Source organism: Phyllostomus discolor, chromosome 3, assembly GCF_004126475.2.
Source record: "Phyllostomus discolor isolate MPI-MPIP mPhyDis1 chromosome 3, mPhyDis1.pri.v3, whole genome shotgun sequence".
Classification (NCBI taxonomy): domain Eukaryota; kingdom Metazoa; phylum Chordata; class Mammalia; order Chiroptera; family Phyllostomidae; genus Phyllostomus; species Phyllostomus discolor.
This window is the reverse complement of record NC_040905.2, coordinates 132033680-132105768: the sequence shown is the minus strand read 5'-3', so window position 1 is coordinate 132105768 and position 72089 is coordinate 132033680. Positions and strand designations below refer to the sequence as shown.

Genomic DNA, 72089 nt, shown 5'->3' with positions numbered 1-72089 from the left:
GTTTTTTAAATGTTGTTCAAGTAGACTTGTCTTCATTTTCACCCCATCACTCTCCCCTGCCACACCCATCCCTACCCTCTATACTACTTCTCTTTGGCTTTGTCCATGTGTCCTTTATACATGTTCTTTGATGGACCCTCCCCTATTTTCCCCTATTAACCCTCTCTCCCCACCCCCATGACTACTGTCAGTTTGTTCTTTATTTCAATGTCTCCAGTTATATTTTTCTTGCGTGTTTGTTTTGTCGATCAGGGGACAATTAATACTGGTCTCTTCATGCAACAGATTTATCTCTCTATCTGAATGACTATCTTGAAAATGATCTGTGAACTTTTGATTTTTTCTAGCAATTATTACAATCAGTTTAACAATCAAGCAACAGAACTAATAGTGTGGTCTGGGAAAGAGCATTAAAAGCAAGATATTTGGAATCAACCAAAAGATCATCTATTACTACACTTGTGTGATAAAATTCAATATATTTACTGAATGCCTACTGTAGAAGATTGAAAATAACCATTCAAAGACATCAAGTACTAATTTCTGAGACCCGTACAAGTGCCTTTATTTGGAAAAGGGGTCTCTTCAGATGTAATTAAGGAACTTCACATGAGCAGATAACTCTGGCTTATCTTGGTGAATAATCAAGAGAGAGAGAAAGGGAGATAACACAGACTCCAAGGGAAGGAGCAGTGTGATCATGGGGACAGAAATTGGAGTGCTGGCACTGGAAATCAAGAAATACCAACAGCCAACAAAAGCAGAAGAGGCAAAGAACAAATTATCCCCAAGAGCCAGATAGAGTATAGCCCTGCTGATATATTGATTTTGAACTTCTTGCCTACAGAACTGCAAAAGAATAAGTTGTTTTAAGTAACTCAGTTGTGATCATTTGTTACAGCAGCTACAGGGACCAATGTACCTACTATCCATCAATCACTGTGCAGAATGTGAAAAGGATTTAGGGTGAATAAGCATGACCTTCACAGCATTATTTTTCCACCAACATGGACACTCAGACAAAAGACTGGGGAAAGTGTTATAATTTATTTATTCAGAACTATCTGATAAGAACTTCCCATGTACCAGCCACTAGGCTTCAAGGAAGGAGTCATAAACAAAATACACAAAATTTCCTTTCTTCCATGGGTCTTACTTTTTAATAAATACAAAATAAAGCTTAATGTTATGAAAGCAAAGGGGGATGATAGTGACACTGATTTCAATCAGGAGATTCAGGGAAGATTTTAGCATGTTGTGGTTGAAATGAGGGTAGTGTATAAGAGGGACCAGGCATTCCAAATAAAGAAAATGATGTTAATAATGCTGGTAAAAGTGTGATACTTCAGAAAGCTATAGCAAGATGAACATGGTGGAGAGTAGACATCCAAAATCTTTAACATATCTTTCCACATTAACATCTAAAATTGAATTGTGATGTTTCTTCATTTGGAAAACTAGCTCTCATCATTTTGATGAGTTTATGACATCCAATTTCATGGATTCCAAATTGCATGTCTATTGAAAGAAGAACCATGTATGAATGTATGTACCCACATTATTTTGTCACAGAGTAGAATCTTAAGGAATTGTAAATAATTTTGGTATTAAAAAAGCTTCTCTCATTTATCCTTAGTTCACCATCACAGCTTACTGTGTAGGCTGATTTACTACATTAAGTATAGCCTAGAAGCTGAATCTAAAATACTTTTTGCGCAATTCTGTGATTTTCTTTAGAAAAAATGTATTGCTTGACTGCTGTGTACTTCTTGGATGTGGCTAGCATGAAAATTTGTAAAAGTCTGGTTGTTCAGAAAGTAATTCATTTATGAGTTTATGACACTAGGCTATGTGGTTTCTCACACATAAACACAGAGTATTTTGAGCACCAGAATCTGTTGTATTGACAATCATCTCTAATAATCACTTGAGTTCTTTGTTCTCACTTCCTGCTCACCCACAGGCCACAGTTCTGCCATGTGGCAGGGCACCTTGCACCTTGCTTATGGTACTGACATGGCAAGACATAACACATTTATGAGCTTTTATTTTCAACAAGTCGTTCCTCACTCAGCTCAAAATTTCATCTAACAGACGTTCTTATAACAAGGTAAGGGTTAACTTATTTCAATGATGTATGAAGATACAGCTATGTTGTATTCAACATAAGAAGAGAAGTAAATGGTAAAACTGACCTATGGTGAAGTCTCAGCACCAGAACCTGGATGGTATGGAATGGATTTGGGTTTCTATAAATTTAGACAATCAACAGCATGTTTGAAAACTAGATGAGACAGACCCAAGAACTGCTGCTTTGTTCCTTGTATTATAAGGGCCGTTAATTTTTTTCTATAAAATCTCTTAATCTAACCAGTAGCTGAATTGGGTTCAAGCCACCTCTGGCTGTCTGAATTGAAAGTCCCCCTTTTTGTTGCTGTATCCTCTTTTCTTTATCCATACCTGTCTAATAATATATCAATGTTGGCTCATTAATAGTTACAAATGTGCATGCTGATGTAAGATGTTAATTATAGGGGAAAAGAGGTGCAGGGTAGATGGGAATCACTGCACTCTCTTTCTAATTTTTCTGTAAATCTAAAATTTTCCCAAAAGTTTATTTAACAAAGTCTATTCAGCACATAGCTTATGCTCATTCTGTACTGCTTCTCTCATTCTATGGACATAGGAACTTAGTGTCTCCAGAATAGGTCAGCTGTATCCATCCATGTCAGTCAGGAAACAAAAGCACTCCTAAAAGGTAAGGGCACAGAGCATGAATGGGGAGGAAGGACAATTGTAAACAGCATATAGGCAGAATGTGGCCAAGGTTATAACAAAGCACAAAATCCCGTGGGGATATTGTTGATATAAATCAGGCTTTTTCACAGGATCACAAGGAAAGCATTCTAAGGCCCCATGTGTGGGAGACTGTGATGTGGCAAGGTTTATTCAAGTAGAAATAGAAGCTGCCCCCTGGGTCTCATGTTCCTCTGTCCCACCATGGAAAAAGTCTAACTGTAGACTTTGGGTGTTCAAAATTTGGTGCCTCTGGGCCACACTGGAAGAAGAGTTGTCTTGGATGACACATTAAATACACAAATACTAATGAAAACAAAAAAAAATTCATAGTGTTTTAAGTAAATTTACAATTTTGTGTTGAGACACATTCATATCCATCTTGGGCCGCATATGGCCTGCAGGCTGTAAGTTGGATACCCCTGGTAGAGCATCGAATCTGCATCAAATTTTTCATTAAACTTGAAGATTCTTCCATGGAAACTATTTGGATGATTCAGAAACTGTGGATATGGGCAACTGGTGACTGTCAGCTTTGTTACAAAGTGCGCATGCTCATGCATCATGTCTTGTGCAGAGTTTGTTTGTTTGTTTTTTCAGTGGAGAAAATAAACAAATTTTATTTCAGTTAAATAGCTGAGAATTAGACAGGCAAAATAGACTGGAAGAAAATTCCCAAATTATGTTCTTGACTTGTGGATATTATTACAAGCATGCATACATTTCTTCTATTTTATTTATTTATTTTTAAAATTTTATTTGAATTGTTTTCAAGTACAGTTTTCTATCTTTTACTACCTACCCAGTCCTCCCCACCACCCTTCCATTTCCACCCCTCCCTAGTTTTTGTCCATGTGTCCTATATACTTGCTCCTGTAAACACTTCCCCTTTCCCCCTGAAATTCCCCTGAAATTCCCTCCCCTCTCCCCTCCAGACACTGTCAGTCTGTTCTCTATTTCAGTGTCTTTGACCATATTTTGCTTGCTTGTTTGTTTTGTTGTTTAGGTTCCTATTAAAGGTGAGATCACATGGTATTTGTCTTTCACCACTTGGCTTATTTTGCTTAGCATAATGCTTTCCAGTTCCATCCATGCTGTCACAAGGGGTAGGAGCTCCTTCTTTCTTTCTGTTGCATAGAATTCCATTGTATAAATGTACCGCATTTTTTGATCCATTCATTTACTGATGGGCACCTAGGTTGTTTCCAACACTTGGCTATTATAAATTGTGCTGCTATGAACATTGGTGTGCATAGGTTCTTTTGGATTGGTGTTGTAGAGTTCTTAGGATATAATCTTAGCAGTGGAATAGCCAGGTAAAAAGGCAGATCCATTTTTAGTTTTTTGAGGAAATTCCATACTGTCTTCCATAGTGGTTGTACCAGTCTGCAATCCCACCAACAGTGCATTAGGGTTCCCTTTTCTCCACACCCCCTCCAACACTTGTTTGTTGCTTTGTTTATCATGGCCATTTTGACTGGTGTGAAGTGGTATCTCATTGTGGTTTTAATTTGCATCTCTCTGATAGATAGTGATACTGAACATCTTTTCATGTGTCTCTGGATCCTCTGTTTGCCCTCCTTAGACAAGTGTCTGTTCAAGTCCTTTGCCCATTTTTTAATTGGGTTGCTTGTCTTCTTAGAGTGGAGTCATGTAAGATCTTTATATATTTTGGAGATTAAACCCTTATCTGAGGTATCATTGGCAAATATGTTTTCCCATATGGTTGGTTCTCTTTTTATTTTAGTACTGTTTTCTTTTGCCATGCAGAAGCTTTTTAATTTGATGAGATCTCATTTGTTTATTCTTTCCTTTATGTCCCTTGCTCTAGGGGGCATATTGGTGAGGATGTGCTGCATGGAATGTCTGAGATTTTCCTGCTGATGTTTTCCTCTAGGACTTTTATGCTATTGTGAGTTACCATAAAAGTAACTCAGCCCCTGCACTGCCCAGATTTGGTACCCTCCAAGTTCTGTTTTTTCCCCAAACTAAAATCACCTTTGAAAGGGAAGAGATTTCAGATCATTGACAAGATGCAGGAAAATATGATGGGGCAGCTTGTGGTAATTGGGAGAACTGTGTGAGGTACCAGGTTGCCTACTTTGATGGGGACTGAGGCATCTTACAGACAATGTTTCTTGTACCTTGTATCTTCTTCAAGCAATGTCTCTATTTTTTTGTATTACATGGCTGGATACCTTCTGGACAGACCTCATATGTGGGTGAAGACTTCAAGAGCTATCCTTGAATAGTTGGAGTGAAGGAGAAAGCATCTTTGTGTGACCATGCATTTGAGGACAACACAGAATAGACAGAGAATAATTCCAGAAAGTAGATTTCAGCTGCACAAAGGAAAGATGCTTATAGTAATTTAGCACCAAACCAAATTTTACTTGAAAAGTAAAACCAACACTCTCTTTGAGAAAATCATCCTGGGTGCAATTAACTAATGAAAGATATAGGTTGTTTAAACTGAACTAGAGACCACACTTAGTGCACTCTTTAAAAATATGATGACCTAATCAGAATTTTATGTTTTAATAAATATTTTAATTATAACAATATAAAATTCAATCTATGAAGAAACATATGACATATTTCTCCCCAGTAAACAAGTGAAACATATGAAAGAGAAATTTAGCTGAAAGTTATTTACATAATGATCTATCAATTGTGAAGTCTCATAAAAAATAATGAGAAGGAAAGTGGACATGGATCAACAACAACTTAACAGCTCATTGTTTTAGTGACAACCTCAATAAAAGTGTGTCTGGTAGTGATATTACAACCTAGAGATCAAGTCTATGTAAGGCAGTACATTCTATAGAGATCTTAGAAAACAATATCTTATTCTCATCAGTTAAGTGTCATCAAAAGGTATAGTTCATAAGGATGGCAGTGTCATTGAGAGTGAGGTAAAATACATCTTATCCACTATGTCCCAATGAGTTTGTGATATGTACTAAGCATAGATCTTATCACCATTCCTCACAGAAGAGGCACTTGCACAATGAATGAATACAGATTTCCTCACCCATAAAAAGTACAAATCAGTTGGGGTTTTCTTTGTTATAAGAAAAAAATTTATTTAGAAAGTCACAGAGGTGGAAGAAGTGACCCATACAAGAAATGGGCTCAGAAAAGGAAGCAAAAGAAGGGCTGTTGGAACTTAGGACAGAGAGAGAGAGAATGAGAGAGAGAGAGAGAGAGAGAGAGAAGGCAAGCTTAAATCATTGGATTTTATATGCAACTTGTACATCCTTTTTTTTTCAACAGAAATGGGGAAGAGCTGGATCCCATTCAGTGGGTGAAATGCCTTGGCTGTAACTTCCAAGGTTAGCACAAATCAGACCTGTTGCAGTTAGTGGTTGGAGAACAAGATGCCATTGTTTGTTAGGAAATGTTGAAGAAAGGAAACAATTCTAAAACTGCATAAGCCCATGTAACTAGAGGAAAATTGGCACACAATTGCAGTTTCCAGCCTCTGGTAGTTTTACCACCAGGGAACACTTAGTGATGTTTGCAGATACTTTGTCTTGTCAAGGCTCAAAATTGGGAAATGCTGGCATCTCTTGGGTAGAGGACAGTGATGCTGCAAAGCATCCTACAATGAGCAGGACAACACTACAACAAAGAATTATCCAGCCAAAATATCAATGGCACTGAGGCTGAGAATTCTTGCTTACAGGAAATCTCTGGTTTATATCTATTCCAATCTTTGAAAGTCAAATAAATTACATATTTTCATTGAATACCTAACCTACTACATGCATTTCACTATTATGGTATGCATTTCCTTATTCTCCAAATTCAAGAAAGCTCTGTCCTGGTGGGAACTTTGGTTTCCTTCAGGCATCTCTTCATTGAGCAGGTAGCACATCCACAAACCCGGATAATGTCCCTCCAAGTACAACTTGACTTGAGAAGCTCTTCCAACAATCCCAAGCAGGACTTCCATCAACACAAGCAAGACTTCCACCAACTCACCTGGCCTCAGGGGCATGATCAGATTGGGTATTTAGCACAGAGGAGGGAAAGACATAGAACATCCATAAATGAAAGGAATATGTAAATTGGCTGCTGTATCCAGAAAGGCATACTGTTTGTTTTTGTTGTTTCATCATATTTTATTCAAGGATCTATGAAATATCTTTCAAAACAACACATTTTATCATCATGAAAGTAAAAAGTATTCAAGACATAATGAGAAGAGTTTGTATTTAGGAATTGTGTTTTGTGCTGTTATGCATTAACTAATGCATATTAACTAATGCATATTAACTAATCTTATTTGGCATGAATTAAACTGAAGAGAGTTCAAACACTACACTATAACTTTTAGATAATGAAAAGAAAGGCATACTCTTATGTTAAGCCCTGGAAGACAAGTGTGGAAAATGAGTTTCAACTGTAAACCAAAAAGTTTATGCTGTATCCTAAATACTGGGGGACCACAAGTCATTTTTTTACTAGGGAAATGATGTGGAGACAAATCAAAATTTTACAAATTTAAGAAAGATGTATCTGTAGTCCTTTGGGTCCACTCCACATACCCACCTCCATTAATAAACAAATATTCCAGAAATAAATACATATTATGTCTTTCCCTCAGTAAGCTAAGGTCAAGAAAGAACATGAAAGTATTTTTTTTCCATTCTCATCCATAGGAATTCATCATTAAATCAAACATATTTTCTTTTGGTATTTTACTGTCAGCATAATAACTAAATACATTTTCCCTTGTATCCAAGTTAATAGAGTTGCAATTAGAAAAATCAACATATGAAACAGTTGCATTAGAGTTGTATCAGTGGAATCACTCATGGTAAAAATAAAATATCATTGTCTAAGAGAACAGACTCAGTCATAGTACACTGTGATAAACTCTATCAGCTTTTCCCATCTGATGCTAGGCTCATTTTTAACTAATGCTCAACCCTTGTTTAATTTACCCCACTTAAATGATCTTATTTAATTTAGTCAAAACTATGTTCTTTAATTTATCACTAATTACAGTGTTTAAATGTTGCTATCTACTTCATACATCAATTGTGATAAGTAAAAGTTAGCAATACATACAGTTTAAAGAGGAGAAAATTATTTTAAAATTAAAGGAAGATCAGATCAAGCAAAAGGTTTTGATCTGTTTCAAGAGATCACAGCCAATTAGTTGTCCAAGTGTTCATGAGATTTTCAGTAAATTAACCTCCAGACAGGAAACAGATCCTGAGACTCTAGTAAGAGCTTAATTTAAGAAGCAGTTGGTGAGAAATGACATACATGGGTGAGAGAATGAGTGACCAAGAAGTTGCAAGCATGTTGCATGCCCAAGGAATCTGTCATCTCACTGCCTACATGTTTATGGGTAGAACATCAAATTACCTGGTGAGTGACAGAAGTAGAGAGAGGTAGAGATCTCAGGTATGAAAGAAGGATGGCAACTTGTTTATCTTATATCCACTGTGCTGTGCACGGTGTCTGAAGCACAGGAGTTTCTCAATAATTGTAGATAATTATAAAGATCAATTATTTATGACTTAGGAAATTACTTGTGTATGTACCTATTTTCCTTTAAATTACAAATTCCTTAAGGCTATGTATCCAGCTTTCATAATATTAGCTGAACTGCCCTGCATTACAACCAAAGCTAATCATAAAGTAGAACAGACTCTCATTAATAAAGACAATTTTTATTGTAACACAAGTGAACCATTGATAAACCAGAAACTTACGAGGGAGTATTATAAATTTTTTATTTGAAATAGCAGCAGAAAACTCACTTTATAAATCCCAGTTGAAACTGTTTCTAAAATGTGCACATGTACTCTTCTTCTAGATGTAAGTCTGGAATAACTTAATTGTGTTTCCTTGGTAATAACTACATCTCTGAAATTATTTTCTTCAAGAGAGGAAAGCAGAGGTTTCTTCATTCTCCTTTCACTCTCTCTCCTTACTCTAGCTGCCATAAGATGAAGAGAACTTTGACTGGGAAATGGAAAAAAACAGATGGATGTAGAATTCTATAAATTTAGGTCAGACATAGTAATAAGCAGAATTTTAAATTTCCCACAGAGTCAGCTTGTGTCCAGCAATTTTCAAACTAGTTTTGAGATATCCTGTTTGACATCATTTATCCTTTGTGGGAAGAGTCAACTCCATTATTGGTAGAGGTAGATTCAGATTTATGAATTGAGATGGGATGAGATGTTCTCAGCTTAAGTTTGGAAATCATCTTCCCCATTCAACCAATCACAAAAAAGAGTAGGTGGAAGCTGTGAACACCTGAATACCTGCTAGAAGAGGAAACACAAAAACAAAGGAACCACCAACAGATAACTACAGAAGAAGGTGAAGGAGAAAGTGGAAGCCACACTAACTCAACCCAGGACCTATCTGGAAATATAACTAAATAGTGGAGAAATTACTCAGAACAAACAACTGAACAAAAGCAACAAAAACCCCACAAAACATTGTACACATGGAAGAACGAACTTCAACACAACCTGCTCATACCTGCACAACAGAATACAAGAGGTGGAGGACAGACTGACCATCAGTTAACTAGCTGGAGGGAAGGACCCACTAAAGAAAAACCCAACAACAATCAAAACCCAAAGACATACAGAGCCAACATAAACGACAGCCCGAGACCAACAAGCTCAGGAGATCAAGGAAACTGTACCACTGAATCTCACAGATCTCCTACCATAGAAATTCAGACCATAAATCCAGGGAGTCAGAACAGATCAATTTAAGAAGAAGAAGTTAAAAAGAAGAGTCTCACAAATGATTGGAAGAAAAGAAACAACCCCGAAATGAAAGGAAAGCAGGAAGCCTCAGAAAGAATGCTAAATAAAATAGAGGCAACCCAACGATCAGATATTGAGTTCAAAGCAATGGTAATAAGAAAGCTCAATGAGCTCACAGAGAATTACTGAAAAGTAAAGGGGAACTACAATGAACTCACTGCAAACTACATCAACATGAAAAAGGAAATAGAAACTATTAACAAGAGCCAAGAGGAAATGAAGAATACAATTTCTGAACTGCAGAATACAGCAGAAGGAATCAAAAGCAGGCTTGATGAAGCAGAGAAAGATATCAGGGTAGAAAAAACACCCAGATAAGCAAGAAAAGGAATAGAGGCTCAGAAATAATAAAGAAGGGTTAAGGGAAGTGCAGGACAACATGAAACATAATAACATCCATATAATAGGGATACCAGAAGGAGAAGAAGAAGAGCAAGGGATTCAAAACCTGTTTGAAAAAGTAACGAGAGAAAACATCACACAAATCCAGAAAACACAGGGAGTCCCAATCAAGAGGAACTCAAAGAAACCCACTTCAAGACACATCATATTTAAAATGGCAAAATTCCAAGATAAAGAGAGAATCTTAGACACAGCAAGGGAAAAAAGAGGAACTAACACACAAGGGGGCCCCATAAGACTAGCAGCTGACTTCTTACAGGAAATGCTCCAAACCAGAAGGGAATGGCAAGAAATATTCCAAGTAATGAGAACCAGGGGCCTGCATCCAACACTATTTTATTCAATAAGGCTCTCAATTAAAATGGAAGGCCAAAGAAGGAACTTCCCAGACAATGGAAGCCTCAAAGAATATACTTCCTCCAAACCAACTCTGCAGGTGATGCTGAACCATTTGCTTTAAGAACAGGAAGAAAAACAGTCAGAGAAAGAGGAACACAGGTATGAAAAAATGGCAATGAATGTGTACCTATCAACAATAACCTTAAATCTAAATGGATTAAATGCCTCAATTAAAAGACACAATACCTGAATGGATAAGAAAACATGACCCAGACATATGTTGCCTATAGGAGACCTATTTCAGAACAAAAGATCTACACAGACAGAAAGTGAAGGGCTGGAAGCAAATATTCCCAGCAAAAGGACAGGAAAAAAGACCTGGGGTAGCAATACTTATATCAGACAAAATCATTAAAAAAAAAAAAAGAGCGATAAAAAGAGACCCAGAAGGACACTTCATAATGCTCAAGGGAAGAATCTATCAAGAAGACATAAACACTGTAAAAATATATGCACCCAACATAGGAGCACCCAAATACATAAAGAAAATCTTGGAGAGCTCCAAGAAAGATATTGAAAACAACACAATTATAGTAGGAGATTTTAACACCCACTGTAAAAAATGGACAGATCTTTCAAACAAAATATCAACAAAGATATTGTGGCATTGAACGATGCCCTAGATGAAATGGACTTCACTGATGTATATAGAGCTTTTCATCCCAAAGAAGCAAAATACACATTCTTTTCAAAAACACGCAGAACATTTTCAAAGATAGACTACATGATAGGACACAAAACAAGCCTCGACAAATTCAAGAAAATTGAAATTATATCAAGCATTTTCTCTGACCACAAGGGACTGAAACTAGAAACAAATCTCAAGGAAAAAACCCAAAACACTCAAAATCATGGAGATTGAATAGCATGCTATTAAACAACGAATGGATCAAGAATGAGATTAAGGAAGAAATCAAAAAGTTTCTGGAAACAAAAGAAAATGAACTCACAACAACCCAAAACTCATGGGACACAGCAAAGGCAGTCCTGAGAGGGAAATTCATAGTGATATAGACGTGACAAAAAAAGATAGAAACATTTCAAGTAAACAACCTAACCCTATGCCTACAAGAACTTGAGGAACAACAACAAAGACAGCCTAGAACAAGTAGAAGGAAGGAAATAATCAAGATCAGAACAGAATTAAATGACATAGAGATAAAAGCACAATTCTAAGGATCAATAAATCCAGGAGCTGGTTCTTTGAAAAGATAAACAAATTCCACAAGCCTTTAAACAGGCTCATCAAGAAAAAAAGAGATAGGACCCAGATAACCACAATCAGAAATGAAAGAGGAGAGATTACAACTGATACCACACCAATACAAAGGACTGTAAGAAATTATTACAAAGAACTATATGCCAAAAAATTTGAAAACTGAGGTGAAATGGACAAATTTTTAGGAAAATATAATCTTCCAAAACTGAATCAAAAGGCAGAAAGCCTGAACAGACCAGTAACAGCAGATGAAATTGGAGCAGTAATAAAAGAGCTCCCAACACACAAAAGCCCTGGACCAGATGGTTTCACAGGAGAATTCTACAAAGCATTTAAGGAAGATCTAGCCCCTATTCTTCACGGACAATTCCAAAAAATCCAAGAAGATGGAAGACTCCCAAAATCTTTTTATAAAGCCAGGACCATCCTAATCCCAGAACCAGATAAACATACAACAAAGAAAGAAAACTTTAGGCCTATATCACTGATGAACATAGATGCTAAAATACCCAACAAAATATTGGCAAACCACATCCAGCAATACATTAAACAGATCATACACCACAACTAGGTGGAATTCATCTCAAGGATGCAAGGATGTTACAATATTCATAAATCAATATCTGTGATACATTGCCTAAACAAAAGCAAAGATAAAAATCACGTGATCATATCAATAGATGTGGAAAAAACATTTGATAAAGTATGGCACCCATTTATGATAAAAACATTCAGTAAAGTGGGAATAGAGGGAGCATTCCTCAACATAATAAAGGCCATATATAAAAGACCTACTGCTAATATCATAGCCAACAGACAAAAACTAAAAACTCTCACTAAGATCAGGAACAAGACAAGGTTGTCCATTTTCACCACTCCTATTCAACATAGTATTGGAAGTCCTAGCCATGGCAATCAGAGGAGAAAAAGAAATAAAAGGTATCAAAATGGAAAAGAGAAAACAAAACACTCATTGTTTGCAGATGACATGACAGTGTACATAGAAAACCCTATAGACTCCATCAAAAAGCTGCTTGACCTAAGTAATGAATTTGACAAAACAGTGGGATACAAAATCAATGTACAGAAATCAAATGCATTTTTGTACACCAACAATGAAATATCAGAAATAGAAATCAAGAAAAAAGATCCCATTTCATATAGCAACAAGAAAAATAAAATACCTGGGAATAAACCTAACCAAGGAGGTAAAAGATCTGTACTCAGAAAACTACTTAACACTGAAGGAAGAAATCAAGGAAGACACAAACAAATGGAAACATATACTGTGTTCATGGATTGGAAGAATTAACATCATCAAAATGTCCATACTACCCAAAGCAATTTATAGATTCAATGCAATGCTTTTTAAAGTACCAGTGGCATACTTCACAGATATAGAACAAACACTTCAAACGTTTACATGGAACCATAAATGACCCCGAATAGCTGCAGCAATTTTGAGAAAGAAGAGCAAAATAGGAGGAATCACAATACCTGATACCAAACTGTATTACAAGGCCACTGTAATCAAAACAGCCTGATACTGGCATAAGAACAGACACATGGACCAATGGAACAGAACAGAGAGCCCAGAAATAAACCCAAATGTCTACAGTCAATTAATATTTGACCAAGGGGGCAGCATAAAATGGAGCAAAATAGCCTGTTCAACAAATGGTGTTGGGAAAGCTGGACAGCTACATGCAAAAAAAAAAAAAAAAAAAAAAGAGAGAGAGAAAGAGAGAGACAGACTTGATCACCAGCTTGCACCATACACAAAAATAAATTCAAGGTGGATAAAAGATTTAAATATAAGTCTTGACACTGTGAAAATCCTATAGGAGAACATTGGCAAGAAAATCTCAGGAATTCCACACAGCAATATTTTCACTGATATATTCCCTAGAGCAAGGGACATAAAGGAAAGAATAAAGAAATAGGATCTCATCAAAAGAAAAAGCTTCTGCACAGCTAAAGAAAATAGCATTAAAATAAAAAGAGAACCAACTATATGGGAAAACATATTTGCCAATAATACCTTAGATTAAGGTTTGATCTCCAAAATATATAAAGAACTTACATGACTCCAATCTAAGAAGACAAATAACCCAATTATAAAATGAGCAAAGGACTTGAACAGACACTTCTCCAAGGAGGACATATAGAGGGTACAGAGACATATGAAACGAAGCTCAGTATTGCTAGCCATCAGAAAGATGCAAATTAAAACTGCAATGAGATACCACTTCACACCAGTCAGAATGGCCATGATAAACAAAGCAACAAACAATAAATGTTGGAGAGGAGAAGAGAAAAGGGAGCCCTAGTGCACTGTTGGTGAGATTGCAGACTTGTGCAATCACTATGGCAAACAGTATGGAATGTCCTCAGAAAACTAAAAATAGCAATGCCCTTTGACCCAATGATTCCACTGCTAGAATTTTATTCTAAGAACCCTGAAACACCAATCTAAAAGAACCTATGCACACCAAAGTTCATAGCAGCACAATTTACAATAGCCAAGTGCTGTAAGCAACCCAAGTGCTCATCAGTAAATGAATGAATCAAAAAACTACATCTACATTATGGAATACTACACTACAGAAAGAAAGGAGGAGCTTATACCCGTTGTGACAGCATGGATGGAACTGGAGAGCATTATGCTAAGTGAAATAGGTCAAGCAATGAAAGACAAATACCGTATGATCTCTCCATTAACAGGAACCTAATCAACAAAACGAACAAGCAAGCATAGTATAGCCAAAGACATTGAAGTTGAGAATAGGTTGACAGTGATCAGAAGGGAGAGGGGAGGGGTTAAAGGAGGAAAAGGGTGAAGGGTTCACAGGAACAATTATAAAGGACATATGGACAAAAACAAGGGGGTGGAATAGGGTGAGGGAGTTGGGGAGGGATGGGGTGTGGGGAGAGGTGGGGGTAAGGCAAAAAACTATATTTGAAAAACAATAAAAAAAACCCAGCCCTGGCTGGCGTAGCTCAGTGGATTGAGCGCGGGCTGGGAACCAAAGTGTCCCAGGTTCGATTCCCAGTCAGGGTACATTCCTGGGTTGCAGGCCATAACCCCCAGCAACCACACATTGATGTTTCTCTCTCTCTCTCTCTCTCTCTCTCTCCCTGCCTTCCCTCTCTAAAAATAAATAAATAAAATCTTAAAAAAAAAAACAAACAAACTAAAATCTAAAAAAAAAAAAAAAAAAAAAACCTAACTATGATACCTTTACCCAATGGAAGAGTACACACCAAAAAGAAAGAAGGAGCTCCTACCCTTTACGGCAGCATGGATGGATCTGGAGAACATTATACTAAGTGAAATAAGCCAGGTGGTGAAAGACAAATACCATATGATCTCACCTATAAGTGGAACTTAATCAATAAAAAAAAAATGAGCAAGCAAATATAACCAGAGACATTGAAATAAAGAACAAACTGACAGTAGTCATATAGGAGGTGGGAAGTGATAATGGGGGAAAATAGGAGAAGTGTCATCAAGGAACATATATAAAGGACCCATGGACAAAGTCAAAGGAGGGTAGAATTGAGGGAGGAAAGTAGGGGTGGTTGTGGTGACAGAGGGTGGTGGTGGGAAGTGGAGACAACAGTGCTCGAACAACAATAAAAAAAATGTTGTTGGTGATGTTTTGTGCTGGGGATTTCTTGCTGGATGATACTCTACAGTTGGGTAGACCAGTTAAAGTTGATAGTGATCTAATTGGGACATTAGTTGAAAACAATCAGTGTTATACCATACAGGAGGTTGCCGACATACTCAAACTTTCCAAATCAATAGTTATTGGTAAAAATGAAAATGTGTCTTTTTACTTTATGGAAGAACTAAGCACATTTTTTGCTCAACACAAAAGCAAACTGATGTTTAGTGGGAGCATAGCTGATTCCATTTCACTAGGCTTGGCTGAGGAGAAATTCTTTTTCTCAGTTGAAGGACAGAAAGGAGACCTGTCCTTCATCTACTTTCTGTGGCCAAGAGTAGACCTCCCGAAGCTGAGATCCAGGAGTATCTCACCCAGCAGTGCAGCCCCTCCTACTGAGGGTTGGTATGCCAGAGGAGTCTATCTGGCACTCCCTAGAGCAGTGGATCAAGCCAGGTCCTTCCTGAGTGGAGCTGCAGAGTATGCTGTAGTAGGTCATTGTCCACACTTGTTCCTCCAGCTACTTCCCCACCTGGTCCTTTCCCAGCCTGGTCAGGCTGACATCTGTCTTCCCAGAAGCCAATGTTACCTTCTAGCAGCTCCTTGGCCCTTGTGAACCACTCATTCATCCAACCCTGGTGCCTTTCATTATCACCATAGTCTATTGACTAAGTAATGGCATCCAGGCACCTGAGAATATTTTATTAGCCTCTATTTTTCCTCAAATACAAGTGAAAATTTTACATGTTCCCACTACCATCTCTCTAAAGTCCTTGTATTTAGTTATTTTCAAAAACTAGTGTGATGATTTTTTCATTTATTTAATCCTAGGCTTGAATTCTGGGGATTTTTGTCTGTTTCCCTTCATTACTTTTACAATTACAAAAGCAATATATATTTGTTGAAAGAAAAAAACAATGAACTTTTGTATGAGGAAAAGAATAAAAGTCTCCTGTTTGTCAGTGTTGCCCAGATAATCACCATTAACAAAGTTGATGTGGATCTTTCTATTTTTCAATTCATATGTACATATCTTTCATATATACATATATGAAATTTAGTATACATATATAGTACATATTGATATGCATATAAACACATTTATTTCACAAAGGCAAGTTTATATAACTCTTTTTTTCACTCACGGCATGTTATGAAACAAAGGGATATTTGTCAACCACTTTTTAGTGGTTGCCCATTAGAATCTATTAGTTAGAAGAAATCCCAATCAAAACTTTTTCTCCAGTGGATTTTAGGTCTGCCTACACTTTTCAAAGCTGTCCTTGCACAAAAATTTTTCTGCCCCAAAGTGAAAATAAGGATTGTATTGTATAAATATGCCCAATGACTCTTACTCACAGGCCTACTCTTGTTGCTGGGTGGCCCTGATCTTGTTGCTGGGCCAAAACAGTGGCCTGAATTTGCCTCTCAAAAAGAAGGACTTTGGAACCAAATAGAACCCCCAAATTGATATAATATCTTTCCTCTGTCAACCCCTTCCTAAATCTCATCTGTTGGGGATGCTAAAAGGTAGTGCTAAAGAAACACAGAGGCATTTGGGAGTTATGAAGTACTAAGCGTTAAATTTTGAAGTTTATGTCCTTTAAACAAGCCCCATAAATTGTGAGTGTGTTTGAAATGTCTAATATAATCTTTCTATATCAGCACTTTGTAAATTTGTATCATAATTCTTTTTTTTTAACAAATAGCAATCTTTTTTTAAGGTTTTTTTTTTAGACTTTATTTATTTTTGGAGAGGGAAGGGAGGGAGAAGAAAGAGAGAGAGAGAGAGAGAGAGAGAGAGAGAGAGAGAGAGAGAAACATCAATGTGCGGATGCTGGGGGCCATGGCCTGCAACCTAGGCATGTGCCCTGACTGGGAATTGAACCTGAGATGCCCGGTTCACAGCCCGTGTTCAATCCACTGAGCTACGCCAGCCAGGGCTGTATCATAATTCTTTATTACTGATTGGTTCTGTTGTTAGCCTTTAACTGGTTTTCCACTTCTTTGTTGTGATTAACAATGCTGTTCTGATTACCCTAATGCACATAGCTGTGTCCACTTAAGAAACATTTTTATGGGATTAATTTCCATAAATGGGATTCCTATGTAAACTTGCTAAGTAAAATGTTGATACGTATTCCCAAATTGCCCTCTGGGAAAAGATTATTTTCATTACAAAAGAGTAAAATAAAACTTGTAGCCTTTTTGGAAGGCAATCTAATGTCATTACTCAAAGTACAAAGGTCTGTCTTTGTCAGCTGGCTGATATAACAAAAATACCATGAACTGGGCTGCTTATAAACGACAATTTGTTCATCACAGTTCTAGAGGCTAGAAGTCTAAAATCAAGGTGCTGGTGTGGTCAGATTCTGATATCTGGCAAAGGCCTGCTTCCTGGTTCATAGATAACCCTCTCTTTTGCATGTGTTCTCACATGGTAGAAGGGGTAAGAACACTCTATTTTATAAGGGCATTAATCCCATTCATAAGATTAGTGAATGATCCACATGACTGAATGACCCTAATGACCTAATCACTGCTGAAGACCCCACCTGCAAATATCATAACATTGGAGATTAGAATTCAAAATATGAATTTTGCAGGGGACAGTATATGACATCGATTCAGCATTTTTTTTTTTTACCTCTAGGAATCTATCCTACAGAAATAATTGAAAGAGAAGCCATGTACTGTGCAGCTACTGAATCTTCAAGGCTACTCACTTGTATAGACCACAGTAACTTTATATTTTTCATTTCATAATTATATTTCTAAAGAGGACTCTAATATTATATAAGTTGAAGTACCCACAAAAACTGATCTACCCCCAACTTGGGCAGTGTACATAAAGATGTTTAGTATATGTATAATTGGCTAACAAAATCTAAATACCTAGAAATAAGGGAAATTTTATGTTGTAGCCCATTTTTGACCTCAGGACTATTCATTTTTGAACTCAATAATTTTTTGTAGTGGGGGCCTGTTTTGTGCATTGTAAGATGTTTAGCAGCATCCCTCACCCCTACTCATTAAATGTCAGCAGCACACACATCCCTCCAGTTATGACAGCCATATATGTTTCTAGACATTGCCCAGATATACCCTAGGGGGAAGAATACCCCCTCCCACTGACAATCACTATAACCATACCAAGGCAAACTCTGCAACTATTAAAAGGAACACCATTATTAAGTAAGTCTTGATGTGAAAAAAACATAAACATATAGATTAGGTGACAAAATAAAGTTGAATATTTATTTAAGTAATATGAGCTCATTTAATAAGAATATATGTGTGTATGCACACACTTTGCATGCATATGATTGAAAAGCACTGGAAAGATGGGCAACAAATTATTAGCAGTGGTTATATTTAGGGAGAGGTGTGCAATAGGGGCAGGGTGGGAAGAAATGGCGGGAGAGAGAAAATATCTCTAAACATGTCTGTGATGTTTCAATTTTTTCCACCAGTAAAACCTTTACACCAATCTTTTATTCATTAGAATATTAAAATAACTTGCTTTCCAATAATGAATAAAAACTATGGTATATACTTTTTAATTTAAGCTCCCACCTCCCATAGTATGAGGGTTTCTATTTCCCCAATCCTCACTAACACTGGGTATCATCACTCTTCATCATCAAATACCGAATACACATTTTTCACTATTATACTTTGTATTTCTTTAATAATAAGTTTGATTAGAATTTCAAATATTTATTTATTATCTGAATTTCTTCTTAGAGCTGCCTATTCAGTCCTTTGCCAATTTTTTATTGCCCATTGTTCTTAGATAAATAACACTGAGTTTATTTATCTTTTGCTGGTTGACATTAATCTTTCATCTGTCACATATATGGCATACATAGTGTTAACTAAAGGTCATTGTCACCAATTCAATACCAACAGGAGTCCCCAATTTGGGACACAGTTGAAGAAGTCTTATAAACAAATGACATTTATATCAGAAAAATAATTCAAGGAGGGTAAGATGAGGAGAATGAAGAAGAATAATGAGCAATGGATCTGGTAAAACATGTAATAATGATGAGAAGTAAATACTGTTAATCAGAAGTGACACATACTCAAAGCAAGAAAATGAAAATCATAAATTATCTGGATTTGAAGAAAATGTGGCTAGGGAGGAGAAAGCATTTTTAGTTCTTGTTTTGGTGGAGGAAGGAAGGAAAGTTGCAAGAAAGGGGACAGTGAGGGCTATTTGGAGCAGGAGAGGAAAGAGGAAGGTGATACTTGAAAATTGCCAAGGGGGAAAATATAAAGAAAATGGCTGAGGAGAGCATGCTGTGTATTTGGATGCAGGGCCCTGTGTGGACCCTACTTCAACTACAGACATCTCTTCCTGTTCCTGTCCCACTTTCCAAGAGGAGGAGTCTTGCAGGGTCTGACCTGAGCACATGTTCTCTCACTTTTTTTCTTCTTTTCCTCTTCTTTTATCAATAATAGGATGAATGGCGGGAGCACTTTGGGCTTGAGGCAAAGTCACACACCTCCTTGAAACTGAACATCTCATTTGAGTAAGAGCTTGGGAGTTGAACAGCTGAGCTTCAAATCCCAATTCTGCCACTTCCTAGTCATGTGACCTAGTCTCTGTGTCCCTGTTCTCCCAATCAGGTTAAATATAAAAGTAAGATCAAAATTAAACATCCAAATACTTGTAGATTAAAACTTCAGTTGAATTAAATTCAACTGAATTAGAATTTGTTAACACTTTAGCAAATTATTAATTGTGCAAAATTCCACGCTAGCAGATTCGGTATTTATAGATTTGATATAAACCAAGTAGAGTAACACCACATAAAAAGTATTTTGATAACCTTTCTATTATAATCTTGCTAATGGTTTAAACAAAGACTGAGGAATCCCATGTAATAAAAATAATCTTCATGGCTTTTAGAATATCAGTGATAAACAGGGAGGAAAAGGAAAGAGAGAAGAGAGGAAGAGGGAGCTACAGGGAGTTGCACACAGAGGGGAAAGGAGGGAAGGGGAAAAGAGAGGCTGGAAGGAAAGGAAGAAAGGAAAAACTATCATCTAGTAATCTTTCATCTGCCAGTTATTGTTTTACTGCATTTTCTTAAGCGGGATATATGCACTGTATATGAAGCTTTGCTTCTTGATTTCAAGGTACTCCTTGGAAACATTTTTTAATTGTGTTTTCTCTCTTTAAATCGTTGCTTTTGTTATAGGATGTACTCTGCACAATGGCTTCAGAATTAACTCCTCTCTCTCTTTTTAAAAAATACAAATTTCATCTGTAAAATTTGGTTCTGCTATTAAAGCAGGGATACAGTTGAAAGTAAACAGGTTTATTAAATTAGCTTTATAGATTCACATTAAATATTAACATGTCAGTAAGATAAAATTTGAACATCAATATTAGATGAGTTGCCATGTATAATCAAAGTTATAAATTAATAACCCAGTAAACCAAGTAATGGATATGCATTTAGTAGCATGGTGGAAGGATTTGATGAAAACCAGAGCTATTTTTATTATCAGAGGAGTGAGTATTCTAAATATTTTTCCAAAGAACAAAATGTTCTCCTTGGTAATAGGATAAGAGCCACTCCAAAGCAAGAAGTTGATCTCATTTGGATGCATTTTATTGGAAACCACTCATCAGAGGTCAATTCCTGCTCCAACTGTGAGAGAACTAAGCACACTATGCTATGTCATCACCAGATTTGTTCAAGGATTAGTAGCTCCAAAGAACAAGATGCCTTTCAAAGTCTTCCTGTAATATTACACCCAAGAGGGACTTGTCCCACCATTCTAGTCCCCTTTGCACATTGAAGGGAAGATAGCAGCTTTTCACAAGTGTCAGATGAACAGGGCACATGTATAATCCAGTGCATGTTCTAAATCATATCTCTTGTTTCAGGCCAAGTCACAGCACTCATGGGACCTGCCAAAAAAAAAAAAGGTCACCTATCCTGAGGTGGGTGGTGTAGCAAGAGATGTTTAGAGCATCTCTCACCACAAGGGAAGGCTGCAATGTCCCTGGAAAGATATTGTCTGATTCTGCTACTAATTTGGTTCAAATGACCTTGAAAGGCCAAGGGATTTCTGTAAGTCCTCCACTTCATATATAAAGAGCTACAAAAATGAGACTTCAGGACAGCGCCTGTGGCCTTCACAAGTAAGAGCTGAGTCAGGAGTGGGGCTGTGAGACTTGCCCTTCTTTGCACCTCAGCAAGATATTAGTTCACCTGCAAATTCATCTTTAAGGTACAGTCTGTTGAGTTTGTGTTGTCAGGAGTGGGAAAAGCCCACATCTGGGGCTGGAAGCTAAGATAAACTCCTTATTCCTGTGCCTTTCTTGTCCACTTAGAATCATTTCTCCTCACTTTGAACAGCCTACTTTGCATCAGTTTGGTAATAGATTTAGATAGGCCAATAATTTTTTCCTCTCCAACTTCTGTGCCAATAATGCATTAATTTCAAGTTAAAGAGTGTGGAAAAAACCCAGAAATTAGTAAGGGGTGGGGAGAAAAGGCAGAAAACTGTACTTGAACAATAAAAAATGTTTGAAAAAAAGAAATTAGTGTTGATCTCACTGAATAAGACTCTCTTAAGATTAAATAAAACACAGAATATATCTCATGTTGATTGATGAATAACTTAGTCCCAAGAAAACATTCATTACAGGTGCCAGAATTATGGAGACTCCTTTGAAAGCTGATGCAAGAAGGTTAAACTTTAATTTGGGGTTTTCACTTGACTGAATAACCTGGAACTTGAGAAATCAAATTGTGGAATTTAATTTTGTTTTAGTTTACAAAAATGATCATTATCTAACCCCTTATTAGATGACATAAGTATGTGAGCCTTCCATAAAGTCAAGGCTCAATAAATGTTCTTAGATAAATTAATATTTACTAAAAGGAAGTTCTAGTACTCTATAAGTATAAGTTTAGTAAGGTAAGTTTAAGAATTGCCATTGGAATTATGACTTTTCCAAATTAGTGATGCTACTGCAAATGAAACTAATTATCTTAATAGATATAAATTATATTAAAAATGCCTTTGCTGTGGGGAATGCAGATAAATATAACTATTTATTTATCAAAAAACAGTCCCCTTTTGCTAAAAGCCTGTCTAATTATTGATATTTGCCCCTCACATATGAGAAAGGCAACCAGGTATTCTCATTTGGAGGTGAAAAACCTAAAATACAAAGCCCCTTTGATGTTGAAGGCACTCTTTTCTTGAACTTGATGATGATGGATTTCCCTATTAGAGCAAGGGAGAACTTTGATGAGCTTCTACTAAACCAGACACCTCAACTCATAGATGAGGAAAGTGAAGTGAAGAATCTTTGCCAAATTCCAAAAAACAAACTTTCTGAAAAAGTGGGTGAAATTCATAAAAGACCTTTAAACGTGTATTTAAGATTAATGATATTATGGTTGAAATAACTATATGCCAAATATTATTCAAAGAAAGTAGGAGAAACAAATTATAATCAGTCATTTAGAATATCTATTGATTGTTAGACCTTGAGCATTTCTTTTTACCTACCTCAAACTATGTGCTTTTTCCATTAGCATAAGAGTGCAATAAAATTGAGGTTAATGTTTATTTGTTTAAATAATGCATTTATGTTTGAAGCATAACTGGATGAAAATACATACTGTCTATATATCACCACTGCCATGATTTGTTTATTCATTAATTCAACAAATATTTTTGAGTGTCAACTATTATCAGGGTCTGTCTTGGGGTGGCATGTTTGGTTATTGCCTCCTGAGTACAAGATGAGAAGCTGTGCTTGTGCCTTTTCACTAAGAGCCAAACACATTGACAGCCTGGTCTTTCTGCCCAAGTGAAGACTGGAAGTAGCATTATAGTAGGGGCTGTTCTGAGTCAATAAATATTCCAACACTGACATAATTGCAGAGGGTGCTGTGGAATTATACATTCAATATTTAATTGCACGTGGCCTTTGACCTGCAATTATACTTCTAGGAGTTTGTGCTGCAGATATATTTGTATATATGAACAAAATGAATGATTCACTCTGGTCTTTTTTGTAATAGACCCAAACAGGAATTAATTTAAATGTCTATCAGTATAAGAATGGGTAAGTATATTACGGTGTATCCATAAAAAATGGCAGCTATGAAAAACCATGTGGACAGGTAAGGAGATATTTTCTTAAGTGAAGAAAAATCAGAATGCAGAATAGTATATATAGCATGGTACTACTTGCAAAAAAATGTTACATATACATAGGGTGGGGCAAAAGTAGGTTTACAGTTGTGATTATTCAAAACACTGTTTATGCTTGTATTATTTACTTTATTTTTCGTAAAGACAACTATAAACCAGCTTTCCCCCCATCCTGTATATATATACACACACACACATGCTTTCATTAAAAGGGAAAGATAAATAAAACAGCATTAACAATGGATATCTTTGGGAAGTGTAGCTTGCTGCAACAAGAAAGGAGGAAAAAGACTTTTACTATTTTTTAAGATTTTATTTATTTATTTTTAGAGAGGGGAAGGGAGGGAGGGAGAGAGAGAGAATCAATGTGTGGTTGCCTCTCACATAGCCCCCACTGGGGACCTGGTCTGCAACCCAGGCATGTACCCTGACTGGGAATCGAACCTGCGATGCTTTGGTTCACAGCCCGCGCTCAATCTACTATTTGTTTTATATCCTTCAGTACTTTCTGAGATATTTTGCTGTGTACATGTACTACATTTACATTTTTTTCAAACACAGTCATAAAGGGGTATCTTTGCTAATAGTGTAAAGTTTGAAACCCATTGGCCAAATTATTTGGGGGATTTTCTAAAGAGAACAACTAAATAATTTATGGTGTGCAATAATTTTCATATGTATCTCCAAATATATGAACCATCCCAACAATAAGAAAACAGTACTCAGGGAAGAAAAGGAAAGTGAATGCTATTCTGCCTTATTACTCTTGCTTGCAAGTGTCTTATTTCCCTCAATACCACCACCAAGTGTGACAACTGTGTTTGCTCTCCTTGACAGCCATGCTAACTCCTCCCCCATCCCTCTACAACAGTCATCCTGAACTTGTGCTTTAGACTCAGCTGCCCTCACACATCTTGAGTCTCTAAGGAATTACTCTTTATTAATTGGAATAACTTGGCTTGTTACTGTAATCAAAATAACCTTCAAATAAAGAGTGGGATAGAAATGTGGGACAACCACTATATGATTTTATTCTCACTCAACAGGGAAACAGATAATTAAGGATGCTTCCTTCCAGATATTTAATTATTTTTAAAAAAGGTTTCTGGAAACAATTATTTTGGAACAATCAGACTATGGCTTGTGCCAACTGTTTTAAAAGGAATATACAGCTCATTTCTGTTTAGAAAAAATAACATTGATCAGTGAATGTCAAACAGCCAATGGGCTAGAAGTTTGGAGTGCCAGGGGCAGGGGCAAAACAATATTTTAGCCAAATTTTTTATTTTAACCAGCCAACTTACCTTTCACACATTTTAATTTTTTTCCTTTTTATTGAATTTATTCAGGTAAGACTGGTTAACAAAATTATGCAGGTTTTAGGTGCACAGTTCTACAAAACATCATCTGTACACTGTATAGTATGCTCACCAACCCAAGTCAAGTCTCTGTTCATCACCATTTATACACCTTATACACTCCTCCACTTCCTTCCACCCCACCTCCCTCTAGCAATCACCACAGTGTCCTTTTATGTCCATGAGCTTTTTCTATTTTTATTTGTTCAATTCCTTCACCTCCCAGCCCTACCATGACAGCTGTCAGCCTGCTCCCTATGAGTCTATCCCTATGGCTTGTTAGTTCAGTTTGTTCATTAGATTCCATGTATGAGTTAAATCATATGGTGTTGGTCTTTCTCTGACTGGCTTACTTCACTTAGCATAATACTCTCCAGGCCCATTCATGCTTTCCCAAAGGGTAAGATTTTTTTATGGCTGAGTAGTATTCCATTTGTGCAAATGTACTACCACTTTTTTATTCACTTATCTACTAATGGACACGGGCTGCTTCCAAATCTTGGCTATTATATATAACATTGCAATAAACAAAGAGGTGCATATATTATTTTGAACTAGTGTTTCAGGTTTCTTTAGATAAATTCCCAGAAGTGGAATCACTGGGTCATAAGGCAGTTCCATTTTTAATTTTTTGAGGTAATTCCATACTGCTTTCCACAGTTGCTACACCAGCCTGCATTCCCACCAACAGTGCACTAGGATTCCCTTTTCTCTGCATCCTCGCCAGCACTTGTTATTTGTTGATTTATTAATGATGGCCATTCTGACCACTGGAAGGTGATATTTCATTGTGTTTTTAATTTGCATCTCTCTGATGGCTAGTAACTGTTGAGAATTTTTGTGTATGTCTACGGGCCATCCATATATCCTCTTTGGAGAAGTGTCCAAAGGGGATATGTTCAGGTCCTTTGTGTATGTTCAGGTCCTTTGCTCATTTTCTAAATGGATTGTTTGTTTTTCTGGTGTTGGGTTTTTTAAGTTTCTTATAAATTTCTGATATTAATTTCTTATATGTTTTTAAGAGGAATTGAATATAAAGTTTGCTAGAGAAGTTACCACTCAAAATATATTGCACCATTTTGGCTGGCTAGATGAATGGTATCAGCATGAAAGAATCGTAGGTGTTTTGTTCACTAGACAAGCAAGTCTATGACACCTTGTGTGAAGGACATCAGATGAAGTAAGATCCTTGCCCCATTGTAGTTTAGAATCTAGCTGAAGGGACAACAGTATGTGGTTGAAATCAAGGAGAATGGAGACCTGGCCCCTGGTTCCAATTCAGCTAGGCATGGAAGCTTTCTGTTTTTCAATGTAGTTGGGAGACACAGACCCAGGCACTCCTCTGTGTGTGGCAGGATAGTCTCTCAGCCCCCTTTCAACCTCAACTAGGTGACTAGACATCAAATGAAACAGCTTGGGTATTACTAATATAAACCCATTGTGCTTAGCAGTGACCTAGGAGAGAGAAGAAGCTAAACTCTGATTGCTTTTGCTTTGCGGTGTTTTATTTTAACACTATATGTCCTAGTGTATGTTTCTCCTGGAATCTAAGGCAAAGTTACCTGATCCATGGGGAATTCAGAGATTTTCCCTATTAGTCCATGTTGAAATCAAAAACTGCTGACTAAAAAGGACAAATCTGGCCAACAGGTATGTTTTTATGGTCCATACAGTGCTTTAAGATGTCTTAAATCATTACCAATGATTGAAAAATAAGATGAATATTTTTAAAAATCAAAATTTCCAGCTTCTCTTGGAAAACTTGAATATATGTTCCACTGGTGACAATCAGTTGGAGTTGAGTGACAGTGCTTCCTTGCAATGGGACATGTGTTCCAGAACTTGCCACAGAGCTTTCTGAATATACCTGGACCCCCACAGGCTTCTGAGTCTGTGGGCCTCAATTGGTATGTATCAATATTTTGGCTGTAAATTAGACAGCCCATAATTTTATTAAACACTTAGTGTGTCAGGTGCTAAACTTTTCCTATAGCAGGTTTTTTAATGAAAAACTTATTTAACTGTGTGAAAGAATATATTGTTTCATTTTACAGATGAGAAAACAGAGATTTAGTTCGAGTACTTGCTCATGTGGAAAGTAGAGATTTCCTAACTCCTAGTCCAGGGCTCTTTCCATGACACAGGCTGAGCTCCATGATGCTGCTGGCTTCAGGATAGGATATCTCTGTGTTCACTGAAAATATTCTTCAGCGAAAGACTAAGCCATAATTGGTAACTGTCAATAGTGTCAGGAAGATGTAGATGTTCTTGTATACAGGCTTGTTTTACTTTTTATTTTAAAATTATTTAGCTTTAGACAAACCTGTAAATCTGCCACTCAATTTTCTCTAATCTTAGTATCTTATATAACCAAGGACATTTATCAAAAATATGAAATTAACATTGCCACAATAAAATTAACTGCAGACTTCATTCATATTCCTTTAATTTTTCCACTTGTGTTCTTTTCTGTTCTAGGATTTAATCCAGGATATATATATATATATATATATATATATATATATATATATATATCCTGGACTAAATATATATTCATGTCTCTTTAGTCCCCTTCAACCTGCTACAGTTTTTCAGTCTTTCCTTGTCTTACATGTTTAATAAGGCATGTGACCTCGATACATTTGACCAGCAGTAATCAGGTATTTTGTAGTATGTTCTTGAATTTAAATTTTTGGCAATTTTCTAATGAATAGATTGAAGTTTGTGGAGTTAGGGGAAATATACCACAGAGGCAATGTGCCCATCCATCACATCATATCAAGAGACATGTGATATCAACATTGCTTATTACCAGTGATGTTAACCTTGAGTACATGGTTGAAGTGGTGTCTGTTTCTCCACTGTAAAGTTATTATTTTTCCATCAGTCACCAGGTCATCCCAGATGCAAAGAGAGGGTAATTCAGGCCCACCTGCAAGGGGGGCAGGGAGAGCAATCAAGCATTTTGTGGTCATATTTATAACTACAACAGTACTTAGTAATTTTTGGAGGGATATTCTTGAAGCTGAGCAAATATCCTGTGTCTCCTTAAAATCTCATCCACTAACTTTATTATTTATCAATGGATCTTGCCTATAAGCAATTATTACTGTGATGTTCTCATGGTGATTTTCTATTTTCTTCATTTCTTTGACATTTATTCATCAGAATGGTTCTGAAAAGAAGAGTTGCTCTTTCTCCTTCATGAATTCATTTAATTAATTTATATTAGTTTGGGTTCATTCTTTAGCTTGTAACTAATATCATGTTATTTATTTTGCTGCTCACATTTTGCCCAGTTTTGGCTATCAAGAATTCTTTCAAGGTTGTTCCTTTGTCTTTTTGCAATGCTCCCACCTATATCTTAAGCTTTTCTCTTTTTTTAAGATTTTATTTATTTATTTTTAGAGAGGGAAGGGAGGGAGATAGAGAGAGAGTGAGAGAAACATCAATATGCGGTTGCTGGGGGTCATGGCCTGCAACCCAGGCATGTATCCTGACTGGGAATCGAACCTGCGACGCAACTCATGCTCAATCCACTGAGCTATGCCAGCCAGGGCTTCTTAAGCTTTTTCTTGCTGTTAGCATTGCAAAATGCTCACTACAAAGAATTTTAAAACATAAAGAGTATCCAAGGTTTATTTATAGCGGTTTGTAGACTGCATAAGAGGATGGGGGTGGGTGGAATAAGGTAAATGGCAATTTTTCTCTTGAAAAGAGAGAAAAGTAATTTTTATTTTGTATGTTAAAAATTTCAAGATTATGAAACAGTACAAGAATAAAAATTTCTCATATACTGTTCACACAAATACACATATCACCTACATATTTGTATGAACCATTTGAGAATAAGCTGACTCATCATGAGCCTTCACCTCAACATACTTCATTGTAAATGTCCTATGAAAACAATTATTCTCTTCCATTATCACAGCATAGTCATCAACTTTAGGAAGTTTAATGTAGATATAATCCTGTTATTGTCCATATTCCAATTTGTACGTGGATTCAATATTGACCTGTAAAGCATTCCAAAATTTAATTTTTGAGCCATTCAAGTAACTAGATTGATACTTATAGTATTACTGATCCTCATCCCCAGCTTGGTACCCAGAGCTCCTCTCCTCTACAAGGGTGCTGACCAATCTAGTGAGCAAGTCCCATAGACCAACCTCATAGGACTAAGAGTGTTAGTTGGATGTGGGTGGGTCCAATCAATGACCTGGCAGAGCTTTTGGGGTAATTATATTTTTTGATGACAGATACTAATTAGTTATTTTTTTCTAGGGTAGGTAAACTTTCACCTAAATGAGTGAGGAAAGTGGTTCAAACTGTGGGAGGTGATGAGAGCACCTTTGGAATCAGACAGCGTAGGTTCAGAGCTCAGCACCAGCATTTACTGGTTCTGTGATTTTGACAAGAATTTAAATTTTCTAAGCCTGGCTTCTTGTCTGGTAACTGAGGAAATAATAAGCCCTACTTCCCAGATGTATTGATATCACTAAGTGAGATAATTCTCAAGATCTCATTGACAAGTGCAAAAAAAGATTTGTTGTTCACTGCTACTTAGATGTCTTGTCAGCACCAGATGAGTGAACAGACCATGTGAAGTCATGAGGTCTGGACTAGATTCCTGGCTCTCCCCAGTGTTACCTTGGAAATTAAGGGACATTCATTTTTAAGTTCACAGATTCACTCCCTCATCCACAAATACAGGAATAATAAAAACTAACAATATGTGGAGAATTAAATGAGCTAATATTTAAGACTGCACTCAATACAGGTTGCTGTGAATACAGATGATGATGGTGATGATGATGATGATGATGAGCCAGAGATTATGTTAAACACTTCAGATGTTAATCTTATTTAACTCACAGAAAAATTCACTTTTAATATGATAAATGTAAGCTTTAGAAATGATATAGAAATTTTCCAAGGCCACCTTACTGCCCCAGATGCCCTTTTACTGTCCCTGTGCCTTTTCTTAACACAGAAATATCAAATTGTGGCAAAATCTGAGATGGCTTTGAAGCATATTAGTTAGAGGTAAAAAAAAACTGTAGACAGGGACTCAAGACTTAAACTGAACTAGTCTGACTGAATTTTGGAGGAGAGATTAAAAAGAAAATGTTTTCTAAAAAGGTGCTAAACTGAGAAGCACTTTCACATAATGCTCCTACTTCCATCTGTGAAGGAGATATGTGATCTGACCTACAAGTGGAACCTAATCAACAAAACAAACAAATGAACAAAATAGAACCAGAGACATGGAAATAAATAACTAACTGACAGTAACCAGAGAGGGGGAGAGGAATAACAGGAGAAAGAAGAGGAAGGGGAGGGTCAAGGAACATGTATGAAGGACCCAAGGACAAACACAACAGTGGAGGGTGGGGAGGATTCAATGTGGGAGGTAGGGTGTAGGTAGGGCAGAATAGAGTAATGGTGGGGGGGAGAAATGGGGACAACTGTAATAGAACAACGATACAATTTTTTTAAATGCAAATGCTTAAAAAAACATTTTAATCTCTGTCCAGTGGGGCCCAAAGGTGGGATGAGGGGGAGAAACCTATCAAAACCCACCAAAAGTTGTAGTCATATTAGCAACTGGACCTAAGAACATTATTCCTTAAGGTATTTTTATTGCAGGTGACAAAGACCACCGGAGAAAAAAGTGAAGTGATAGCCATGTCCCCAGGCATCTGCAGAGGCAGAATTGCCAGTGATGAAATGGGCATTTGTATAGGATGGTGAGGAGGGTACATTTTACATAGTGCTGGTGTAGGAGGAGCCAGTGCCTTATGTGCATTATGTTTGTGTGTGTCTTTATCATGATATACGTAAAACTGATCATAGTGTACACATCTGACAAAAGGTATTAAAGAGGGGAAAAGGAAATTTGTCTTAATGTAATAAGCACAGAATAATCTTGAAAAAAGTTAATTTAGTTCATTTGATAAAGAATTAATGATTTTCACATTGCTCAGAACAAATTTAACCAGGAGGTATGCTTCTTGAGCTACTCTTCTCTTTCCATGAGTAACATCTTTTTGCTGGTTGGCCATTGTATAACACTAGTAAGCACAGATTTTGGTGTTGGGCAGGGTTTGAACTCTTAACTCCATCACCTTCAATGAAATGACCTTGGGCAATGGCTTGCCTTTCTGTACCTCCTTTGCCAACTGTGGAGAACAGTAGCATTGTGAGAAATGAATGTGAATTCTAAAGCACTTTGAAGAATGCAGACATTAAGTATGTACTCAATAAAGAGCATAAAAATAAAGCAGACATCACAGACCAGCAGCCCACCAGCCAGCAGGTGAAGGCATGCCAGAAGGTTTTATCTGGCCCCATAGTGAAAACAGTCCTGTTTCATATCTGAACTCACTTTCACCCCTTGGTGTCACCCCAGGACAAGGAATCAGTTGCTAATATCAATGCATTTTACCCTATTGTCTATCTTAAAGAAGAGAAACATTTCTCTGTACCCATGCTTTTATTAAAATTGGAGAAACAAAAAAAATAAGTACAGTGAACCTGATAAATATTTTAAAGGGGGGAAGCAGATACTATTCTTAAGTGTTATGAAGATATCCAGAATGACTCATTCATGTGAACTTCTATCCACTATAGTTATTGAAACTTGCTGCTTATGAGTTTTGAGCCATTGAGGGTAAGGGAAACCAAAACTACCTGAGTGTCAATAAAAAATTATTCTATATTCTTAGAAAATCTCAGAATTAGAAGAAAATAAAATGGCAACAAAAGCACACAAGATCACCTGTGAAGTCTGTTTCCTTCCAATCTGCATACACCATGGGATGAAATTAGTAAATTGAAATTTAGAAGAAATAAGTATAAAAATCTAAGCGGGTTTATTTAGAAAAGTTGCATAAGAATAGAATGGAGACATCTAATTTTGAAAATCTCCTCAGTAAAACATAAGATTTGATCTTAAAGATCTTTAAGTGATTCTGGAGGTTTCAGGTACCTGATAAATAGGTTTACACATCTGCATATTCTGTAGAATTTCTTATTTCTGTGACTAGGAAAGCACCACTGATGGGTCTCACAGGAGATCACAGTGATTTTCCTTTCTTCTCCCTAAAAGAATGACTTGGGAAAATAATTGATAGCCTTGTTGCTCTCACTCCGGGCAATGTTGGATGCAGCATGCAGATGATTTTCTCTGCCTGAAGCACATGCAAATACAGAGTAACAGTCAATACCCCTAGGGAAAACTAGACACCTTTTATTTCCTGCTCCTTGCTTTATTTTGATATTTTTCTAAAAGTGCTATCAATTTTGTTTCTTGAGGGTAAAAGTCAGATGATCCCAGCTACTACCATGCTGCTGACAATGAGCACAGTAAAAGCAGCAACAAATGGAAAACAAGTAAAAAACAAAAGGGAAAGAGGACGGTATAACCTGTCTGAATCAGAATGCATATCCTCTTGTAGAAGTTCTTACAAGTTGTCATGATGTTAGATGCTGAAGTTCATGTTTCCAAGCAGTTTCCAGCAAAATAAGTGGTTAGATTGTGAAATAATATGGGGGGATTGAGTTCAAGCTTTAGCAGAGTGGCAACTGTTAGCTTTAGTAAGATAATCACTTCTTAAAGACGTTGGGCATCACTCAGTGAATGTGTTTCTAGATATGAACACAATGATCCTCAAATATAAATCCTAAATGATGTAAGGGTGAAACTCATCACCAAGAGCTTTTGCTAAAGGTTTCTCTGTATACCGTCCAACACTGGAACTTGGACAAGAAAAGAAGCATCTTATCCCTGAGATTGAAGGCTTTATAGTCTTGTCAACCCAACAACAGAGATAAATAAACCTTAAATATGGACTGAGTCAATAAGGAACAAAACATTTAATATCATGTATAAACTAAAGACAGGGAAAACTTAAGTGGTGATTCTCTGGTAAGGGAGGGCACAACAGACTATGAGCTCCAGAGAGCAAGCATTTGCTGTATTTATGGATGAACATTTAGGGAATGAATGGAAGTGTATTGGGCATTTTCCTCTATACTACCACATTTAATCTTCACTTCATAGATAATAAAACTTGAGCTCAAAGCACAGGAAGAGTTTATTGACCAAAGTCATAGTAGTGGTAACAATCATGTCATCTTACTCAGCTCCCTGGCCATCCTGGTTATTAGGGCACAGCTTCCAGGTTGGTGAGTGAGGTGGGGATTGCAGTTGTGCTTGGCAGGCAGGACAGCTACGTTTACATGTCCCCTAGGGGGTGAGGTGAGTTTCGGTGTAGAATTCCAACTCCAGTTGCTGCTGGGATGACAACATGAGTGAGTCTGGCCAATGGAGGATGGGTGGGGAAAGGGGGGTGTTTCACATGCTTCTGTACAGAGGCAAAAAAGGCTGTTCAGAGAGACTAAACATCACAGAGGGAGGCAGATAGAAAGTGACATTGTTCAGGGTGCTCTGCCGGGAGAGCACCAGGAGAGGTTTTAAAAAAAAAGCTAAGGAATAGGACAGAAGACCAAATCTGTAGATAGAGAATGCATCCCTTAATAGATGCAACCAGGATGCCCTCAGACTGCAACTAGCTGAAAGCCATCTTCCTTTCAGCCAGCACAGTTTGACCCTTTCTTGAATGGGATGTCTTGAAGCAGAGAGTGTGATCTGCAGATGACTGTGGTGCCCATTGTTCCCTGTTGCTCAGGCCTAGTAGCTTCACTGTTTTGTGACTGATACCTGATTGGCCCCTGAGGTTGGACCCTGAGGGCATCTGAGTTATTGATCCTTCCTTAAATCCTCACAAAGGCCACAGCCGCCACACTCAAGCTCCTTGTTGAAAAAAAAAAAAAAAAAAAAAAAAAAAAAAGAAAAAAAGCCCCAGAACTGCTTCCTGACCCAGAGAAAACAAGAAACAGAGCCAGAATGCATCAAATTCTTCAGAACCTGCTACCTAGATTCCCTTGGGCTCACCCTGATTTCATTTGAACATCACCCTTCTTTCAGCTATTTCTTTAACCTAGTTCATAATTAGGCAAATACAGGATCTCCTTCCATGTCAAAACCACACCGTTTTACCAAATGGGGTGGATGTGAAATGTGAAATGTGATGATGTGATGATATCACATCTGTGATCCTGAATAAGCCTCTTTTTTAAAAAAAATAAAAATAAAAAGCTCTTTAGAAGAAAATGTTAAAACTAAATTTCAAAAAAAGATAAAAATTCCAGTGTGTACCTATTTAACCAAACTATTTCTCTGAGTGCCAAATACCTAATATGAACTTGAAATTTTTAGGAGCATTTTGTAATAAAGGAATGTGTTAATAAATCATGTATTATCTTTTTTCTAGTTATATTGCAGGTTCTGCATTAATACCTTCCTCCCAGTTCAAAGCATTTATATAGACAGAGGTAACATCAGGAAAATGAGTGGCCTTAGATAACCCTGTGTTACAGAACACACAAGGGGGGGCCTGGGACAATATACTATTATTAAAAGAAGGCCCCGGTCCGTTATGTCCGCCACCCTAGGAAAGACGTCTCTCAATGCCAGAGATTCGTGAAAAGGAAAGAAAATGTTTATTTAATGCCATACTAACTTAAAGTAGTGACCTAATGTCTTTATTAAAAAAATCCTAAAGTCCCTAAAAACACCCACAAACGCACAATCCTTCCTTCCTTCCCCCTTTGCCCAGTCCAGAGTACCGAATCTCAGGAAAGGAAATAGAAGTCCATGGCTTAGGTAGTCTTCTGGTTCTTTCCAGTTAGAACTCCGTCTCGACTGGGAGACCTCCCTGGATTCCCGGCACCCTCCGCTGAGTCACCAGGATCTCTGCTAAAACCGGGTGGTGGTTCCCCTTCTAAAGCTGTGGGGGTCCCCACTCTGCCAGGCACGTGGTCCTCTCTCTCAGGGCTGCAGGAAGGGAGAGTCCCCACTCTGCCAAAACTGCATGGTTCTCTCCTCCAGGGCTCCAGGGCTGGTTCTCTCCCTCTCTCAGGGCTGCAGGAGTCTCCACTCCGTCAAGGCCGCGTGGTTTCTCTCTCAATGGCTGCCGTGTCCGTGTTTAAATCCCCCGCGCCAATCTTCTTCTGCAGCCCCATTTCCGACTCCTCCTACACTTGGGCACACTTGCCCTCAATCTGCTGTCTTCTCCAGCTTTTCTGGTCGCCATCGTGGGTCTGGGCAGGTGTCACCCCATGTCCTGGAGCCAATCTTCTCCCAGCTCCCACGCAGGCGCTGTAACTCAGGGGACCTGCCTCCCAGGTCCCATCTTGGGGGGAAGGTCCCTTTCCATCCCCCTGGCCTTGAGCATGGCCATAGCTATTTAGCATACCTAAGTGACCAGCCAAAGGCTATAGGTATGCTAAATGACCATGCCATGGATTAGCTGCAAAGCTGCCCTGCATGTTCTTGCTCTGTGTGTCCCTTCCCCCAACTCATACCTGTGGGGGAAGGGGTGAAGACACCTTAAAATCTCCTGGACACCTTGAGTTCTGGACCCCATTTCAAATGCCTATTTGGGGTCCCCCCTCTTGGCTGCACCCTGTAACACCTGCAGCTTGAACTAAATCCATGCGAAACCTAATTGCTATAGAGAGGCACTCATCCTATACTCTAGTTCTATAAATAAAATATAAAATCTGATATACACAGTTGTTAACCACTCTTCCAATATCGTGTTTTAGAATTGATTAGAATTCTATGTATTGACTCCATTAGCCTAGGAAAGACAATTAGCCTAGGAACTAGGCCCTTAGAACTTGTAGAGTATCTTCCTGTCAGGCTGAAGGGTGGGTCCCATTCCCTACTCAGAACTCAAACAGAAGTTCAGAGAGTACCTGTGAGGGAGCAGGTGACAAGACTACAGAAGGTAGCTGAATTCGACCACTTCCCTTACCCAGAAAGTACAAAATCACTCCCACTCTACCTGAAGTCAGACTTTCCCAAGTGTCTGACATACTCCAAAAGGGACATTGTCATTTCTAGGCCAGCTTTTTTATGAGAAAATTAACTTGGAAAAACATTTAATTTAATTTAATTTAATTTAATTTAATTTAAAGAAGAATAACTAAGCTTCAAGATATTAAAGACCTGTAAGTGGAACCTAATCAACCAAACAAAAAAGTAAGCAAAATATATTCAGAAACATTTAAATAAAGAACAAGTTGACAGTAACCAGAAGGGAGGGGGAGTGGGTTAATGGGGAAAAATAGAAGAAGGCCCATCAAAAAACATGTATAAAGGACACATGGACAAAGCCAAAGGGGGTAGGTTCAAGGGTGGGAGGCAGGAATAGGTGGAATTGGGGGGTGTGGTGGGGTGAAAATGGAGACAACTGTACTTGAACAACAATAATTTTTTTAAAATTTAGAAAACATTATTAAAAACCAAAATAAGACCTGGTCTCTCTCTTTAAGAGATTCTACCCTGAATCACAAAATCCTCAGTGTCCATCAGCCAAAGGAAAGAGGACTTCTGGGCACCTCCAAGGAGGAGAGGTCAACAAAGTTGAACTTCTTCCTTACCAAGGCCATGGGTGTATGTGGTGGGGACCATACTAGTTCTGGATTCTGATAGCTGTGCTGCTCTCAAGCTATATGACATCAAGTTCAACTCACATATCAAAAATCAATTTTCTTTTCCATTTTTTCACTAATAAACACTTAAGTTTTTTTCATATCTTAGCTATTATAAATAATGCAATTGAAATTGCAACATGGGAATGCAGATATTGCTTCAATACTCTTTTATTTTCTTTGTGTATATACCCAGAAGTGGAACTGCTGCATTGTATAATAATTCTATTTTAATTTTTTGAGGAATCTCCACACTGTTTTCCACAGTGGCTGCACCAATTTACATTCCTAACATAGTGCACAAGTGTCCCCTTTTCTTCATATTCCCCATTTTTTATTTCTTGTCTTTTGGATAATAGCTATTCTAACATGTGTGAGGTGATACCTCATTGTAGTTTTGATTTACATTTTCCTTATAATGAGTGATGTGTGGGTAAAGAAGATGTAATGTATATATATCTGTCCACACAAGATGTGAGATTGTGTGTGTGTGTGTGTGTGTGTGTGTGTGTATAATATTAAGTCATGAGAAGGAAGAAAATCCTGCCATTTGCCACAACATGGATGGAATTTGGAGACTTTACACTGAATGTCAGAGAGGGAAAGGCAAATACTGCATGATATCCCATAGAGGGGGAATTTTAAAAAGGTGGAAACTGCAAAAACAGAGTAAAATGGTGGTTTTCAGGGGCTAGGGGATGGGGAAATAGGAGAGACAATAGTTCCTGGAAATTTAATGCATAGTATAGCGAAGGTTGACAATACTGTATTATAATCATCAAACTTGCTAAGAGACTAGATCTTAATTGTTCCCAAAACAAAAAAATTATAATTATGTGATGTGATAGAGATTGATACTATCACTACAGTGGCAATCATATTATAATGTATAATTTTGTCAAATCAACATGTTGCACACCTTAAATTTACATAACATATATTTCAAATATATTTCACTTTAAAAAATCAACTTCTTTACGGGAAAAATGAAAGAGCAATGGCTCTCATACATCTGTGTGTGACAGTAAATAAGAATTGCCCATGGAACCCCTGGCAGACTGGGACATTCTCTCTCCCTTCTTCCCACACACCCATCTGCTGGCATTCTCACCCTGCCCAAACCAACAAATGTCCTTTCCCATGCTCCTGGTTATAGTAATGGCCAGATTAATAGAAGATGGGTCTAGGAGGAAAAATAAGAGAAGTGTTTTTTTAGCTTTTAAAATTATTTTATTTTGCACTGGCTTGTGTGGCTCAGTGGATTGACTCCTGGCCTGCAAACCAAAGGGTCACTGGTTCGATTCCCAGTCAGGGCACATTTCTGGGTTGCAGGCCTGGTCCCCAGTAGGGGGTGCATGAGAGGAAACCACACTGATGTTTCTCTCCCTCTCTCCCTCCCTTCCTTTCTCTAAAATGAATAAATAAAATCTTTTAAAAATGATGTTATTTTATTTTTAAAAATTTTTATTGTACTTTTCTATTGACATTTAGTCCTCTTTTATCCCCTCCCACCTGCAATTAACATACTGTTGTTCATGTCCATTAATTTTTTTTCCTTTTTGCTCAATCCAAAAGTGTTTTTTTTAATCTTTATAGAATACTTAAAGCTGCTTTCAGTTCTAGGAAATGAAGTCTCTTCTTATTCAGAGCACTTACATATCTCTCCAGATGGGAAGATCTTGCCCCTCTCTAATGCAGGTGCCAATCTGTTATTATAAATATAATATAAATAAAATATTCCGTTATTCTATATTATAAATCATTCTATATTATAAATTATATGTTCCATATTATATTATATATTATTCTATATTACAAAACATTGTAACTCTATAATATAGAATTACTATTAAGTGTGGTAATTACAGAATAATAAAGAAGTGTTATTTACATTCTTCTCTCAAATCCTTTCTCACCTGATCCTGTGGCTGCCCTTGGAAATCCCAGTTTAATGGAATCACTGAGACTTTGTAGTGGAGAAGTGAACATCCAGGTCCTTTCCAATTTCCAGACAGGGCCAAAACTCTTCTCTGAGTAGGCATTCATCAACAGGCAGAGAGGGATCTGTTTTGCAGTCCTTTGTGTCTACCTGCCTGCCAGAGCCACTAAGATTTGGGAAGTGGTCAGTGTTTGATTAAAAAGTAAACATCTTTGAGTATTAAAAATGTGTGCTTTCCTGGGATACACACATGCATGCCAAATAAGCTTGTTTGGGGTGTGAGCATTTTCAAACCTGATGAAGGTTTACAGAGGAAAGAAGTGAAGATGGACAGATATAGGTTCAAATTCCCACTCTTTCATGTTCAATTATGAGGTAATGTGCAAATTCTTTCAGTTTTCTTATCACACCAGTGAGTGTGAAATTACCCATCTCTGAGTTGTAGTGAGGATAAAATGCCTATTTCACACTGTGTGCTCAATAAACCCTAGATGTTATTGTTGTTCTGTAAGGAAGGGTGGAAAGAGTATAACATTTGTTCAGTGCCTAATTGCTATTTGCATACACCATGCATTTTACACACACATGCAACTATGAAGTAACTGTTAAAGGATAATTTTTTCAACAAAGTTAAAATCATGACTTTCATACAAACATAAAAAAAATATGTCAAATAATCCCTGTGCACAGGTGGAACATCTAGCCAATCTTTTAAGGAACAGAGCGAACAGCCAATGGAATCCCAGCATATATGAAGGTTGGAGGCCAAAATTGTAGAGCATTGAAAAACAGATGGTAAGGAGATTGCATCGGGATAGTAAGTTCCTTGGGAAAAGCACAGGGACCAGGGCTGCTGCAGTGCCAGGCCCAGTGTGTGCCTCAAGATCCTTGGATTAGAGTCAAATCAACAGCTCCCTCCCCTGCCAAATAGGGAGGACAAAGCACCACCAGGATGGACCTGCATGCTTGAAGTCACTGGAGGGAATAAAGATGAAGTGTGAGACACACAGGGGTGGTGTTCACCCGCTGGGACTGTGGACACTGGCTGGGTCATTATCAAAGAAATTGGGGAGCCCAGTGACACCTGGAGAAGGCAGAAGAGTTCGGCCATGATGGACCCTGACCCGGAGAGTCTCCAGTCTCATTGGAAAGTTTGTGTGAGAGGCCTCGCGCTTGTTAAGAAAGGCAAGCTTAAACAGGAGGATTTCATTTAAAAACGAGGCTCTTGGTCATTGTTTAGGTAACTCTACCATAGTGGCCACCCCTGCTGCTGTCACAACCATGGCCATGCCCCTGCTCCCACATAGCATGGCTAGCTCCCTAAGAGGAAGGAGGAGGTGCCTCCAGCAGAGGAGAGAAACAGAGCTCAGGGAGTTAGCAGTCCCCCAGAAAGCTTTAAGTCAGTGGGGGTGCTGAACTACTCTGAAGAGACTTTGAGAGTGCCTCACACCTAGGACAGCAAAGAGGAAGAAGGTGGTGTGTGAGCTGCCTTTAATTAGAGCACCTCAAGGATAGTACAACTGGTGGATTGAAGGTGCCAGCCTGGCACAGATGGGCAGTGGGGGCCAGCAGAGCATGGAGGACCCAGGCTGGACACTGGGCAACTGTGAAGATTGTGGCCCAGACCCGGCCCCCATCCTTGCAAAGCCATAGGAAGGGAGAAAAATGAAGCTCAACCCCTCTCAGGATGCGGCATTCAGGAAGACCAGCAGAACTTGCTTGATGGGTTTAAAGTCAGCAGGAGGCTTTTTTCTTTCTTTCTTTTTCTCCCCAAGTGAGACAATAAGACCTGGAGCTGTGAAAGGTCCAGAGATAAACCCAAAGTGGGATCACAAGGCCAACCCCAACAACTGAGAAACTGAGACAAATTTCACTTTGTTATTTCAGAGAACTTGCATGTTATTGTTTATTTGTATTATTATTTTTTCATTTTTACCTCTTTTATTTTATTAGTATTTTTTATTTCATTTTTTCTGTTTAGTTTTCTTCATTTTATTTGTGTGTTTAATTGCATTGTTTGACTGGTTTTCCTTGTTCTCTCTTTCATGGTGTATTTTAATGTTCCTCCTTTCACTTCATTTGTGTTCCAATAACACACTACCCCAGGTTGTGTACTTCCTGTTCTTCTTATTCAGATCATATAGGTTTTTTTAAATGTATTTTATTGATTATGCTATTACAGTTGTCCCATTTCCCCCCTTCACTCCCCTCCACCCTGTACACCCTCTCCCACCCATATCCCCCCTTTAGTCATGTCCATGTGTCATACTTCTAAGTTCTTTAGCTTCTACATTTCCCATACTATTCTTACCCTCCCCCTATCTATTTTCAACCTACAATCTATGCTACTTATTCTGTGTACCTTCTCCCCCTCTCTCCTCCTCCCACTCCCCTGTTGCTAACCCTCCATTTGATCTCCATTTCTGTGGTTCTGTTCCTGTTTTAGTTGTTTGCTTAGTTTCTTTTGGTTTTGCTTTAGGTGTGGTTGTTAATATTTGTGAGTTTGCCATCATTTTACTATACATGTTTTTTTCTTTATCTTCTTTTCTTAGATAAGTCCCTTTAACATTTCATAAAATAAGGAATTGGTGATGATGAACTCCTTTAACTTGACCTTATCTGAGAAGCACTTTATCTGCCCTTCCATTCTAAATGCAAGCTTTGCTGGATAGAGTAATGTGGGATATAGGTCCTTGTCTTTCATGACTTGGAATACTTCTTTCCAGCCCCTTCTTGCCTGCAAGGTCTCTTTTGAGAAATCAGCTGACAGTCTGATGGGAACTCCTTTGTAGGTGACTGTCCCCTTATCTCTTGCTGCTTCTAGGATTCTCTCCTTCATTTTTACCTTGGCAAATGTAATTATGATGTGCCTTGGTGTGTTCCTTCTTGGGTCCAACTTCTTTGGGGCTCTCTGAGCTTCCTGGATTTCCTGGAAGTCTATTTCCTTTGCCAGAATGGGGAAGTTCTCCTTTATTATTTGTTCAAATACGTGTTCAATCTGTTGCTTTTCCCCAATAGAAATTTTTATTTCTCCATTCTTTCCTGTTTGGTTGTTTTTTTCTTCCTTCTGGTCCACTCTATTGTTTTGAGCCCCAGTTTCCTTCTCATCACTATCGGCTATCCGTGCATCTTCCTCCATCTCTTTTATGGTAACCTGCATTTTTTCATGTAAATTGCACCCAAAACCAACCAATTCTGTGAGCTTCCTGATCACCAGTGTTTTGAACTGTGCATCTGATAGATTGCCTATCTCTTGGTCGCTCAAAAGGATGAGCCCTGGGGCATTGATCTGTTTTTCTGTTTGAGACATATCTCTCTCTCTCTCTCTTTTTTTTTGGTCTGGTCGCTCCTGTTACAGTGAGGGGTGGAGCCTTAGGTGTTCAGGGGAGCTGGGCACCCCAGTTGCTAGATTGTGATGTTGTATGTGGGGGCGGGGGTGGGAGGGAACAACGGTGGTAGCTCCACTCTCCTGGGACCACAGTCCCTTCCCTGGGATCCTGGGCTGTACGCTCTGTCCTGGTCCACAATTGCTGCCTCACTGGGTCCGCCAGCTGCCACTCGAGTACTCAGGGTCAACCCACTGTGATCCTGTGCGCCCCAGTTGCCTTACACGTTCCTGGTTGCCTTATGCGCCCACTGCTCTCTGCTCTCCGTGCCGCGACCTGTGCTGCAACCCGTGCCCGGCTGCTCCTCTCTGCCCCTCCTGCCAGCCTGGATGAACGGGTCTACTTCAACTTCTTGGCTATCTGACTTCCATTCAGATGAATTCTCTGTCAGTTCTGGGTGTTATTCTGCCTCTAAATTGTTGTTGTTCTAATCTTGGTTGTGCATGGAGGTACAGTGTATTCACCTATGCCTCCATCTTGCCTGAAGTCCAGATCATATAGTTTCTGTCATATGATTGTTGTTCCAGTATTATTGCAAATAATTGTTGTTCCATACAATTGTAAATACTACACAGCACCCCTCCTGGATCTTGGCCCATTTCACTATCTTCCAGAGCTATATCACTGTTGTGGTTAACTCTATTCTCTCACACACTATGCCTACTTTCTATCATTTACTCTCACTATATCTCATAATCTGACCTCCCACAATCTCTCTCTTTTCTTGATTCTGCTCACAATCCTTCCCCCCTCTAACAAGAGTCTTATCTCTTTTCCACCTTTTATAAAAAGTGTCTAGTTGGGTGAAATATCATGGTTAATGCTATACTTATCCAAAGGATCACCTATCTCTTCTCTATGTGTTGGGACTTTAAATCCCATAGAATACACTCCCTCTGTCTTAATCTATTTTGCCTTTCCCCTCCAACTGATCACATACAAGAGTAGGTGGGAGCTATTTGTGAACACGAATATACCTGCTGAAAGAGAGAACCCACCAACAAGGGAACAACCAACAGATAATAAAGGAAGATGGCAGAAGAGTGAGTGGAAACCACACTAACTTCCACCCAGGACCAATCTGGAATTACACGTGAATGGTGGAGAAATTACCCAGATCAAACAACTGAACAATAGTGAGATAAAAGCCTCATAACCTCAGAAGACAGAAGGACCAGCTTCAACAAAACCTGTCCACATGAGCACAACAGCAAAAAGATGTGGTTTGTAGAGGGACACTTAGTCAATCAGCTGGAGGGAAGGACCCACCAAAGAAAGACCCAACCAAAATTAAAACCCAAAGACATCCAGAGAGCCAACATAAATGACAGCCCAAGAGTAGCAAGTTCAGGAAATCAAGGAGACTGCGCCACTGAATTTCACAGGTCTCCTACCATAGAAGTTTACACCACAAACCTTGAGAATCAGAACAGATCAATTTAAGAAGCAGAATCTAACAAGAAGAGTCTCACAAACAATGGGAAAACAAAGAAATAATCCCCAAATGAAAGGAAAGGAAGCCTCAGAAAGAATGCTAAATGAAATATAGGCAAGTCAACTATCAGATATTGAGTTCAAAGCAATGGTTATAAGGAAGCTCAATGAGTTCAATGGGAATTACCAAAAACTACAGGGAAACTGTGAAGAACTCACTGTAAACAATTGATGCAGACTCCAGCCTGTGGGGTCTATGTGTTATGGATGCAGTGAACAAATTCACACAGACTACAGATGTTCTGTGGAGAAAAAGGGATGGCACAGCCACTCTCTGAGAGAGAGAGAGAGAGCGCCTTGGCCACTCTCTCAAGAGGAGAGTTCCTCGACCCTTCCCTGGACAGGCTTTTATTGCTTTCCAGCTGCATTACATCAAAGAAGGTTTTCATTCATTATCCTTAGGTTTACTTTAAATGATTACTTCTTACAGATAACAGAAAAGGAAAAAAAAATATTGCAAATGCAAGGGAATGATAAAAATGACTGATTTAGTTACATTTCATCCTTGAGAGTCTTCGTACAGACTTTAGAGAGTTGCTTCAGAGATATACATTAAACATCTGAAGCCTGAACTCAGGGTGAGGGAGTTTTAGCAAAAACAAGTCTCATAGCAGCCTAGGTACAGTGCAGACCTGATTCCCGATGGGAAAACCTATCCATGGGTGTGGGTCCTGTGTGCCAGACCTCGATCTGCACTGGATTTTCCAAGTGGGGGATGGGCTACATTCCCCACACCACATGGAATGGTTCCCTATAAACTGTATCAACATGAAAAAGGAAATAGATACTATCAACAAGAGCCAAGAGGAAATGAAGAATACAATGTCTGAATTGAAGAACACAGTAGAAGGACTCAAAATCAGGCTAGATGAAGCAGAGGATTGAATCAGTGAGCTGGAGGACAAGGAAGAAAAAAACACCTAGAAGGATCAAGAAAAGGAAAAAAGACACAGAAAGAATGAAGAGGTGTTAAGAGAACTGCAGGACAACATGAAACAAAATAATATCTGTATAACCGGGGTCCTAGAAGGAGAAGAAGAAGAGCAACAGATACAAAACCTGTTTGAAAAAGTAATGATGGAAAACTTCCCTAATTTGATGAGAGAAAAAGTCACACAAATCCAGGAAACACAGAGACTCAGCAATCAAGAAGGAACCCAAACAGGCCCACTCCTAGACACATCATAATTAAAATATAAAAATTCCAAGACAAAAACCGAATCTTAAAGACAGCAAAGGAGAAACAGGAAGTAACAAACAAGGCAGCCTCAATAAGGCTAGCAGCTGACTTCTCAATGGAAACTCTGCAATCGAGAAAGGAATGGCAGGAAATATTCCAAGTAATGAAAATCAAAGGCTTTCAACCAAGACTACTCTATCCAGTAAGGTTCTCAATTAAAAAGGAAGGCCAAATAAGGAGTTTCCCAGACAAAAGAAGGCTCAAAGAATACACCTCCACCAAACCAGCACTCCAAGATGTGCTAAAGGGACTGCTTTAAGAAAAGGAAGAAAAAGAGTGAGAGAGAGAGGAACGCAGGTACAAAGGAAGTAAATGGCAATGAATAAGTACCTATAAATAATAACCTTAAACATAAATCAATTAAATGCTTTAATCAAAAGACATAGTATAGCTGAATGGATAAGAAATCATGATCCATACATAAGCTGGCTACCAGAGACCCACCTCAGAACAAAACACCTACACAGACTGATACTGAAGGGTTGGAAGAAATATTCCAAGCAAATGGACAGGAAAAAAAAAGCTGGGTTAGCAATATTCATATGAGAAAACATACACTTCAAAACAAGTGTCATAAAAGGAGGCCCAGAAGGTCACTTCATATTACTCAAGGGAAGAATCCATCAAGAAGATGTAAACATTATAAATATATATGCACCCAACATAAGAGCACCCAAATACATAAAGAAAATCTTGGAGGACATCAAGAAAGATATTGAAAGCAACACAATTATAATAGGGGATTTTAACACCCCACTGTCAAAATTGGGTATATCTTCCAAACAAAATATCAACAAGGATATTGCAGCATTGAACAATACCTTAGATCAAATGGACTTAACTGATATGTATAGAACTTTCAACCCAAAGAAGCAAAATACATATTCTTTTCTAACGCACATGGAACATTTTAAAAAATAGACTACATGATAGCACACAAAAGAAGCTTCAACAAAATTCAAGAAAGTTGAAATCATATCAAACATTTTTGTGACCACTAGGGACTGAAAGTAGAAACCAGCCTCAAGGAGAAAACTCAAAAACACTCAAACTCTTGGAGATTGAATAGCATGCAATTAAACAATGAATGGGTTAAGAATGAGATCAAGGAAGAAATAAAAAAGGCTCTGGAAACACATGAAAATGAACTCACAACAATTCAAAACTCATGGGACACAGCGAAGGCAGTCCTGAGAAGGAAGTTCATAGGGATACAAGCCTATCTAAAAAAGATAAAAACATTTCAAATAAACAACCCCTCTCTACATGTACAAGAACTGGAGGAACAACAAAAAAGATAGCCCAGAGCCAGTAGAAAGAAGGGAATAACCAACATCAGAGCAGAATTGAATGGTATAGAGACTAAAGGACCAATTCTAAGGATCAGTAAATCCAAGAGTTGGTTCTTTGTAAAGATAAACAAAATTGACAAACCTTTGAGCAGACTCATCAAGAAAAAAGAGAGAGAAGACCCAAACAAACACAATCAGAAATGAAAGAGGACAGATTACAACTGATACCACGGAAATACAAAAGATTGTAAGATATTACTATGAAGAACTATATGCCAAGAAATTTGAAAACCTGGGTGAAATGGTAAAATTTTAAGAAACATATAATCTTCCAAAACTGAAAAAAGAAGAAGCAGAAAGTCTGAGGAGACCAATAAAGGCTGATGACATCAAAGCAGTAATCAAGAAACTCCCTGCACACAAAAGCCCTGGACCAGACGTTTTCACAGGAGAATTTTACAAAGTATTTAAGGAAGAGCTAACACCTATCCTTCACAGACAATTCCAAAAATCCCAAGAAGATAGAAGACTCCCAAACTCTTTTTATGAAGTCACAATCATCCTAATCCCCAAACCAGATAAAGACACAACAATGAAAGAAAACTACAGGCCAATATCGCTGATGAACTTAGATGCTGAAATCCTCAACAAAATTTTGGCAAAATGCATCCAGCAATACACTGAAAAGATCATACATCATGATCAAGTGGGATTCATCTTAGGGATGCAAGGATGGTACAATATTCACAAATCAATTAATATAATACATCACATAAAAGAAAATATAAAAATCACATAATCATATCAATAGATGAGGAAAAAGCATTTGATAAGGTACAGAACCCATTTATGATAAAACACTCAGCAAAGTGGGACTAGAGGGGGCATAATAAAGCTTTATTATGTTCCTCAACATAATAAGGCCAAAAGCAGGAGACCTACAGTCAACATCACACTCAATAGGCAAAAACTAAAAGCTTTCCCAGTAAGATCAGGAAGAAGATAAGGATGTCAGCTTTCAGCATTTCTATTTGATATAGTATTGGTAGTCGTCAGCACAACAATCAGAAAAGAAAAAGAAATCAAAGCCATACAAATTTGAAAGGAGGAAGGGAAAGTGTCATTGTTTGCAGATGACATGAGAGTGTATATAAAACATTCTATAGACTCCACCAAAAAAAAATACTCAACTTAATAAGCAAATTTGGCAAAACAGCAGGATACAAAGTCAATATTCAGAAATTAAAGGCATTTTTGTACACCAAAAATGAAATATCAGAAACAGAAATCAGAAAAAAAATCCCACTTGATATAGCAACAAGAAAAATAAAATACCTAGGAATAAACCTAACCAAAGAGACAAAAGACCTAGACTACACACCACTGAAGAAATTAAGGAAGACAAAACAAATGGAATCATGTACCATGTTCATGGATTGGAAGAATTGACATCATCAAAATGTCCATACTACCCAAAGCACTTTATAGATTCAACACAATCCCTGTTAAACTACCAATGGCATACCATACAGATATAAAACAAACACTTCCAAAATTTATATGGAACCACAAATGACCCCAAATAGCTGCAGCAATTTTGAGAAAGAACAACAAAGTAGGAAGCATCACAATACTTAATATCAAACTGCATTACAAGTCCACTGTAATCAAAACAGCCTGGTACTGGTATAAGAACAGACACATGAATCAATGGAACAGAGTAGAAAGCCCAGAAATAAATCAAAGTCTCTATGGTCAATTAATATTTGACAAAGGGGCAGCAGCATAAAATGGAGTCAAAATAGCCTCTTCAACAAATGGTTTTGGAAGATCTGGACATCTACATGCAAAAAAAATGAAACTCGAGCACCAACTTACACTCTATGCAAAAATAAATTCAAGGTGGATAAAAGACTTAAATATAAGTCACAACACCATAGAATCCTACAGGAAAATATTGGCAGGAAAATCTCAGACATTCCAAGCAGCAACATCTTAACTGATATGTCCCCTAGATCAAGGAACATAAAGGAAAGAATAAACAAATGAGACCTCATCAAATTAAAAAGCTTTTGCATTGCTAAAGAAAACAGCATTAAAATGAAAAGAGAATCAACTCTATGGGAAAATGTATTTGCCAATAATACCTCAGACAAGGGTTTGATCTCCAAAATATATAAAGAACTCACATGACTCCACTCTAAGAAGACAAATAACCCAATTAAAAAATGGGCAAAAGACCTAAAGAAACAATTCTCCAAGGAGGACATACAGACGGCACAGAGACATATGGAAAGATGCTCAGCATCACTAGCCATCAGGGAGATGTAAATTAAAACCACAGTAGGAAAGTACTTCACACTGGTCAGAAAGGCCATCATAAATAAATCAACAAACCGGTGTTGGAGAGGAGAGGAGAAAAGGGAACCCTAGTGCACTGTTGGTGGGATTGCAAACTGGTGCAGCCACTGTGGAAAACAGTATGCAATATTCTCAGAAAACTAAAAATGGAATTGCCTTTGAATAATGTAATCCCAGCAGTGGAATGAATTGCAATTCCACTGCTGGGATTATATCCTAAGAATAATGAAACACCAATTAAAAAGAACCTATACACCTCAATGTTCATAGCAGCACAATTTATAATCACCAAGTACTGGAAGCAACCTAGGTACCCATCAGTAAATGAGTGGATCAAAAAAACTGTGGTACATTTACATGATGGAATACTATGCAGCAGGAAGAAAGATGGAGCACCTACCCTTTGTGACAGTATGGATGGAACTGGAGAGCATTATGCTAAGTGAAACAACCCAGGCAGTGAAAGACAAATACCATATGATCTCACCTATAATTGGAAACTAATCAACAAAACAAACAAGCACGCAAAATGCAAGCAGGGATATTGGAATAAAGAACAAACTGACAGTACCCAGAGCGGAGGTGGGAGAGGATAATGGGTGGAAGAGTGAAAGGGTTTTCAGGAACAACTATAAAGGACACATGGACAAAAATCCAAGGGGGGCTGGGATGGGGGAGGTGGGGATGGCTGGAGTTGGGGGGAGTGGTGGGGGAAATGCAGACTATAGTGAACAATGAAAAAAAATGTCAAGTATCTTATTAAACATAATTAATGAGGCAACTAGGAAGATACTTCAACTGATTCAAAGGAGAATTCAAGAAACACACACAATAGGCAATCAAGAATACTGAGATGAATTTACAAGTACTTGAAAAATTGGTTGATATTCATGGGGATATTAACTGCATTCCATTGATCAAAATTTATTTGAATTTCTATGTTCAAGAATGATTTGAGCTACCATATTATTTTCTATATTTTAAGTTGTAAACTAGCTCAAAGATAGTAAGACTGGCCAGTTCCTATAACAATCAGATAACCTGGAAGTGTTACTAGACATTTTTTTTGTTCATTTCAAAATTTTTGCAATATATTCTGACATAACTATTATTATCTCAATTTTCAATTGAGGAAATAGACTCATAGTGACTTTGTGAGTTGAGTTGTCTACAGTCACAAAAAGTATAAATGACAATGTCTTGGTTCAAACTCGTCTTTCACCACTCTGAAATTAGAATGGCTTTATTTGGAGGGCTTGGATTTGTATTTTGCTCTGTTTGTTTGTCTTTTAGGGGATGAATAATCAATACATCCGTCGGGAAGTCTTCTGCTGTGAAACGTGTCACGAGCTCAAAAGCTTCTGGGAAAAAGAAATTAGCAAACAGACTTGTTACCGGGAACTGGAGGAAGATCGTCAGGGAAGGAGCGCCCTGAAGAAGTATGTGGGTTGTTTCTCTGCTACTTCTGAAGCGTAGATTTCCCTGGAAATAGACCAGATGTGAAGATGGGGAGACTAAATTGTTTTTATTACCCACTCTTCTAAGAATGAGGCCTCCAGGCTGGCAGGGTCACCACATGCCATGCAGAGCCACAGAGGTAGCACTAGGTTTTGATCAAGTGGCAGAAAACAGAACAAACGGGAAAATCTAAGTCAGAGCCTTTAATGGAGTTTCCATGGGTAAGGCAAGGAAGGAGTGGGTAAATAGTTTAAGACTGGCTAGTTTGAATAATTCTAGAGGGCATTAGTCTATAGATGTGGTTCCTAGTTGCCTGGTACCTGGCTCTACAATGATTTAGGACAGGGGAAATATGACTTCATGTATGACAGTTAGATAAGGAAGTGGTTCAGGGAACAGATGCAGGATTGGTTTAGATGCTAGCAGTCAAGGATTTTGTTCTCTGTAAGAAAGGGCAACCCTGAGAAGGGCAGTCTTTCTGTGGCCAGCAAGATTTTTAAGATGTCAGAACATCATAAAATATAGAAAGTTAAATACATGACTAATTCATCTGTTTATTCAATCTTACTACAATCTATACCAGGGTTTCTCAACCTCAGCGTATTTGACATGAAGGGCCAGATAATTCTTTGTTGTGGGGGGCAATCCTGTGTTTTTTAAGGTGTTCAGCAGGATCCCTCAAAACATTAGATGCCAGTAGGACTGCCTTGCCCCACTGTGGCAACCTAAAATATCTCCTAACATTAACAAATGCCTCTGGAAGGCAAAGTCACCCCAACTGAGCACCAATGTCTTGTAGATAAAGATGAACATTTTTATGTAAATAAAAATGAGGTTCTGTCATTTATAATACCTTGGTGAACTAAAAAAATCTTCTTCATCCCACCTCTGTTGCAAACTCCAGCACATGAGGTAATATTAAATTTCAGAATTAGATCAATATATATGTGTAGGTGTGAAAGATCCCACATCTAGAATGATATGTATTAAGATATTGGGGGAAGGCTAATGTGGTCTTTTCCTCATTGACAAATGAACTTGTTCTAACCAAAGGATTCTGCTCAGAAGAGAACATTTACTTATATGAGAAGACATGTGTCATATGTGTCAACAATGCTCTGACTAAAAGGGTTAGCACCTGTTTTCACACTTGCAGAGCCTTAGAGCAGACAGAACAACTTAATTTTTCAGGGACTGTCTGGGATTTTCTGTCTCTTAAATATAAACAGCCCAGCCAAGCTGCCTGTCAAAATGTCCACTCACAAGGGGAGTGGGAGCTGAGTGTTCTGCTAGTCATCATGGCACTGTGTCTCCACATTTCTGAGCATGCTGAGCTGAAAATATATGTAATTTATAAGTGTTGAATCAACATTAAACTTATAAAAAACCTTTCTTAAGCCCAAAGGAGAAAAAGCATCTTTTTATAACCAGGGAAGAACTCTGCCATCATTCCAGCAAGCAAAACCAGGCTTTTTCACATGCTGGAAGATCCACATGTTAAAGTATCTAGTCCTGGAGATTGCAGGAGAGCAAGATGAGTCAGATGTGTGGTCTCTGCCATCTTCCTCCCCTCACTCCTTGTCCACAAGCCCACTGGGAACGAGATCCCAGTATGAACGCTGTACAGCATCTTCCCTTCAGAAGCTTGCGGGTGCAATATTAAAAGCAAAACTTGCAATGTGATGTGATGTTTGTCAAAATATTTGTATATAAATACACACACAAAGTCAATCTATATGTATAGAAAAAAGGTTAGAAAAATACACTCAGATATTAAGAGTGGTGATATTTGACTGGTGGGATGGCAGATATTGTATGTATATGCCTTACTTTGTCCAAAGCTTCTATAATGACATGGAGACATTTTGTAATTAGGGAAAAAAATTATACAAAAGGTACTCAATTACAAATGGTACATAAAACAAATTCATTAATTCTCCAGGCTCCCATATGCCACAGAAACAATCCCCATCAAAGTTTGGGATGGGTTGCCTTGTTTCCATAGGCAAAAGAATAAATCTTCAAAATGTGCTCGTCACATTTGTGATGTAGTACTGAAAGATTTCATCATTATATCCCCCCCCAAAAGTTTAAAGACATGGGCAAAGCAGCTGCATTGCTTGGAGCAGAGGAAGATCTAAGGAGTAGAGGAGTAGGGACAGCTTCCTGTGTCTCCTCTTCTGTTCTGAGCCTCCCAGAACTATTGCCGTTATAAACCATGAATAAAAAATTCAAAAGCCTTCTTAATTTGGTAAACAATAAATGATAACTTAGTGGCTTTGTCATTATTTTTGCCAAAAAGCAAAAACAAAACAAAAAGCATCCACATATATCTCTAGTAAACCTGGTTGCACAAATAATATATAAATGCTTTTATATAAAAACCAGAACTAAGAACATTTGTTTAAATCCTGCTGATGTGATCAGAGAGTTAGAAATGCAGTGTACCCTTGCAAACCAATGAATGCTATAAACCTCCTGAGCCCTACTCTAGCCCCATGGGCTATGCCTCCCCAAACTGCACATCCCCAACACACACAAGTGCACACTCTCAGCACACACATCCTTTTTTATTCTACCCTCCAACTCTATAGGCAAATTCAAGTCACTGTGCAATTAAGAAATATTCTAAATGAACAGTAGAAGACAAAAAACTCAAAATTTTCCATCACCCCTATTGTTGATATAACAAAGTCAATATTACTTTATGTTGCTCTCACAATGCTGAGCCCAACAAGAACTTGTGCCAAAGGTGTGTGGAAGGAAACAAGTGTTTTGTCATGGACATACTCATTAACACATGCCTGCAGGTTTACTGACTAAGAAAAAAGTGATAATTGAGGTATCTGGCAGAGGCCCTGGAGGTGAGATCTCTAGGAGAAGTGTGAAATTCCATTACTCTCTCTAAATCAAACTAGAAAGAAGCAACAGAACATAGGTTGGAGAAGTTGAAAACTGTTTGCAAATAACTGATTGAGGCAATCTGGGAAAGGTCAAGTGCAGCATAGGTATGAGATGGCTAAAACTCCTGGTTTGTTGGGACAGTCTAGGTATACATCTATCATTTTGTTATAATTATAGATTGTACTCTCTTTTATTATCAAAAGTATTTCAGTTTAGATGACAAATTGTATTTTTTAAAGATATTTTTTAAATTTATTTATTCTTTTAGAGAGGAGAAGGGAGGGAGAAATAGAGTGAGAGAAGTATCAATGTGTGGTTACTTCTCACATGGCACCCACTGGGGACCTGGTCCGCAATCCAGGCATGTTCCCTGACTGGGACAACTGGCAACACTTTGGTTCACAGCCTGCACTCAATCCACTGAGCTATGCCAGCCAGGGTGTTAAATGACAAATTATATTAATACCTAAATCTAAATGACTGGACTATAATCATAACTGAGAAACATACAGTGCTTATATACAATAGTACGGTCTTCAAAATACCTCTTAAGAATTTAGTAGAACTCACAGTGTCAAGTAGACATTAAATATGGTGGACTTGAGTGGAGAGAGAGGTTTATCAAGCTTTGATAACTCAAGACCACTCACCTCCCTCTTCTCAGATTCCTGCTTATCAACTGTGTTAATCAGAATGCTTTCAGCTACAGGTAACAAAATATTCCACTCATAACCTCCTACAGCCATATGAAATAATTATTTCAAACTTTTTATAAAATAAGATTTAGTCTTCAAAGAACAACTAGTGAGAAAAAAGTTAGTTAGATTTTTTATTCAAGCTGAGGGGGTAAGGAAAGTGGCTGATAAATTGAGTTGGTCCATTGGGTGTGCTGAGGCTGCTAGCCTGTGTTGATTGTTGACATGATCTGCCCTATAACCAGATCCAGCCAGTAAGTCGCAGGTCGGTCACAAAAAACCAAAATCAGATCTATCTAGCCTCACTAAGAGAAAACCACTGCAAAGGCATACTCATTACTGTACTGGAGTAGGAGCAGCAAAATCATCATCTTACCTTCCATATTAAAACAAAAGTTCAGAGATTACAATTAGAGTACTGAGATCTGAAACAGGAGACCAAGAACTTAAACAGTAAATTCCTTCATGATGGGGATTATTATTTTACTACTCTTCTTTATATATTGGGGTAGCCACAAAAGTGCTCTACTCAGAGGTTCTTCAAGATAACTTGCAATGGAAAGCATAGCTGACTGAAAGCTCTAGCTGCCACCTTTTTGGATCTCCCTTTCTGTTTGAGCCTGGGCCACTAACCTCCAACTGCTCTTAAACAATGACTGGTCAGGCCACAGGTAACTAGTCCTGGGCAATTTTTAGGTGACAGGGCTCCTCTAATGGGTGACTTTTGCTCAGGGTCACCCCGTTGGCCCAGGCCAAACTCTCTCAGAATTGTGCTGTGGTGTGGGGCTCTTCCTACCTAAGCATTGCTTCCTTCTTTTTGTCCTTTCATAGGATTCAAGTCTGAAGGCTCTCTTACCACTTCAGTTCCCTTCCACCCTCCATTTTTTTGTGAGTGATTACTCCAAATCTGCTTCTTGGAGGACTCGAACTGACACATACTTATAGTGACTAGCACATGAGAGAAAAAATCTAATTATGTGCCTAATTGATCTTCACTGGTTCCCAGTGAGAACATTACGATTCTGGTTCAAGAATCACATGAATACCATTCTACTTTCTAATCAAACCTCATATTTATCAAGGATAATTTGTGTTCCTAGATATTAACTACAACTCTTCCACAAATCAAGTAAATAGAAAACAATAAACAGGAGACATTATTTCATTTCCATTTGAAAAGTGAGATCAATATTTCTAGGCATAAGGAAAAAAATGTTTTCTTCAAGCTTTAATGTCAGTTGTATTGATCCTCTACTGTATCTGAGTCTGTACAGCCAAATTTTAAGCATGATCTTTCTCATATTGTCTTTTCTTACTACAAATACTCACCACCCAAACACAAGTGGAAATGACACAACAATGAACGATATTGACCAGAAAGGAGTAGCAAACAGTCTAAATATTCATAAAACAGTTTGTAAAGGGAAATTGGGTACATAACATCCTGTATCCTTCATCATCTGACAGTAAACACTAATTAAATAGCTGTTATAAAAAGTAAATAATGTGTCACCCTGGCTGGTGTAGCTCAGTGGATTGAGCTCAGGCTGCGAACCAAAGCATTACAGGTTCGATTCCCAGTCAGGGCACATGCCTGGGTTGCAGGCCACGACCCCCAGCAACCGCACATTGATGTTTCTCTCTCTCTCTCCCTCCCTTCCCTCTCTAAAAATAAATAAAGTCTTTTAAAAAAGTAAATCATGTGTCATAAACCCAAGATTCTTAAATTGTGTTCCTAGAATAAACTCATCCTTCAAATTGTTTCATTTAGGTCCTTAAGAAGCAGAGGGCAAGGTAAGATTAGGTGAGTATGAGGTTTATTGGGGAAAGTACCTGTGAGAAAAAATGGACAGAACATGGTGGTGTGCTTATAAATATTTACCAACTGGGTCTGTGGAAAAAATGTATACATGTATGATATATACATATATAAGTTTATTATAAATTTTACTGGTATAAAGGATAACATAATTTACAAATAATAAATATTCTTTATTGTAAATTCTGTACAGTCAAGTTATTGTCATAGTTTGCTTCTATTGGTTTTTGCCAAATTCTTCTATCTATAGAAGAATAGCCATCCTACAGTTATAATTCAATGATGATTTAACAAAATCAGGCAAAATGCTTACTTACTATCCAAGTTAGCAAAAAGATCACATCATTAAAGATAATAGTTTTCTACTATTTTCACATTTTTTTGTTTTTCTTTTTGTTTCTTGTTTGTTTGTTTTTGTTATTCACAATGTGATGACTATAGACAATGCCCACTTCTAAATGTAATCTACATTATGAGGATTTTCTCCCCCATTCACCTAAATCCAGATGTGGGCTCAGCAAACATTTTCTGTAAAGGACAAGGAAGTAAATATTTTTTACATTGTTTGTCATGTGGTCTGTTTTGCAACTACTCATATCTGCCATTGTTATGTGAAAGCAATTACAGATAATATGTCAGCAAATGGGCAGGGCTGCATTTCAATCAACCTTTATTTACAAAAGAAGGCAATTGGCCAGCAGGATCTCCAAGGGGCACATTTTCATACCCACCACACTAAGGAAGAGTTAAAGCCCTTTTAATTAATAAATGAACCTATGTTATATCAAGAAGTCCCTCAAGTTCAGCCCTGGATGGTGTGGCTCAAAGAGTCACCAGTTTAATTCCCAGTCAGAACACATGCCTGGGTTGCTGGCTGGGAGCTCAGTTGGGGGCATGCAAGATGCAACCACACATTGATGTTTCTCTCCCTCTCTTTCTATCTTTTTTCCCTTCTCTCTAAAAATAAATAAATAACTTCTGGCCAAGATGGAGGCATAAGTAGACACACTGTGCCTCCTCACACAACCAAAAGAAGAAGAACAACAAATTTAAAACCAAAAAACAACCAGAACTGACAGAAAATCAAACTGTATGGAAGTCTGACAACCAAGGAGTTTAAAAAAAAACATGCACCCAGATCGGTAGGAGGGGTGGAGATAGGCAGCCAGGTAGAGAGGGCTCATGGCAAGATGGTGGCTGCAGGACCTGGTGAAGAGGTAGCTAGAGGACTAGGTGGTCCCACATTTGAGTGCAAATAAATCAGGAGAAACAACCGGGGAGTGAGACAGACCACACAACCCTGGGTTCCAGTGTGGGGAAATAAAACCTCAAAGCCTGTAACTGAAAACATCTGTGGGAGTTGAGGCAGCAGTGGGAGAAACTCCCAGCCTCACAGGAGAATTCATTGGAGAGACCCACAGGGTCCTAGAATGTACACAAGCCCACCAACCTGAGAATCAGCACCAGAACGGCCAAATTTGATTGTGGGTAGCAGGGGAAGTGACTGAAAACTGGTAGAGAGCAGAGCAAGTGGCATTGTTCCCTCTTGGACTCCTCCCCCATGTACACCATCACAACGCAGCCATGTGGGTTGCCCTGACCTGGTGAACACCTAAGGCTCTGCCCCTTACTACATAACAGGTGCACTGAGACAAAAAAAAAATGGCCCAAATGAAAGAACAGATCAAAACTCCAGAAAAAATACAACTAAGCAATGAAGAGATAACAAACTATCAGACGCACAGTTCAAAACACTGGTAATCAGGATGCTCACAGGATTAGTTGAATATGTTTACAAATTAGAGGAAAAAATGAAGGTTATGCTAAGTGAAATAAAGGAAAATATACAGGGAACCAGCAGTGATGGGAAGGAAACTGGGACTCAAATCAACAGTTTGGATCAGAAGGAAGAAATAAACATTCAGCGAGAACAGAATGAAGAAACAAGAATTCAAAAAAATGAGGAGAGACTTAGGAAACTCCAGGACATCTTTAAACATCCCAACATCCAAATCATAGGGGTGCTAGAAGAAGAAGAGAAAGAATAAGAAGTTGAAAGCTTATTTGAAGAAGTAATAAAGGAGAACTTCCCCAATCTGGCAAAGGAAATAGACTTCCAGGAAGTCCAGGAAGCTCAGAGAGTCCCAAAATAGTTGAACTCAAGGAAGCACACACCAAGGCACATCATAATTACACTACCCAAGATTCCAGATAAGGAGAGAATCTTAAAAGCAGCAAGAGAAAAAGAGACAGTTACCTACAAAGAAGTGCCCATAAGGCTATCAGCTGATTTCTCAAAAGAGATCTTACAGGCAAGAAGGGGCTGGAAAGAAGTATTCCAAGTCATGAAAGGCAAGGACCTACATCCAAGATTATTCTATCTAGCAGAGCTATCATTTAGAATGGAAGGGCAGATAAAGTGCTTCCCAGATAAGGTCAAGTTAAAGGAGTTCACCATCACCAAGCCATTATTATATGAAATGTTAAAAGGACTTATCTAAGAAAAAGAAGATAAAAAATATGAACAGTAAAATTACAACAATCTCACAGTTGTTAACAACTGATTCTAAAACAAAAACAAAAACAAAAACTAAGCAAACAAGTAGAACAGGAACAGAATCACAGAAATGGAGATCACATAGAGGGTTATCAGCAGGGAAATGGGAAGGGGAAAGGTACAGAGAATAAGCAGCATAAATGGTAGGTAGAAAATAGACAGACAGTAGAAAATAGGTACGTTAAGAATTATATGTATGACCCATGGACATGAACTAAAGTGGGGTAATGTGGGTGGGAGAGGGTGTAAATGGGATAAGTGTAATAGCATAATCAATAAAATATATTTAAAAAATAAAAATAAATAAAATCTTTAAAAAAATAAAAACAATTTAAAAAAGAAGTCCCTCAAGTTCAGTGAAACACAGACATCAACCCTTATTAGTGAGAGTTAAAAGATCCCAGTAACAAAATTTATGTACTTCTGAGGCAGATTTAGTTACAGAAACTTTCAGAGATACTAAACAAAAACAATTTGTGAGCCTAGATAGTCTCCAGGTTGAAGAGGTTGGTTAAAAATTAAAATATAGAATTAATATTTAACAACCATAATAAAGAAATGTAACTATGAAAATTACTCATAGATGAATAACAACGGAAGTCTATATAAGAGTAATAAATCATCAGTCCTTTAGTAAAATGTGGAAAGATCTGTGTGAGACAGTTGCCCACTAATGGGAGAACAGCAGTTCCGTTTTATCCCCCTTTCAAACAGGCAAACCATGTTTATGTCATTTGTTTTATTTAAAGTTGAGGTAGAATGAGGATTATAACCAGTGTCTTAACATTCTCCCAGACCCCTAATTCTCTCAATATTTTAACTTCCAATCCTCAGTTGCTAATCTGCTTAAGCAACACCACAAACAAACAACAAGCTGACAGGTTGACACTCCAGATTTCCTCCATTCTTTCTTGGGCCCATAATTGAGCAGAGTTTTAAGTAAGAAGTTTCCTGGAGCCAATAAGGTAAAATGTTTCTACAGTCTTCAAAGTATTTATGCCTTCTAAGCTATTTACATCTGGGAATCACTCTGGAGAAAATAGACTGGTACATGGGCAGAATACTAAGTATTATTTTATTTATGAGTAAAAATAATGTTGAATCATTTAAAATATTTTATCATGTATTTCTTTTCCTGTATTAGAATGTATTATTTCACTTAATCAGTTATGAACTGAATCATGCCCCCCAATTCATATGTTGAAGCCCTAATCCCCACCCAGTACCTCAGAATGTAACAATATTTGAGGATAGCACTTTTAAAAGAGTTGATTTGGTTAAAATGAGACTTTTAGGGTGGGCCCTAATCCAATCTAACTGATGTCCTTATTAAAAGAGGACCTTGAATGCATAAAGAGACATCAGGAATGTACACTTAGAGAGAAAAGGCCATGTGAGGATGGAGCAAGAGGGCCATCTACAAGCCAAAGAAATATCTTGGGAGAAATCAAACCTACCCACATTTTGATCTTGGACTTTCCACCCTTCCGAACTGTGAGAAAATAAGTTTCTATTGTTTAAGCCACACAATCTGGTATTTTATTATGGCAGCCCCACAAAATTAATAAAAGCAATTATCTAATCTTTTCATTTTGGTTATTTTTACCCTTAAGAAATTAACACAGGTGTATATTTTTTTAAATTCAAGCATCAAGAAAGGGTGTATATTTAGGCATGAGTGTCCTTCCCACTGAGCCTTCTAGACCTGCCCTCTGAAGAGCCCTATCATCCATGGTTCCTTGTATATCTTTCTCCAAAACCCAAGTTTGAATAAGAAAATAAATATGTATCCAATATTTTTATGTAAAAAGCCCCTAACTTTTTAAACCTAGTCTGTCTTAAGAAGATAGCCCACTCAGTTCTTCTTTAGTGTTTTCCATTGTAATGATGTAACAACATATTTAACCAGTCACAGCGAAAGACAGTTCATTTTTCATTTTTAGGTTTCACAAACAATGTTGTAATAAAGATACCTGTACATATCTTCTTGCATATATGGATAAATATTGTGGGATAACTTCATATAAATGAAAGTGTTAGGTCAAAAATAAGAGTTTTTAAAAGTTTGATAGCCTTCTTTTCTTGCAACTTTCACCCTGAGTATGGGAGTGCTAATTTCCACAGTTGCTAATATCCTGTGTTATCAAACTTAACTATATTAATCAAACAAATGAGCATAGAATCTCTCTGACTTTTTCTTCTGTTTTGTTTGTTTTTTCATCACCATTTATTCTCCCATACCCTCTTCCACCTCCACCCATCCCCCACTACTGCAATCACCAGATTGTTGTCCATGTCCATGAGTTCTTTCTCGCTCTCTCCCTCTCTTTTCTGTTTTTTTTTTTTTTTTTGCTCAATTCCTCCACCCAACCCCAGGCTTCCCCCCACCCCTGCCAAAAGCTGTCAGTCTGCTCTTTATCTATAAGTCTGTCTCTGTTTTGCTTGTTAGTTCAGTTTGTGTTTTAAACTGAATTTAATTAATTATAAGTTTGATTGAAATTTGTCATATGTATAGGAAACAGCTGAATTTCTTCTTCTGGAGGAGCCAATTTACATCCTCTATCCATTTGACTACAGAGTTTCTTCTTTATTGATTTATAAGCACCATGCATTTGTTTCCTCTTTGTGTACAGTTCTATGAGTTTTGATAAATGCTCAGAATGATGTGATCACCACAATCAAGATATAGAACAGTTCCATTGCTCTGAAAAATGTCCTCATTGTGCTCTTTTATGGTTAACTCCTCTGCCAATTTCCAATCCTTAACAACTGCTGATCTGTTCTCTATCCCTCCAGTTTTGCCTTTTCCAGAATGTCATAAGTGAATTTTACAGTATGTGGTCTTTTGGGACATAATTCTTGTATGTATCAATTTCCCATTCCCTCTCATCACTGAATACTATTCTGTTACATAAATGTGTCATAATTTGACACATCTATGTCCTTAGTTGAAGGACATTTAGATTATTTCCAGTTTTTGGTGACTATAAATAAAACTGCTATGAACATTTACATATAGGTGTCTGTGTGGATATACGTTGACATTTCTTTTGAGTAAATACACAGATTGAGATTACTGGGTCATATAGTAAATTTAAGTTTATTTGTATAAGAAACTGCCAAACTGTTTTCCATACTGACTGTACCATTTTGCATTTCCAAATGATGTGAGAGAGTTCAAGCTACTCAATGTTCTTGACAACATTTGTTTTGGCTTTTGTTGTAAGAGTTTATTTTTAAATTTTACTTTTACATGTTTTTCTTTTGTGGGTTTTTGTGGGTTCTTGGTGTTTGTTCTTGTTTTTTTCTTTTTTGTTTATTTTGATCATTCTATGATATTGGTGGTACCTCATTGTGGTTTTAATTTGTATTTTTCTAATCATGTTGAGCATCTTTTATGTGCTGATTTGTCATCCATACCACTTCTTAGTAGAGTGTCTGTTCACATTTTTTTGCCTGTGGTATATTTAGCTATATATTATGGAAACAAGTCTCTAAGTATGCTATTTGCAAATATCTTCTCCCTGTTTGTGGCTTGTCTTTTATTCTCTTTAGAGTGTCTTTCACAGAGTAAATTTAAGTCCCAAATCTTCTTTTTTTTATAAATCATTCTTTGTGTTGTATCTAAAAATTCTTCCTTTATCTCCAGGAAAATAATAAATATATTCTTTTATGGTTTTTTTCCTTAGAAGTCTTAGTCTTACATTTTATATCAGTTCTATGCTACTAGATGTGGGGTATGGATCAAAACCCATCTTTTTTTTTGAATATGGATGTATGATGTTCTAGTCTCATTTGTTTCAATTTATACACACACACAGCACACACACACACACGGCTACCTCCATTGAGTTGTCATTGCCTCTTGTCCAAATCAATTGGCCATATTTATGTATATTTATTTCTGGACTCTCTATTTCATTCCATTGATGTATTGTCTGCTTGTTCACCAATGCCACACCATCCTGATGGTGGTAACCTAATATTTAGCCTCAAAATCATGTAGTGTCAGTTCTCCAACTTACTTCTTCAAAATTGTTTTCACTAATCTATTTCTTTTACCTTTTCATATAAAATTTAGAATCAGTTTGTTCTTATCTACAAAAAAGTTCTGCTAAAATCTTGACTGAGTTTACATTGTGTTACATATCAATTTAAGAAGAAAACTTTAGAGAAAACTATATATTCATAGACTTTTCTCATCTATCTATTCATCTTTTTCTTCACTAATTTGTAAAAGTCATGTATTTCTCTTAAAGATATTCTTTATAAGGCCTTTATCTATGTGGCTCAGTTGGTTGGAACATTCTTGCATACACCAAAAAGTCATGGATTCAATCCTTACTCAGCGCACATACTAGGTTGTGGATTTGATCCCCATTTGGGACACATATGGGAAGCAACCAATTGATGTTTCTCTCTCACATCAATGTTTCTCTCTCTCTCTCTCATCAATAAACATTTTTTAAATTAAAAAATATATATTCTTTCGAAGGAAAAGAAAACTTTACTGGACCAGCAGATGTGGAGGCAAATGCACTAAGCCATGTGTATTGTTTCTCCTCCTAAGGCTCAGAGAAGAATGGAAGCAGAAACTGGAGGAAAGACTGAGAATGCTGGACAGTCCTGGGGAGAAGGAAAAGCAGGGGAACATTGTGGGCTGACATCCTCCTGGCTCATCCACTTCAAAGATAACAAGTCACCAAAGGCACTTTTCTAAGAGATAAAACTAGCACCCCCATTATGTGACTTACTAAGCGGGACACTTCCTATTTGACTTCCCATTTGTGAAGGAATTTATATGTGAAACTTACTGTCCCCCCCTCGTGCTAATAAAGGTTATGGAAGATATTGTCCAACTCACTCCTCTCTGCACAGAGGATAGAATGACTGCCAGTGGAATGTGAAGCTCAGGTTATTTAATATTGAAAGCTCTTGAAATTAATACTCCCCCATCTCAAAGGTCTCTGTAGTACAATTTATTTCCATATTCTCTTCTCATTTTGAAATCTGAATGTTTTACCTAAGCTTACCAAGGGCAGTTATCATGATGGGAATCTGGCTTCCCTTTGTCTTTTGGGAAAACAGAGTCATACAGCCTTTTCTTTCTGTCCCCCTTTTGTGTGAAGACAAAAATGCAACCACTTATAGAAATAAAGCAATTGTTGTTGGAACGTTTAAAGATGTCCAGAAGGTTCCTAAGCCTCTCCTCATTTTTTTGAATTCTTATTTGTTCATGCTTTTCCGTGTGGTTATTTCTTTCTTCCTTCTGAAACACACCAAGGCACATCATAATTACATTGGCCAAGGTAAAAATAAAGGAAAGAATCCTAGAAGCAGCAAGAGATAAGGAGATAGTCACCTACAAAGGAGTTCCCATCAGACTGTCAGCTGATTTCTCAAAAGAGACCTTGCAGGCAAGAAGGGGCTGGAAAGAAGTATTCCAAGTCATGAAAGACAAGGACTTACATCCAAGATTGCTCTATCCAGCAAAGCTTTCATTTAGAATGGAAGGGCAGATAAAGTGCTTCTCAGATAAGGTCAAGTTAAAGGAGTTCATCATCACCAATTCCTTATTTTATGAAATGTTAAAGGGACTTATCTAAGAAAAAGAAGATAAAAAAACATGTATAGTAAAATGACAGCAAACTCACAATTATTAACAACCACACCTAAAACAAAACCAAAAGAAACTAAGCAAACAACTAGAACAGGAATAGAACCACAGAAATAGAGATCACATGGAGGGTTATCAACAGGGGAGTGGGAGGAGGAGAGCGGGGAAAGGTATGGAGAATAAGTAGCATAGATGGTAGGTAGAAAATAGACAGGGGGAGGGTAAGAATAGCATGGGAAATGTAGAAGCTAAAGAACTTATAAATATGACACATGGACATGAAGTAAAGGGGGGAAATGTGGGTGGGAGAGTGTGCGCAGGGTGGAGGGAAGTGAAGGGGGGAAATGGGACAACTGTAATAGCATAATCAATAAAATATACTAAAAAAAGAAATAAAGCAATTGTTATAAATAGAAGACTTTATTAACAATATAGTTTGAAAATAAACAGAACTGTTTTCTCTCTTCATATGAATTGTATTTAATTTTTTCATAAACATGCTTAATTAGAAATGTACAGTGAAAACAAGATAATGTTTAATAAACTTGGTTATCATGTTCTCACTGGTGTGTGCCTACTGGTAACTCACTGTCTTAGTTCGTTCTCTGGTGAAATAGCAAATGTCAGCTCCAGCTGTCCTCAGACACATCTGGAATTTTAAGTCACTCTCACTGTAGTCTCCTCTCAAGCTCAGATTGTGACCACAGAGCAAGAGGGATTCCATCAGTAACTAGGCTCCTCTGCCCAGGGATTCCTCTCTGAGGGATGGGAGCAAAGTAGGGAACCCTGAGCAGCCAAGGAACACAGCTGGCCAGAGGAACATTGGGGATGAGATGGGAGATAATCTGAGATAGTGCCAGGGATATCAGTTGGTGGTATGAACTTCTGCTCCTAGAAAACTAAATGGGCTCATCATGACTAAGAGAGCCACGGGGTGGCAAGAGGGTTGGAAGAGGTGATTCTGCATCACCACAATATGAGATCCAGGGTGTAATGCTCAGGTTCTGCTATGGGTTCTTATCCAATCTGGACACAACAAATAAACAGTAAAACAGTAAACTATAGTTTGGGAAATTTGTGCAAAGTTTGGGGGGAAAAGGCTAATAGTAAATAGAATTTTATTAAGGACAAGGAATCAATGAGAATATATATCAAGATACATAACCATATCTGTGGGTCAGGAAAATTCCTTGAGAAAGTGGTGTTTAAGCTGAGACTTACAAAAATGAGTTGGAGTTATCCAGGCATGGGTAAGTGGCCTTGGCAGGGAAGAACAGTAGATGTGAAGAGCTAAAGCAGAGTAGGAGGGCTGCAGGGGAGGAACTGGGGGTCCAGGGCAATGTGTGACATTGACACAGAGTGGGAAGGGTAGCTATTCTGTAGAGGGGTGGAAAGGAGAGCAGGGACTTCGGACCCCAGGCTGGAGATTCTGGATTGATGCACAGGGGCACAGGTAGCCATTGAAAAGTTTTAGGAAGAATGAACTGATTAGATTTGCATTTTTAACTCTTCAGATTTTTTAATACACATACACACATGTAACTTATGAAAACTCATAAATATGATCATCTCATACATGCAGATATGATTTTATAACAGTTTACTATTGACCCTTTCTCCTTTGTCTTTTTGTCTTGGTTCATTCCCTCCCTTTCTTCTTTACTCTCTATGGTCCTCAAGTCCTGCACCCATCACCCATGTTAATAATGCACTGTGGGTGCTCCTGCAGTTTCCTCTGTGTTCATATAGCCATGTACAGACACACACTCACACTGGCACTCTCTATATAAATTCTACACCCAAACTCGACATCTAAATGGCTTTGCATTCATTTGGTAACATTTTACAAAACAGGATCGTATCACAAGTTTCTGCACCTTGTTTTCCTCACTCAACTGCACCTCATAAACATGCTACCAGGTCAATATGTAGCTAGACTTCACATTTCTAATGGGATCGTATTTTAGTATGATGCGGATGTTTCATAATAAAGTCAATGATTCTTTTAGAGATAAATAGCCACCCCATTTCCAGGATTTTGCTATTCAAACAATACAGCGGTAAATACTCTTATCCACAGGTCCTTTATATGAGTGGTTTTGTGCTAGAAAATAGCTTCACAGCAATAGAAAATTAGACCAAACATATTGCAGTTTCTACTTTTAAAATGTTACTAGAATGCTTTTCAGAAAGGCTGGCGAAATTGCCCTTTGAGCCAGCAGTTCAAGTGAGCATTCCCTTCTCCCTGTCAGCAATCAGTGTGATAGCTGTTTTCAAGTTTGTCTAGTCTGCAGGATGTAAAGTGGCATCACTTTGTTTCTTTGACCACCTGTGATCACGGGATTTTTTCCATTTTTGTTTATTAGTTTAGTTTCCTCGTTTGTGAATTGCTTATGCACACCTATTGCCCCTTTTTCTAAAGTTGCCTTTCTATGTCACTGTGTGCAAATATTTTATACATTGTTTAAGACATAACCCCTGGATTGTCATTTGCATGAGAAGTCTAGAGGGCCAGGAAGGGAAGGCCTGCTTAGAAATCCATTGTAAGTCTGAAAACCTTGAAGCTAAAAAAGAAAAATAGACATACCTGCCAGTGTAAAAATGAAAAGCTTATTGTGGCAACAGGTACCGTAAACAGAATGATTTGAAAAATTTCAAGTTTAAATGATCACTTGCCTGTAGTTGGGAAAATGGATTAGAGGGATATGGCCCAAGATGGCAAGAGATGAATGAGGAGGCTGTTTCCGAGAAAGGAGTTGAGCAGAGAGAGTGGATAGGTCTTGAAGGCTGACTGAATGTAGGGGAGCAAGTCATGGAAATTCTGAAACAAGATGTTAATTTGTTTTGACTTCTGGCCAATATGGAGGCATAGATAGATACACTTTGTGTCCTTACAACACCAAAAGGAGGACAACAGCAAATGTAAAAACAAAAAATAACCAGAACTGACATAAAACCAAACTATATGGAAGTCTGACAGCCAAGGAATTAAAGAAGAAACATTCATCCAGACAAGTAGGAGGGGCAGAGACAGGCAGCCAGGGTAGAGAGGACTCACAGCAAGGTGGTGGCTGGAGGACTAGGCAGTCCCACATTTGCATGTGGATAAACTAGGACTGAGACAGACCTAGAAAACTAAAAGGGCTTTTTGTGGTTTTTGTTTTTCAGTCCAGAGTTTTTCACAGTTAGTTAACAATGAGCTCCCCTAAGCCCCCTGCCTTTTTGAATGGAATTATTATTTCCCCAAAACAGGAGGAAGTGAGCCAGGCCTCTGTGAGCCCCTCTTTGCAGATGTGGGAAGAACTTCTCTTCCCAGCTCAGATGCTGATGTGCCTATCTCCCAGCACTCTTGTCTCCAGCCATGCTCTCTCTGGGCAAGTGTCCAGCCTGGGATCAGTCACTGCGGCCAGACAGCCATGAGGGATCACTAGATGCCACCTGGTCAGGGCCCTGGGGTCTGTGCCTATGTACTAGGGATGAGGCCCAGAGAACCTTTTTTTTTTCTTATTCAGGACATTTTTTAATTACAAGGGAAAGACAACTACAGTGATCTAAGGCATAAAAAAAGGAAAAGAGATTATGTATATGTCTGTTCAAGAAGTCAAAGGACCCAGAGGATAAAGCTGGTTCCAGAACTGTCTGAGTCCAGGAACTCTCCCCTCCCCCATCCTCTTCCTCTCAGCTTCATCTTCCTGTGTGTTGACTTCAATTCTTGGACAACACTCTACCAAGGGTGACTGTCTCCCTACAGCAGTCCCAGATTCCATCATTGTTGCTAGTAGACCCAGAAAATCATGTGTTCCCCTTCTATACAGTTCCAGTCCAGGCGCAGGCCCCAGCTTTCCCTGGATCCATTTAGCTCATGGTCATCCTTGAGCCAATCTCTGGCACCTCTTTGATGGGTCAAGTTGTGTCAAGGGCCTAGGGGTGGGACTAGTCCTCCCTTTACCACAGGAAGGTGAGTTAAAGATGGGCATCTCCCCAAAATTATTTCAGCCTGTTATAAGGGAAGTGGGAGAGTGACACCAGTCAGGCAAAATTAATAGTTCCAGTATGAGCAGGCAGAGGACGCTGTGAGCCAGGAGTTGTCTACTCACCCTCTAAGAGCAGTTCTGCTTCTTACAATTTATCCTAAGCAGGTAATTGTTTAAATAAATTAGTATACAGCCAACATAAAAATGATGTGAGTCATATTATTGAGTGAAAAAACAGATTACAAAAATCATTTGTAATTAAATTACAATTAAAAAATTATTTATCTTTTCGATCCTATGTAAATAGAGAGATACTCAATGGTTTTCTAAATACTGTATCAGTAGTGTTTGTTGCTATATGGTAGACTTTGTATAATTTTTACAAGTTTTTTACTTTCCTGAATTTTTAGCACAAACAAGTATATTTTTATAAACTATACTTTTTTAAATAAAATATAAGTATATTTTCCCTTAAAAATATACTTGGGAAAGTACAGTTCTTTATTCCTTTCAAAGAGTATTTTAATCTAATGTGAGATTCTCAGCATGGAGGAATCCTTCTTCCTCCTTTAGAATCTGTATGTCTTCTAGGAGCATCTTGGCCAGAGCAGGCTAAGGGGAGGGCCTGGAACTCCTTGTTCCTAATTTATTGTCTCTTGCCCTTGTTGTGGTCAAGACAATGACCTGGGGAGGCCTGGCTTTGTGCCTGGATTTGTGCCTTCCTTTCATTTTACCAGTGGTTCAGTGCTCATGCTGTCTGGATGAGGTGGCCCAGTGCTGCAAGTCATCCTCTGATTTTCTCTACAGCCTTTGGGTGCTGCCCATCTCATCTGAGTGCCTAAGACAGTAACTTTTTAAATCAGTGTCTCTCTTCCTCTTCCTCTTCCTCCCTACTTCTCTAGGTCTTCTAGAGACCTTCTCTAGGTCTCTCTCTCCTGGCTCTCCTGGCTGGGTACATACTGGTCAGCTTATCTGTACCAAAATTAGCCTGAGAGCTTGGGCATTGGTCTGGAAGTCAAGAGCTCTTTTCAGTTTTACCATTGAATTGCCTTGTGAAAAAAGACACTTTTTACTTTCATTTCTTCTGTCATTATTACTGACTCATTTGTCCAAAAGTCACATGGACCTTTGTTACTACATATCAAATGTAAGTAAGCTGTGGTTTAAATTCAGTAAAGCCTTTTTGAGCAGCTGAGCTCACTTCTCAGTTGGTACATTCTAAGATTTAGCCATTTTCCAGCCTACATTTCACACAAGTGTATTAAAGGAAAGGGCTAATTTTGAAATAAAAGCCAAAAGTATAAAGATGTTTACCTTGAGTCACAACATAAGGCAAATTTGTCATGTTTTTCCCTATGTTCCATCATTTAGACCACCCTCTTATTTGTGCCTTAGTTCACCTTGAACAGAGTGGAAGATCATAAAGGGTATATTTTCTAATTAGGCTGTTTGGGTAATCATAATTTTGGCAAAGACGATCCCCCAACATCTGTAGAGTGCATTCTCCACACTGCTGCCAGGATGGTTTTACTATGTTACTAAGACAGATCTTAGCAAGTTACTGCTCTGATTAAAAACCTTTGATGAGTCTCCATTACTTTTGTGACAATGTCCAAATTCCTTAGGCAGCATTTCAAGGGCTTCCCCATTTAACCCCAACCTACCTCTCCTTTCCTCCCTCTTTTCCCCTTGCTGACAGCACAGCTGATGTCTCAGGGATGTTGTTGCTCCTGTTTCACAAACCTCACCCTCTCTGTGAGATCTTCATGCCTCCCCATATCAGCACGTGTGCTCTTCTTGCCACACTGACTCACTCTCTCCGCTTTATTGAATTATAATTGACAAATAAAAATTGTATATATTTAAGCTGTATAATGTGATGCCTTGATACACATATATTTTGTAAAATGGTTAACAAATCAAACTAATTAACATTTCCATCACCTCACATAGTTATTTTTTTGTGTGTGGTAAGAATGCATAAGATGTACTATATTAGAAAAGTTCAATACAGTATTATTAATTATAGTGGTTGCTAGAGGCTGGTGGTTAGGGGAAGTAGGGAGATATACAAAGTTTCATTTCTTCAGGTGACTAAATTCTAGAGATCTAATGTACAGCCTGATGACCAACTCAATTTTAATGGTTTGTCTTCTCCACTGGATCCCTGCACTCTTTTGGAGAAGCCATTCCCAAGTCTGGCTAAGCATTGAGCTCTCGTGCAGCTTGATAAAAATACAAAAATTCCTTATTTTCACACCAGGCCAACAGAGTGAGAATCACTGGGAGTGGAGCCCAGGAATTAATAAATTTAAAAATCCTTTCCAAGTGATTGTGATCAGCTGGCAAGCTTGGGAATCTCTGCCCCAGGACTGGCCATCACCTTTAGGGACAGTAGGGATGGAACAAGGCAGAGAGCTAAGCTACACCAAAACCTCACTTTGTGCCAGGTCCTGCTGTAGGAGCTTTTACACCTACTTATTTTATCTCAGCCACCTGGAGAAAGAGATGGTGGTATGTGTGTTACTACAGATGAGGAAACCACAGCTCAGGAGCTTAGGTCCCTTGTCCTAGGTCCCCACTGGTAACAAAACCAGCTCTGCTATCTCTTTAGACTTATATTCTTTTTACTTAATCCATGTTAATTAAAATAAATTAATATATTTTGATTATGCTATTACAGTTATCCCAATTTTTTCCTTCCCTTTATCCCTCCTCCATCCTGCACACCCACCCTTCAGCATTCCTCCACCTTAGTTCATGTTCATGGGCTGTACATATAAGGTCTTTGGCTTCTCCATTTTCTATACTATTTTTAATCTCCTTCTCTCTATTTTATGCCTATCAATTATACTTCTTATTCCCTATACCTTCCCTCCCTATTCTCTCCCTGCCCCTCCCCACTGCTAACCCTCCAAGTGATCTCAGTTTCTGTGAATCTGTTCCTGTTCTAGTTGTTTGCTTAGTTTTTGTTTTGTTTTTTAGGTTGAGTTGTTGATAGTTGTGAGTTTGTTGTCATTTTACTGTTCATCGTTTTTGATATTCTTCTGTTTCTTAGATAAGTCCCTTTAACATTTCGTATAATAAGGGCTTGGTGGTGATGAACTCCTTCAAACTTACCATATCTGGGAAGCACTTTATCTGCCCTTCCATTCTAAATGACAGCTTTGCTGGATAGAGTAATCTTGGATGTAGGTCCTTGCCTTTCATGACTTGGAATACTTCTTTCCAGACCCTTCTTGCCTTTAAAGTCTCTTTTGAGAAATCAGCTGACAGCCTGATGGGAACTCATTTGTAGGTAACCATCTCCTTTTGTCTTGCTGCTTCTGGATTCTCTCCTTCATTTTTAGCCTTGGATAATGTAATTATGACGTGCCTTGGTATGTTCCTCCTTGGGTCCAAGTTCTTTGGGACTGTCTGAGCTTCCTGTACTTCCTGGAAGTTCATTTCCTTTGCCAGATTGGGGAACTTCTCCTTCATTACTTCTCCAAATAAGTTTTCAATTTCTTGTTCTTCCTCTTTTCCTTCTGGCACCCTTATGATTCAGGTGTTGGAACATTTAAAGTTGTCTCAGAGGTTCCTAAGTCTCTCCTGATTTTTTTGAATTTTTGTTTCTTTATTCTGTTCTGGTTGAATGTTTATTTCTTCCTTCAGGTTCAAACCTTTGATTTGAGTACTGGTTTCCTTCCCTCCACTATTGGTTCCCTGTATATTTTTCTTTATTTCACTTTGTATAGCCTTCACTTCTTCTTTCATTTTGCGACCAAACTCAACCATTTCTGTAAGCATCCTGATTATCAGTGTTTTGAACTGTGTGTCTGACAGGTTGTCTATCTCCTTGTCACTTAGTTATTTTTCTGCAGTTTTGATCTGTTCTTCCATGTGGTCCATATTTCTTTGTCTTGGTGCACTTGTTATATTGTAAGGGACGGAGGCTTAGGTATTCTCCAGAGAGAGGCAATCCTTTTCACTACATTGTGGTGCTGTATGTGGGGGAGGGGTCAGAGAAGGAACAATGCCCAGCTCTTGGCTGGCTTTCAGTCACTTCCTTCAGTTCCCACAAGCAGATTGTGCCCTGAGGCAGGTGCTGATTCTCAGGTGGGTGGGTTTGTGTACATTCTAGGACCCTATGGGCCTCTCCAATGGACTGTCCTGGAAGACTGGGAGTTTCTCCTGCTGCTGCAATCCCCACAGTTTTTTAGTCTTGAGGTTTTGAGTCTTTAGTTTTCTGCCCTGAAACCCTTGGTGTCATGGTCTGTCTCACTCCCTGGTTGTTTGTCTTGGCTTATCAGCATGGGAATCTGGGGCTGCTGCATCAGCCAGCCCCTGCCTCACCCATGCAGTCCATCACCTTGCTGAGCATAGTGTCTGTCCTGGCTGCCCACCTCTGCTTCTCCTACCAAGCTGCATGAATGTTCCTTTAACTTCTTGGCTGTTGGACTTCCATGAAGTTTGATTTTCTGGCAGTTCTGGTTTGTGTGTGTGTGTGTGTGTGTGTGTGTGTGTGTGCATGTGTTTAAATTGGTTGTTATTCTTCTTTTGGTTGTGTGAGGAAGTGAAGCATTTCTACCTATACCTCCATCTTGGCAGGAACCTACTTCTACTCTGTCACCTTGACTTTTGGCTGCTCCATTGACTTTAATGCCCACTGAGCCTCTTCATGTGTAAATCATGGTTTCAGTGCATCTGCATGGGTGGAGGGTAGGTGTGGGGGGTTAGGTGTGTGCAGGGGTCTTTCTCCTGCCAAGGCTGCTCTTCTCAGTTATTTGTTCAGGGCTGTGGCTCAGGAATTTTTTTTCTATTGTGCCTTTGGAATTCACAGTGGCATTCAAAATAAAGTTTTTGACTATAATGGTGCAAACTTGAGTGATGAGTAAATTTAAATGTGAAACATTCTGGATCCCATACATTCTGCTTTCTGGGGATGAGAGAGGA

The 72089-nt window shown here is 38.1% G+C and overlaps 1 protein-coding gene across 1 annotated transcript; it reads left to right on the top strand.

The window, feature by feature from the left end:
- Positions 1–21243: 21243 nt before the first annotated feature.
- On the top strand, positions 21244–62778 carry LOC118499638 (protein FAM240B-like). The gene is made up of 4 exons (XM_036021461.1): positions 21244–21548; positions 22463–22672; positions 49424–49569; positions 62134–62778. The coding sequence occupies exons 2-4, from the start codon at positions 22538–22540 to the stop codon at positions 62225–62227; spliced, it is 375 nt and encodes a 124-aa protein (XP_035877354.1). The 5' UTR covers positions 21244–21548; positions 22463–22537; the 3' UTR covers positions 62228–62778.
- The last annotated feature ends 9311 nt before the right edge of the window (positions 62779–72089 follow it).

What these genes read in the sequence shown, in the direction of transcription:
- LOC118499638 (XM_036021461.1), top strand. Translation starts at nt 22,538, where the DNA reads ATGATGATGGATTTCCCTATTAGAGCAAGGGAGAACTTTGATGAGCTT. An exon ending in AAAACAAACTTTCTGAAAAA is followed by an intron (nt 22,673 to 49,423) that starts GTGGGTGAAATT and finishes TTTGTCTTTTAG; the next exon opens with GGGATGAATAATCAATACAT. An exon ending in GGAAGGAGCGCCCTGAAGAA is followed by an intron (nt 49,570 to 62,133) that starts GTATGTGGGTTG and finishes TCTCCTCCTAAG; the next exon opens with GCTCAGAGAAGAATGGAAGC.